Raw genomic sequence first — 71,599 nt, 5'->3', positions numbered from 1 at the left:
ACATTATACATGTCGATTTACTCGATATGGGCCTAGCCTATTTACGAAGCTATTGGGGTTCGTCTATGTGTTGTATTCTTCATGGGCTTCGCCTATTCCTTCATGGATCCGCACCAGGGATGATAATGTCGAGACCAATATAGTATACACATGTCATCAGGGACGTTGTTTGAATGGTAGAACATTATGAAGTTTCAAAAGGTTGATAATTTCTCCGTACCAAATACTTCTTAGAACAAGGTATAATAAAGACTTTAATAAAATTTCTGGAATTCTCAATTATTTCTCTTTGAAATAATAACAAAAAACTTAAAACTTCGAACTAAAATTGTGAAATTAGTTTCTTAAACCTTCATTGGTTTGTTGGAACTTCCTTCTATTTTTTTAAAAAAGGAAAAATCTTAAATTCCAACTAAATTTATGGAATTTCAAACTATTTTTTTATCGATCGGCCTAGCGTGTTTCCTCCCGTGCATGCACGTGTCTCGGTTGACGTGCGGTGCTGCCAAGCAAAGGATAACTCTATGAGTCACACTCGTTGTCACCGGTCGAAAAATATATATTTAGCCTAGACGACCTTATTCTTGGGAAAGTTACGAGATCCACTACTCCTTCTTCATCCCTACAATACCAATTTTCCATAGCTACACTTACCAAAATGTTACGATATTTTGCTACGTGCAAGCACAATTTTTTTACAAACAATGTTACATTTCTAAAAATGCTACATACAAAAATGTATTAATGCTACACTTGATGTGTCGTGTGGTGATGCACCCGCTTGAGCATTATTTTGAAACAGATCACCACATTTCACTAAGTGTCTTAGGTTTAGTTGCTAACTTGCTATCCACTTGATGGCAAGGGACATCCATTGTTTTTGGTGGTCGCCACATGTTTGGTTTGGAGGGTAAGAATGGTTACGGATAGCCCGATTATACAAATATGCCACAAACCTTGGCTCATGTTTATGTTCTTTTGCGAGGAAGGTGTGGGTTGATGTGAAGAAGGATTTTGATATCCATTTGAACCATAAGTTCTCTACTTCACCTAAACCTTGGCTAATGTTCAAGTGCAATGGTGTCCAGTTGCTTGCGCACAGTTGACGTGGGCGTAGTAGCTTCCTTGTGACGGTAAAGCACTCGTCTGTTGGGAACCCCAAGAGGAAGCTATGATGTGTACAGCAGCAAGTTTTACCTCAGTAAGAAACCAAGGTTTATCGAACCAGTAGGAGCCAAGAAGCACGTTGAAGGTTGATGGTGACGGAGTGTAGTGCGGCGCAACACCAGGGATTCCAGCGCCAACGTGGAACCTGCACAACACAACCAAAGTACTTTGCCCCAACGAAACAGTGAGGTTGTCAATCTCACCGGCTTGCTGTAACAAAGGATTAGATGTATAGTGTGGATGATGATTGTTTGCAGAAAATAGTAGAACAAGTATTGCAGTAGATTGTATTCGATTAAAAGAATGGACAGGGGTCCACAGTTCACTAGAGGTGTCTCTCCCATAAGATAAATAGCATGTTGGGTGAACAAATTACAGTTGGGCAATTGACAAATAAAGAGGGCATAACAATGCACATACATGATATGATGAGTATGGTGAGATTTAATTGGGCATTACGACAAAGTACATAGACCGCTATCCAGTATGCATCTATGCCTAAAAAGTCCACTTTCAGGTTATCATCCGAACCCCTTCCGGTATTAAGTTGCAAGCAACAGACAATTGCATTAAGTATGGTGCGTAATGTAATCAATAACTATATCCTCGAACATAGCATCAATGTTTTATCCCTAGTGGCAACAGCACATCCACAACCTTAGAACTTTCTGTCACTGTCCCAGATTTAATGGAGGCATGAACCCACTATCGAGCATAATTACTCCCTCTTGGAGTTACTAGCAAAAACTTGGCCAGAGCCTCTACTAACAACGGAGAGCATGCAAGATCATAAACAACACATAGGTAATAGATTGATAATCAACATAACATAGTATTCTCTATCCATCGGATCCCAACAAACACAACATATAGCATTACAGATAGATTATCTTGATCATGTTAGGCAGCTCACAAGATCCGACAATGAAGCACATGAGGAGAAGACGACCATCTAGCTACTGCTATGGACCCATAGTCCAGGGGTGAACTACTCACTCATCACTCCGGAGGTGACCATGGCGGTGTAGAGTCCTCAGGGAGATGATTCCCCTCTCCGGCAGGGTGCCGGAGGCGATCTCCTGAATCCCCCGAGATGGGATTGGCGGCGGCGGCGTCTCTGGAAGGTTTTCCGTATCGTGGCTCTCGGTACTGGGGGTTTCGCGACGGAGGCTTTAAGTAGGCGGAAGGGCAGGTAAAAGGGCGTCACGAGGGGCCCACACCACAGGCCGGCGCGGCCAGGGCTTGGGCCGCGCCGCCCTGGTGTGTCGCCACCTCGTGGCCCCACTTCGTCACTCCCTCGGTCTTCTGGAAGCTTCGTGCAAAAATAGGACCCTGGGCGTTGATTTCGTCCAATTCCGAGAATATTTCCTTACTAGGATTTCTGAAACCAAAAACAGCAGAAAACAGCAACTGGCTCTTCGGCATCTCGTTAATAGGTTAGTGCCAGAAAATGCATAATAATGACATATAATGTGTATAAAACATGTGAGTATCATCATAAAAGTAGCATGGAACATAAGAAATTATAGATACGTTTGAGACGTATCAAGCATCCCCAAGCTTAGTTCCTACTCGTCCCGAGTAGGTAAACGATAACAAAGATAATTTCTTAGTGACAATGCTACCAACATAATCTTGATCAATACTATTGTAAGCACATGTAATGAATGCAGCGATTTGAAACAATGGTAAATGACATGAGTAAACAATTGAATCATAAAGCAAAGACTTTTCATGAATAGTACTTAAAGACAAGCATCAATAAGTCTTGCATAAGAGTTAACTCATAAAGCAATAATTCAAAGTAAAGGTATTGAAGCAACACAAAGGAAGATAAAGTTTCAGCGGTTGCTTTCAACTTGTAACATGTATATCTCATGGATATTGTCAATGTAAAGTAATATAACAAGTGCAATATGCAAGTATGTAGGAATCAATGCACAGTTCACACAAGTGTTTGCTTCTTGAGGTGGAGAGAAATAGGTGAACTGACTCAACATAAAAGTAAAAGAATGGCCCTTCGCAGAGGGAAGCATTGATTGCTATATTTGTGCTAGAGCTTTGGTTTTGAAAACAAGAAACAATTTTGTCAACGGTAGTAATAAAGCATATGAGTTATGTAAATTATATCTTACAAGTTGCAAGCCTCATGCATAGTATACTAATAGTGCCCGCACCTTGTCCTAATTAGCTTGGATTACCGGGATTATCATTGCAATACACATGTTTTAACCAAGTGTCACAAAGGGGTACCTCTATGCCGCCTGTACAAAGGTCTAAGGAGAAAGCTCGCATTGGATTTCTCGCTTTTGGTTATTCTCAACTTAGACATCCATACCGGGACAACATAGACAACAGATAATGGACTCCTCTTTTATGCATAAGCATGTAGCAACAATTAATGTTCTCATATGAGATTGAGGATATATGTCCAAAACTGAAACTTCCACCATGATTCATGGCTTTAGTTAGCGGCCCAATGTTCTTCTCTAACAGTATGCATGCTCTAACCATTAAATAAGTGGTAAATTGCCCTTACTTCAGACAAGACGGACATGCATAGCAACTCACATGATATTCAACAAAAGAGTAGTTGATGGCGTCCCCAGAAACAAGGTTATCGCACAACAAGCAACTTAATAAGAGATAAAGTGCATAAGTACATATTCAATACCACAATAGTTTTTAAGCTATTTGTCCCATGAGCTATATATTGTAAAGGTGAAGAATGGAAATTTTAAAGGTAGCACTCAAGCAATTTACTTTGGAATGGCGGAGAAATACCATGTGGTAGGTAGGTATGGTGGACACAAATGGCATAGTGGTTGGCTCAACGATTTTGGATGCATGAGAAGTATTCCCTCTCGATACAAGGTTTAGGCTAGCAAGGTTATTTGAAGCAAACACAAGGATGAAGCGGTGCAGCAAAACTTACATAAAGACATATTGTAAACATTATAAGACTCTACACCGTCTTCCTTGTTGTTCAAACTCAATACTAGAAATTATCTAGACCTTAGAGAGACCAAACATGCAAATCAGATTTTAGCATGCTCTATGTATTTCTTCATTAATAGGTGCAAAGTATATGATGCAAGAGCTTAAATATGAGCACAACAATTGCCAAGTATCACATTATTCAAGATATTATACCAATTACCACATATATCATTTTCCGATTCCAACCATATAACAATTTAACGAAGAAGAAACTTTCGCCATGAATACTATGAGTAAAGCCTAAGGACATATTTGTCCATATGCAACAGCGGAGCGTGTCTCTCTCCCACACAATGAATGCTAGAATCCAACTTTATTCAAACAAAACAAAAACAAAAACAAACCAATGCTCCAAGCAAAGTACATAAGATGTGATGGAATAAAAATATAGTTTCACTAGACGAACCTGATAATGTTGTCGATGAAGAAGGGGATGCCTTGGGCATCCCCAAGCTTAGACGCTTGAGTCTTCTTGATGTATGCAGGGGTGAACCAACGGGGCATCCCCAAGCTTAGAGCTTTCACTCTCCTTGATCATAGTGTATATCATCCTCCTCTCTTGATCCTTGAAAACTTCCTCCACACCAAACTCGAAACAAACTCATTAGAGGATTAGTGCATAATCAAAATTCACATATTCAGAGGTGACACAATAATTCTTTATACTTCTGGACATTGCACAAAGCTACTGAAAGTCAATGGAACAAAGAAATACATCTAACATAGCAAAACAGGCAATGCAAAATAAAAGGCAGAATCTGTCAAAACAGAACAGTTCGTAAAGACGATTTTTTAACAGGCAATAGACTTGCTCAGATGAGAAAACTTAAAACTAATGAAAGTTGCGTACATATCTGAGGATCACTCACGTAAATTGGCATAATTTTCTGAGTTTCCTACAGAGAATTTTACCCAGATTCGTGACAGCAAAGAAAACTATTTCTGTGCAGTAATCCAAATCTAGTATCTTACTTCTATTAGAGACTTTATTTGGCACAACAATGCAATAAAACTAAGATAAGGAGAGGTTGCTACAGTAGTAAACAACTTCCAAGACTCAAATATAAAACAAAAATACTGTAGTAAAAACATGGGTTGTCTCCCATAAGCGCTTTTCTTTAACGCCTTTCCGCTAGGCGCAGAAAGTGTGTATCAAGTGTTATCAAGAGACGGAGCATCGATATCATAATCTCCCCCATCTGTAGTGGTACTAAGGGCTTTGTCAATTTTAGGCCTATAATAATATTTTTTTGGTTTAGGCACTTTAGAGACATACATAAACTTTTGCTCCTTACCCACATAAGCTTTCTCCTTATATTTAAGAGAAGAAAAAGTTGAACCCAAGGTTCCCATAGCTTTTTCAAGTTCGGCAATCCTATTGATTTGATTATCATGGACAACACAAGTTCCTAGGACACTAATTCTTTCATCAATTCCTCCTAAGGATTTATCAAGTTCATCAGTTTTATCAAGTAACATTTCCAATTTAGTTTCAACACTTGGAAAAATTTTCTCTATGGTTTCCAACTTTTTCATGACATCTTCAAGAGAGGTTTCAATTTTAACTTCATTAACATGTGGTATTCCAAATAAACTCTCAATAATGCAACTAGCTTCTAAAGCAGGAGCGCCTAGGAAGTTACCTCCTGCGAGACAATCAAGAACATACCTATTCCAGCTAGAGATACCAACATAAAAATTCCTGAGTAGGATAGTGGTGGAGTGTTTCTTAGTGCACCTATTATGGGCATCACTAATTCTATACCAAGCATCTTTTAAACATTCTCCCCCTTGTTGCTTAAACGAAAGAACTTCAACTTCAGGATTACTCATTTTAGTAGTAGTAAATAAAGCAAACTAGATAAAATAAATGCAAGTAACTAATTTTTTTTTGTGTTTTTGATATAGTGTGCAAGACAGTAAATAAAGTAAAGCTAGCAACTAATTTTTTTGTGTTTTGATTTAGTGCAGCAAACAAAGTAGTAAATAAAATAAAGCAAGACAAAAACAAAGTAAAGAGATTGGATTGTGAAGACTCCCCTTGCAGCGTGTCTTGATCTCCCCGGCAACGGCGCCAGAAAAAGAGCTGCTTGCGCACAGTTGACGTGGGCGTAGTAGCTTCCTTGTGATGGTAAAGCACTCGTCTGTTGGGAACCCCAAGAGGAAGGTATGATGTGTACAGCAGCAAGTTTTCCCTCAGTAAGAAACCAAGGTTTATCGAACCAGTAGGAGCCAAGAAGCACGTTGAAGGTTGATGGTGACGGAGTGTAGTGCGGCGCAACACCAGGGATTCCAGCGCCAACGTGGAACCTGCACAACACAACCAAAATACTTTGCCCCAACAAAACAGTGAGGTTGTCAATCTCACCGGCTTGCTGTAACAAAGGATTAGATGTATAGTGTGGATGATGATTGTTTGCAGAAAATAGTAGAACAAGTATTGCAGTAGATTGTATTCGATTAAAAGAATGGACCAGGGTCCACAGTTCACTAGAGGTGTCTCTCCCATAAGATAAATAGCATGTTGGGTGAACAAATTACAGTTGGGCAATTGACAAATAAAGAGGGCATAACAATGCACATACATGATATGATGAGTATGATGAGATTTAATTGGGCATTACGACAAAGTACATAGACCGCTATCCAGCATGCATCTATGCCTAAAAAGTCCACTTTCAGGTTATCATTCGAACCCCTTCCGGTATTAAGTTGCAAGCAACAGACAATTGCATTAAGTATGGTGCGTAATGTAATCAATAACTATATCCTCGAACATAGCATCAATGTTTTATCCCTAGTGGCAACAGCACATCCACAACCTTAGAACTTTCATCCTTGTCCCAGATTTAATGGAGGCATGAACCCACTATCGAGCATAATTACTCCCTCTTGGAGTTACTAGCAAAAACTTGGCCAGAGCCTCTACTAACAACGGAGAGCATGCAAGATCATAAACTACACATAGGTAATAGATTGATAATCAACATAACATAGTATTCTCTATCCATCGGATCCCAACAAACACAACATATAGCATTACAGATAGATGATCTTGATCATGTTAGGCAGCTCACAAGATCCGACAATGAAGCACATGAGGAGAAGACGACCATCTAGCTACTGCTATGGACCCATAGTCCAGGGGTGAACTACTCACTCATCACTCCGGAGGTGACCATGGCGGTGTAGAGTCCTCCGGGAGATGATTCCCCTCTCCGGCAGGATGCCGGAGGCGATCTCCTGAATCCCCCGAGATGGGATTGGCGGCGGCGGCGTCTCTGGAAGGTTTTCCGTATCGTGGCTCTCGGTACTGGGGGTTTCGCGACGGAGGCTTTAAGTAGGCGGAAGGGCAGGTAAAAGGGCGTCACGAGGGGCCCACACCACAGGCCGGCGCGGCCAGGGCTTGGGCCGCGCCGCCCTGGTGTGTCGCCACCTCGTGGCCCCACTTCGTCTCTCCCTCGGTCTTCTGGAAGCTTCGTGCAAAAATAGGACCCTGGGCGTTGATTTCGTCCAATTCCGAGAATATTTCCTTACTAGGATTTCTGAAACCAATTACAGCAGAAAATAGCAACTGGCTCTTCGGCATCTCGTTAATAGGTTAGTGCCGGAAAATGCATAATAATGACATATAATGTGTATAAAACATGTGAGTATCATCATAAAAGTAGCATGGAACATAAGAAATTATAGATACGTTTGAGACGTATCACCAGTCTATGGAATTGGATGTTTCTTTCTGGCACATTGTGGGATACTCAAAATAAGATATAAGAAGAGGGGTGCAGGGTTCTATTGCCGGTGTTGCCGCACGGATCAAGGCCTATGTTGATTTCATTGATTTCATATTGACGCATCTTTCATCAATGGGATCCAACCACAGTGTGGTTTGCTCTGTTTGAATGTCGATGTGGATCTCTTTTCTCCATCCCAAAGCATGTGTGCTGGTGTTGTTGCTCGTGATCACCACGAGACTTTGTTGCAGCGGTTGATAACAGTTTTGAGCTAGTTGTGAATCCAGAGCTAGCAAAGCTATTGCAATCAGGTTCGCTCTCTCTTGGGCCAGCGAGGATGGCATGAACAACCTCATTCTTGCTTAAGATTGTCTCTCCGTAGTCCAACATTCCAACATGTTAGAGTTTTGGTTGCTAGTTTTAATCAGTGTTCAATTTCTTATGTTAATGTTGCAGATCATTTGGCCTGGTCTTTAGAGCTTATTTGTAAGTCAGTGGCGTGGTGTGCATCGGAGTATTATAGAGACAATTTATATCCACTCTGTTTCTACGATCAATAAAGAACACCTTCTTTCAAAAGAAAGGCCCACTCGAATTCAAGAGGGTCGGGCCCTAGACATTGTTACCGTCCGAAACCCACCGGCGAGCAGCGACGAGTAACACCGTAGAGCCGGGAGGCTCCTAGGACTGCGGTTGGCCCTGGTCCCTCGGGCGACGGCCCGCAATGCTCCTGGTACGCACGTCCGATGCTGATGCAAGGGCGTGCCACCTGACCTATACCTGGTCAGGAAGGTGATGGATTGCTTCGACTTAGTTTCCTGCATGGCAAACACGTAAACATTAAATACGAGCCCCAATCGGCTCTTAGGTTATTCTGTGGATCGGCTCTAAGAGCCGATTGCCCCATGGAACACGTTGGATTTTACATTAACATGGGGATCCTGCTTAATCAAAATCGAGCTAAACTAATCTACGATAGTCTAGGGTTTTCACCGCATAACCGGAACATCCTACGCGTAGTTGAGCCTAACAGATACGTAAGATGATAGAAAAACTAGCCCTAAAGAGGCCTAAAAACCAACATGAAGTTGATCCCCGGAACAATCCCTTTAGGACTTCATAAACCACATCTTACGCACTACCGGATCGTTCAACCCGTTTATAAGGCCTAACCATGCGGATATCAAACCAATCCTTGAAGAACAAGGAACAACTATAACGGATTAGATCTACTAGCTAAAGAACAAGCAAGATGCTGCCCTTACACCTAGGATAGGTGTAAGGGCAGCCGGATATTGAGGGGTAGCGTAGCTAAACAAGTACATCGTGAAAGCATCGACGTCAACCCCAAAACACCTGAGATAAGGGTGTTGCTCGCCATCAAAAAGGCTTCAGCACGAGCAACACCAAGAACGAATAAACTGATACTGCCTAGATCGCACAATGCGATCTAGGCAGCATGTTGCTTACCCGGGAGAAACCCTTGAAACAAGGGGTGGCGATGCGCCTAGATTGATTTGTTGTGAACGTGATCGTCCTCCTTTCTCAATAACCCTAGATACATATTTATAGTCCGTAGACTCTCTAATTTGGGAATAATCCCAACCGTGCACGAGCTAAACTCTGTCTCTTAATCCTAACCGACACGTATCCTATTATATTTTACAGATACACGGGCCACTTGGCCCAAACTCTCGTACAAGGCCGATTCATGACCATTTTACGTACATAGCTTCCAAGCCCGTTTAAATCACGGCCCACCTCTGATTTGGTTAAAATCTGGTGATAACACATGCCCCCCTGGTTTTGGCAATGATAATTTCAAAACCACTCTGTTTTTCTTCGTAGGGTCATGTCGTGGCAGAGCAGAACCGTTGCAGTATCCTTCATCATGATGCCTTGCCTTCTCAACTTCTCTGCACGATTTGACAGTTTTTTGGCACCACTTCCTCGGAAACTGCGGTGGCATTAAATCTCCACTATATCCCTTTATTTAACCGCGCCGAACAGTTCGCCTCTTCATCCCCTTGCTCTGTACTAGCCATCGGCCCAAAAAACCCCCCTTTCTCCATAGCAATGTCTTCCTCTTCCTCCTCCTCCGCCTCATCGGGTCTTTCCTTCCAGTCCTCCTCTTCCTCCTCTCGCGAGCCTACGTCGGAGGTGGACGCACTGGCGGCGCATGACATCCTCGCCCCAGAGGAATGGGACCAGGAGTCCCATGACTCCTTCGTCTGGTCTGAGGATGATAAATCCTTGACTGACGGCGACGACGACCTCCAATTCCTCGCCGATGGGGAGTCGGAGGCGGAGAGCGAGGACGATCGCTTCTCCTGGGATGACTTCACCTCCTCCGACGAGGAGGAAGAAGAGGAGACGACGACGACTCCCTCGAGGACTACCCGCCGATCGCGCCGGGTCGGATAACGACGACGACGACGACGACGAGGAGGAGTACGGAGCCCCTGTCAAGGGCTACAGCAGCAGCGACGAGGAGCCCGCCGGCAGCAGTGCCGACGAAAGCTTCGACGACGACGACGAGGGCAGCGACGGCCCATACTAGTATAGGACTAGTAATAGTAGTAGATTGGTCAATAGACCTTTCTTTTGTTCTTCCTCCCTCGAGCAATCGGCTCTTCCTCTGTAAGAAATCCCTCTATTAATGAAGAAAATGTTCTTATATCGATTCTGCTTTCACATCAATCTCGCCGATTGCCAAAGTAAGTTAATGTGCAAAGAGCCGATGGCAGCGCATCGGCTCTTCCCATAAATTGCGATTCAGGCCAAATTGCCGATTCAGTTGCCTATTCTCACGATAATCTGCAACCTTTGTCTGAGAGAATAGACTCAGATCCCCAAATTGCCGTTCAAACAAGTCCAATTCGCGCCCACGCAATCCTTAGATTTCAACTTCATAGGTTCAATTCCTCAGTGAATCCAATCAGAGAATCATCCCAACGCCACGGCCTTTGTCTGAAAATAATCTGTTTACCGCTTATTTGAGCTTGTTCCTCTAGAGTCGATGGCTGCGCATCGGCTTTTTTAGTCTGAAGTCGATGTCTGTGCATCGGCTGTACTTGTTTTGCATATTTTCTAAAGTCGATGTCTGTACATCGGCTAAAACATGGACGTAAATTTTTTTTTTCACTGGCCGATTTTATGCATCGGCCCCCATACTTCACTGTCCATCATCCCACATGCTTGGGAAATATTTCTTGAGATGTTGTCCATTGACAGCTACTGGGAATTTAACACCGTCCAGCTGCTCGAGCATGTATGCATTACCCTTCAAAACCTGGTCGACTCTGTACGGACCGTGCCAATTAGGAGACCATTTACCATATGCTTTATCCTTAGTTCCTAATGGCAACACAGCTTCCCATACGAGATCACCAACCTGAAACTCCTTTGGTCTCACCTTGTTATTGTATGCGCGGGCCACCTTGGCTTTGTTTTCTTTAATCTTCTCCAATGACCAAAGTCTGAGTTCCGTTAGATCCTCAATAGTATCACTCATCAGGGTCGCATATTCTTCAGATGTTAGATCATTCTGAAACGTAACACGTCTCGATCCAGCCGTAATTTCCCAAGGCAATACAGCTTCTTGTCCATAGACCAGCTGGTATGGCGAGGTTTTTATAGCCCCATGACATGACATACGATAAGCCCACAGAGCTTCTGACAACACTTCATGCCAACGTCTAGGGTGCTCGTCAATTTTTCTCTTAATCAACTTGATGAGGCTCTGGTTGGACGCTTCGGCTTGCCCATTTGCTTGAGCATAGTATGGAGACGATCGGATCAACTTAATTCCCATGTCGTCACAGAACTTTCTGAACTCTTTAGAAATAAAGACCGAACCTCCATCGGTCGTAATAGTCTGGGTAATCCCGAATCTATGAGTGACATGTTCCTTCACAAAATGGATAACATCTTCCGATTTTACCTTCTTCATAGGGACGGCCTCCACCCATTTAGTGAAGTAATCTGTAATGGCCAAAATCCACTCGTGGCCTTTGCTCGATGCAGGATGGATTTTGCCGATCATATCCATGCCCCAACCTCTAAATGGCCACGGCTTGATGATAGGGTTCATTGCTGATGCGGGCACCATCTGCATCTTCCCAAACATCTGACACGTTTGGCATCCTTTATAGTACCTGAAGCAGTCCTCAAGCATGGTGGGCCAGTAAAACCCTGATCGCCTGATCAGCCACTTCATCTTATGAGCCGATTGATGAGTTCCACAGGCGCCTTCATGTACCTCATGTAAGAGCCGATTCGACTCGGCTGGTCCCAGGCACTTGAGAAGTAATCCCTCCAAAGTCCTGTAGAACATGTCATCTCATATAAGGACATATTTCGTGGCCTTGTACCTTATCCGTTTAGGTGCCCCCCGAGCCGAATCTCTCAAGTAATTGAAGATATCGGCTTTCCAATCATCCTGTTCCAGGAACTGCACTTGAACATCGTCTTCATCTGTTACGTCCTTGTAGCCTGATGCTACCTGTGCGAGGTTGTTGGCCTCGGTATTTTGTGACCTTGGGATCCAATTAAAGTTTATGTACCTAAATTGTGCCATCAGCTCACGGCATTGCACCCATAATGGAAAGAGTGATTCACTTTCGCACTTGTATTCCTCTGTGAGCTGGGAAATCACCAACTTTGAATCTCCAAAGAGTTCCACCGCTTCCGCCCCGGCTTCCAAGAGCAACTCCATTCCCTTGCGTATTGCCTCATACTCAGCGACATTATTGGTGCAAGGGGTGGATAACCTGATTGAGAAGGAGTACGTTGCCCCCTGAGGCGACACGAGTAGAATGCCGATGCCACAACCATCACTACAAGCCGATCCATCGAAGAACATGGCCCATGCACGTACAGATAGTGCTGCTATGTCAGTGTTGATTCGTTCGGCAATCAGATCGGCCAATGCTTGTCCCTTGACTGCCTTTGCAGGCTGATACCGGAGATCGTATTCTGACAACGCAAACATCCATTTGCCGAGTCGGCCTTTCAACACAGGGGCCGACAACATGTGTTTGATGACGTCTGATTTGCATATGATGATAATTTCTGCGTTCAGCAAAACGTGACGAAGCTTGGTGCAGGTGAAGAACAGGCAGAGGCACAACTTCTTGATCTCAGGGTACCTGAACACGACTTTCTCCAGACCATCGTAAACTTGCACCACTACTGAGGCGATAGAAGTATCGGCTACTGACAGATAGATAAAGAATGGTCTGTCTTGCTGGGGCGGCACCAACACAGGTGGCTTCGTTAGATACTCTTTAATCTCGTCGAACGCTTGCTGTTGCTCTGCCCCCCAGTGAAATTCCTCATCGGCTTTGATTTTTACCAATCCCATGAACGGCTCGATCCGCCCTGATAGGTTGGAGATGAATCTTCTGACGAAATTGATTTTGCCGATGAGACACTGCAGTTCTTTCTTCGTGGTAGGTGGCTTCATTGTGCGCACTGCCTCCTGACTTTTTAGGCCGATCTCAATTCCGCGTTCATGGACCAAGAAGCCCAAAAATTGACCAGCCGTCACCCCAAAGGCACACTTCTTTGGATTCATTCTTAGTCCGAATTTCCTAGTTCGGTCCAGGATGCGTCGCAAATCTTCCAAGTGTCTTTCTACTGAGACAGATTTGACCACCACGTCGTCGATGTAGATCTCCACCAACTTGCCGATCAGATCATGAAATATGTAATTCATGGCTCTTTGGTACATCGCGCCGGCATTCTTCAATCCAAAAGTCATGACCACATATTCAAACAAGCCCACTGATCCTGGTACTCTGAATACAGTCTTATGTATATCTTCTGGAGCCATGAAAATCTGGTTGTAGCCTGCATTGCCATCCATGAAGCTTAACACTTTATGACCAGCAGCTACATTGATCAATGCCTCTGCCACCGGCATTGGGTATTCATCCTTTGGAGTAGCTCTGTTAAGATATCGAAAATCTATGGCGACACGCCATCGGCCGTCTTTTTTCTCTACAGGCACGATATTGGAAATCCATTCAGCATACCTGCATGGCCTGATGAACCCGGCGGTCAACATTTTCTTGATCTCTTTCTTGACTTCTTCAAGAATTTCGGCCTTCATCTGACGTGCTCGTTGCTGGAACGGCCGAAATCCTTTCTTGAGAGGGAGCCGATGCTCAACTATGCTCCTGTCTAACCCAGGCATCTCTGTGTAATCCCATGCAAAGCAATCTGGGTATTCTTTCAACAGAGCTATCATCATGCTTCTCAAGTGCGGATCTAACTTTTTGCTGATAAAAGTTGGTCGTGGCTTATCCCCAGGACCAATGTCAACCTCTTCTAGCTCATCAGCCGATGTAAACCCATATCCTAGTTTTCCGTCGCCTGCTAGATCAATACTGAAAACAGGCAAAACGTATGATGAGGATAATATGGGCCGATTGCTAGAATCTGCCCCCATTTTGATTGCACTGCTCAACGAAGGTTTACAACTTGTTCGTGCACATATCTTTCGTCGGCTCATTCCTGAATCCCAGCAATGTTTAAAGAACGGGCAGTCCCAGTGACGGTCCATGTCTTCTTGCTCCTTTGACCTTCCCTTGGCATGGCGCTCATATCTTTCGTCGTCTCTGTTATACCGACGATACTTTCTGTCATTTACGTTAGGCCGATGAGCTACGTCATCGGCTGTATCATACCGTCAGCGTTGGTCATGCTGATGCTCATATTTGTTAAGAAGGTGCTCGGAGAGTGGTCGTTGGTACCGCACGCTTCTCACTTGATCCTCGGTCACGTACCGTTTGTCATCGTATCGGGGCCGATCGCATGAACCGGCCTCCTCCTTGTCCTTGCCACGAGAACGACTGCTCTCTTCTTTGTCCTTGCCAGAGTGGTATACAGGCCCTGCCATGTTGATACTGAACGAGAAATCTGGCTGACGCCTCGTGGGGTAACTATACTCCACCATGTTGACAGCAGGGAACGGTTGCGTGTCCACTTTCATGGCATACTGGCTGAAAATCAGACGGCCTTGTTCTATCGCCATTTGGTTCTGCTGACGCAACACTTTGCAGTCGCTGGTGGTATGTGTGAACGAATGATGCCACTTACAGTATGGCCTTCCGTTCATCTCTTGGGCCGTAGGGACTCTATGGCCTTCGGGTAACTTCAGCTGCTTCTCTTTAAGCAAGAGATCGAAAATCTGCTCAGCTTTGCTCACGTCGAAGTCGAACCCTTTTGCAGGCCCTTGTGGTTTAACCCACTTGCAGGACACGGGGTTTGCCCCCCGAGCCCATTCAGCCACGGCCACTTCCTGATCTCCTACCGAATCTTCATCTTCTTCTACCTCGATCAGGCTTACTGGGCGTTTGAACTTGTTCTGGTACAATTCTGGATGGCGCTGTTCATATAATAACAGTTTCTGAACCATATGTGCCAGAGAAGTATACTCTGCCTGAGAAGCTATGTCCTTGATCGGCGACGCAAGACCTACCACTGCCAGATCAACGGCTTCTTTCTCATTCAAACGAGCCGAATAGCATCGGTTCCTCACAGTTCTGAAGCGCTGAATGAACTCTGACACTGTCTCTCCACGCCTCTGTCGCACTTGTACCAAATCGGCAATGCCAGCCTCGGAAGCGTCTGAGTGATATTGCACGTGGAACTGCTCTTCAATCTGCTTCCATGTTCGGATTGAGTCTGGGGGCAGCGAGGTGTACCACCCAAAAGCCGATCCCGTGAGAGACTGCGCGAAAAATCTCACACGTAGCTGGTCTGATGCTGAGATCATGCCCAACTGTGCCAAATATCGGCTCACGTGTTCAATTGAGCTAGAGCCTTCTGACCCACTGAACTTTGAGAACTCTGGGAGCCGATATTTGGGTGGCAGTGGTATTAGATCATACTCATTAGGATACGGCTTGGAATAGCCGATTGCCCTTCTCTTTGGCACCATGCCGAACTGGTCTCTCAAGATCGCACTGATCTGGTCCACTGTAGGAGCTGCAGGGGCTGAACTTTGCTGATCTGCTGCGGTGGCGTACTTAGCTAGCCACGCCTGTTTATCGGCGTCTCCTCCAGTAATTCCTCCTGTGACTCCAGAAATTGCTCCTGTGGCTCCAGAAATTCCTCCTGCTGTAATCTGGTTCGTGCGCGCCAAATTATTGCAATCTGGCACATACATGCACGTGTATCCGTGCGGGATTTCCTTAGGTGGTTCCAGCATGAACTGGTAATCAACAGGATCGCCTCCAATCTTGTGGACGACGAAAGCCGGCGAACCCCGCGGCTCTGGAGCTGTAAGCGCGAACGGTAGCGGCGGCCTGGTCTGGAACGGTAGTTCTCCCTGGTGAGTCCCTAGGACCGGGCCTGACGGGGAATATTGGTGCTTCATTATTTCCTGAACCACGCGGACCGCGATGCGCTCCAAAGTGTTCACCAGGCTTTGAGAGTGCCGGTGAAGAGAATGAGCTGCCATGTAATTAACTTCTTGGCGCAGAGCTCTGGTGCGTTCCTCTGAAGGGGTAGACAGATCTACTCCATCGAGAGCACCGTCGGGTGAGAACCCTTTCCACCTGATGCCATGTGAACGGGTCTTTGTGAAAGAGCCGATGAGATCGGCTTCGAAGATGGCTTTGATCTCATCATACTTCTTCTTGTGATCCTCAGGCAGCTCTTCATACTTGACTGGTTCGTCCGCCATCTCAGAGGCAGATGTCGATGCCGTTGTCATTGAAGGTCCCACCGGGCGTGCCAGAATGTGTTACCGTCCGAAACCCACCGGCGAGCAGCGACGAGTAACACCGTAGAGCCGGGAGGCTCCCAGGACTGTGGTTGGCCCTGGTCCCTCGGGCGACGGCCCGCAATGCTCCTGGTACGCACGTCCGATGCTGATGCAAGGGCGTGCCACCTGACCTATACCTGGTCAGGAAGGTGATGGATTGCTTCGACTTAGTTTCCTGCATGGCAAACACGTAAACATTAAATACGAGCCCCAATCGGCTCTTAGGTTATTCTGTGGATCGGCTCTAAGAGCCGATTGCCCCATGGAACACGTTGGATTTTACATTAACATGGGGATCCTGCTTAATCAAAATCGAGCTAAACTAATCTACGATAGTCTAGGGTTTTCACCGCATAACCGGAACATCCTACGCGTAGTTGAGCCTAACAGATACGTAAGATGATAGAAAAACTAGCCCTAAAGAGGCCTAAAAACCAACATGAAGTTGATCCCCGGAACAATCCCTTTAGGACTTCATAAACCACATCTTACGCACTACCGGATCGTTCAACCCGTTTATAAGGCCTAACCATGCGGATATCAAACCAATCCTTGAAGAACAAGGAACAACTATAACGGATTAGATCTACTAGCTAAAGAACAAGTAAGATGCTGCCCTTACACCTAGGATAGGTGTAAGGGCAGCCAGATATTGAGGGGTAGCGTAGCTAAACAAGTACATCGTGAAAGCATCGACGTCAACCCCAAAACACATGAGATAAGGGTGTTGCTCGCCATCAAAAAGGCTTCAGCACGAGCAACACCAAGAACGAATAAACTGATACTGCCTAGATCGCACAATGCGATCTAGGCAGCATGTTGCTTACCCGGGAAAAACCCTCGAAACAAGGGGTGGCGATGCGCCTAGATTGATTTGTTGTGAACGTGATCGTCCTCCTTTCTCAATAACCCTAGATACATATTTATAGTCCGTAGACTCTCTAATTTGGGAATAATCCCAACCGTGCACGAGCTAAACTCTGTCTCTTAATCCTAACCGACACGTATCCTATTATATTTTACAGATACACGGGCCACTTGGCCCAAACTCTCGTACAAGGCCGATTCATGACCATTTTACGTACATAGCTTCCAAGCCCGTTTAAATCACGGCCCACCTCTGATTTGGTTAAAATCTGGTGATAACAGACATATACCCGAGACAAGAAGACCGCTTAATCCTAGTCTAGTGCAAGCGACGAGGAGCATAGGGGCGGAATGAAGGCGGGGGAGGTATGCCGATGCCGACTTGGTCGTCACAGACCAGGCGCCGCACACCCCCCAGGCGGGTTGTTCGGCCAGCCCAACATTCCCCTACATTTTATTTTATTTTATTTTATGGTTTGCTTTTTTGTTTTTTCTGTTCTATTTTTCTTTTTTACGTTTTTCAAAAGCTGATTCTTTTTAGATCCGATTTTTAAAAATCTGGAATTTTAAATTTTTAGTTTTTCCTGAAATCTAGATATTTTCAAAATTTGAACATTTTTTGAAATTGAACCTTTTTTGCAGATAGAACATTTTTTATTTTTTAGAAATTTAAACATTTTTTGAATTTGAACATTTTTCGAATACGAATAAGTTTTAAATTTGAACATTTTTCAAATTTAAACACTTTTTCAATTTGAACATTTTTTTTAAAATCCTCTAGTATGTTAATTGGTAAAAGGATTGGAGTTGGTTCAATATATTTCTCAAAGTAGCTCAATCCTTTTTTGCTAAGACCCGCATAAAAATATGCTACTGACGTGACTTGAACATTTTAAATTTGAATTATTTTCTTATTTGAACCATTTTCGAATCTGAACTTTTCTGAATTTGACTAAAAAAATAAAAATAAACATAAAAGAAAAGGAAACAGAAAAACAAACAGAAAAACAAACAAAAAGAAAGAAATAAAAAAACAGAAACAGAAAAATGAAAATGAGAGAAAAACGTAAATAGGCCAGGCCCAATACCCGATCAGGGCCGACCTGGTCGGTGTACTTGATTGGCCGGAATTACTATCGCCGACACGTGCCTCGTGCCTCTCTCCCTCGGCCCACCTGCGTCCTGCCTCGCCGTCACTCCCGACGCGGCCTCCTCCGCCGCCCCCATTCCCGCAGTCCGTCAAGCCGCCGCCCGGATCCAAATCACACTCCGCCTCTCCGCTCAACCCGCCGCCAGCTTCGGCCGACGACCTCCAGCCCTGCCCGACGGCCTCCAGTTTCGAGTCGACGACGTCCGTATCGTCCTCAACCCGACCACCCCGAGCAAGTCCACCTCGCCGTCGACCTCCAACTCCTCCTCTCCGTCGGCCACCAACTCCGCACCTGTCGAGTTCGTCATCATCAATTCCAAGATGCTGCGGAGGTAAGGCTCTGATTAGTCCCTAGAACCAATTATCTGATGTATGGATTAGAGAAATTCTGTGTCCAGTATTGGGCTAGGGATTGAGATCAGAACCAGTGAGCTTTGCTGGATAACCGGGATCAAAGCGGCGTATGATTTCAAGTTCAAAGAAATCGGGGAAGTTGTAGGTCTCCTCGCCCTCGTAAGCTTTTTCCAACGACACTGAAGTTGTATGGATTAGAGTAATTCGGATTTATGCTTTGCGATCTATGGCTACAACACCGCTGCTGGACGGGGGAATACGGTTATGAAAGATTTCTGTTAAGCCGTTTTTCATTCATATCTGATTCAAAAACTAAACTAAAGGTACGACCAGGAAGGTGTAGATATTTTTCTGTAGGTGTATCCACACTGTTATCTGTTGATATGTTTGGATGGGTGTAGCTTAAGAGATGGACATATCTATATATGGGGAAATTAGGAGTTTAACGCAGAAGAGGTTTAGAAGCGATGTTAGATTTTGTGGGGAGTTTTCTTGTGAGGCTTTGGGACGATCAATATATCTTAGCAATTAGCATGTTTGTCGTAGTGTGCATTCTTAATAGTTGTTTGTTCCACAGGTTTAGTGAGGTTATGGGGTCAAGGACCATTCTTCGCACAGCCACCGCAGTTCAGGCAAGTCCACAACGAGATAGTGACCTTGAATTTTCTCTTTTCTCGTTTCATATTGCAGTTCTTGTCTTTGTGCCAATGATATGTTCGGAAATGATGATATGTTTACACATTAGAAACCACTAGCCTGGTGTAAGAATGGCATTATTTATATTGGTTCTGGCTGCAGTAATCGAAAAACGTTTTTTTAATTAACTTAGTTAAATGCAGAATGAGACAAGCTGTATAGATGGAAATGCTAAGTCAGTGCCATGCCTACTCTCTTACTTCTTTGTGGAATGCTAGTCTTCCCTAGTGCTGGTTGTTCGCATTTTGGTGTTGATCTGATCTTTTTCTGTATGTTGTACTGGTTGTTCTGAGCAGGCTACCAAGGCCCAGCACCCCACATCCCCTTTGATCCCGGGGTTTGGAGCAGTGACTCGTGCTTTCAGGTAACTGTAGTTACAATCTTATTCCGTATGCAGATAATCATCAACGCTAGCTGTTGCATCTATGTCAGTCTACCTCTTGCATTGCTTGAATGCTTGCTGAGTATTGAATTGTATGTATCATGTATGTGCTCTCGTGTGCAGCTCAAGGTCTCTCTGGAAGGGAGCTTTCGTTGATGCTTTCTTGTCTAGGATAAAGAACAACAGAGGAGCAATGAATGGCAAGAAGATTTGGTCTCGTAGATCTTCAATTCTGCCGGAATTTGTTGGTTCTTCTGTGCTCATTTACAATGGGAAAACTCATGTTCGTTGCAAGATTAACGAGGGCAAGGTTGGCCATAAGTTTGGTGAGTTTGCTTTTACGCGGAGACGGAGACCCCATCGAACAACTATAGCAAAGGGCAAACAAGTAAAGGGCAAAAAGTAAAATAAGCACCGTGCATATGAAAGGTAAGGTTGTAATATAATGAGATATGAATTTAGACATGAGCAGATACTGTATGAAGTCAACCTGACTTTTAACGGCTTTTGTAGTATCCTGATTTTACTTTAGTTGCATGTAGAGAAAAACAAAATCTTCTTGTACCAACTTGGACTTGTGCATAATAATCGTATTTTTGTATTTAACTACCAGCTAACTGGTGGGAAATGATATAGCACAGGAAAAAAAAAAAAAACCCATGCTGCCCACATCCTGCTTATAGTACTCTTGTAGATATTTGTGGGGTTACATTTCAGATATGAGTACATTTGGGCAATTTCCATTCTTTTGTTATGAGGAAAAAATGTATTAGTAGATCAAAATTCATGGAAATCTGACTTCACCCTTCCTATGCATTACTCTGTTTTGCTGAACAATATTCTCGTCCATTTATCTTGTAGCACAATGCTAACCCCTGGAGATGACTGCATTTTATTTTCATGATAATAGTAATTGTGTGTAGATAGGTGATACTCCCTCTGTTTATAAATATAGGATATTTTAGACACTTCAAAGTGAACTAGATGCACACCATAATAAGTGAATCTACACATTAAAAGTAGACTAGATACATACCAAAATAGACGAATCTACTAAAAACTAAAACATCTTATATTAGTGAACGGAGGAGTACAAAAATGTGAAGAATATTATAAGAGCACAAAGTGTGGGAGCATATCTTCTGTTTACGAGTTTGATAATTGTATTAAGTGGCATGTACCTTGTAATTATCAGGTTCTAGTGCCTGACAGCATAGTTGATCTTTGTCGGCAAATCATTGTCACATGGTCAATGCTAGTGACTGATGCGCAATATCCCTGATGATAGCAAAGATGTCGTGTGCATTATGCATATGTAGAGTGATCGGTGTTGAAAAGACTGACGCATCTAGTAGATTCTGACCATAATCTGTAACCCTACCTCTGAAATGCATTGAGCAAGAGTGCACCTATGAAGCATGCATGCAATGCACGCTATGATGTCTTATGTATGTGAGAATGTGAGTTGAGATCTAATTATGAGCCAGAATGTTGTCAATTGCTTATGAAATAAATACACAAGCTTGTCTTGTTAAATGTTCTTTTCACTATGCATGGTTTGCAAAGATTATTAGGCTTACATGGCGGCAGGGTTGGGCCTCCTTTTTGTCACTTTTTCAGATGTTTATCTCACTCTCACACCGTTGATAACTTTTTTCAGGTGGGTTTGCCGAGGATGATGGGACCAGGGCCTAGTTGAAGCATAAGCACCTGAATCATTTTAATACTTTTACAATCTGGACTGCCTTTCTGGACTTTCTTGCACCTGATAATAATAATAGGACGGTGTTTCTGGACTATCTTGCTATGCTAGTTATCCCTTTGCTAGTGCTGTTAGCATAACTCAGGGGGAGATCCATATGCTGTTTTTGGGGGGCTTATTGGGGTTTGATGCCATACCTAGCCTAGTGTCTTTGCACCTGTGCTCTATGAGTGAACATTGTACTGGGACACGTAACTTGTAAGTTATGTATGCTTCATAGTGGTTGATTTGTACCTGAAATCTGATGTGTTACCATCCAAACTTCGCCGATCACGATCACCCACGCGCTCCAGGATTTTCTGTGTAGCCAGAAGAGACATGTTTGACAGTAGTATGAACCAAAGTCTGAAAAAACGGTGGAACTGTTCCAGAGATCTGTTGCAAGGAGTAGAACACAAGCGCAGCATTGGGAGAGAATGAAATGGAAGAGTTTTCAAGAATAAAATACAGGATACAGGACAATGGAACAAATCAACAAATCTTGGACCACATCAAGCAGGAAGGAAAACAATGGCTTTAGCGAGTGGACAGTGGAGATCCTCCTCGAAATAGGCTTTCGCCCCGCTATATTAATATAGCAACCACACGGTACAACTGTCACAAGGTTCAACTGCTGGGGCAACAGCACAAGCACGCCCAAAAGAAAATATAAAAGAAACAAAGGAGAAAAAAGGTCGACAAGGTCGGAACGACGAAAACGAAGATGCCCTATAGCCGCTGCGCCCTCCGGAGAATTCCCACCACGTTCCTAGCACACTGAAGCCCCGCGTACCAAGCAACACCTCCAAGAAGGAATGCGACGATGACGACGCCGTCGCTTGCCGGACTAATCTCGGGGTTTCCCCGTGCGCGCAGGACAAGGGAGGAAGGTTTCACCCAACGCCCTTCGAGAAGGGAAGATGGCACCCGCAGCGTCACCGCGTCGGTGTCGGCCGGGACCGGAGAGATTTCTCCCGACCCTCGCAACCCTGCCCCGAACGCTCCATCGTGCTCCACCAAACACACCGCCCACCAACTTGCGCCACCACGACCATAGGGACACCACCGCCGTCAGACCGCGACCAACGAACCGAAGCCAGTAGGACCAAGGAGGATCCCAAAACCGAGGAATGGCGAGGTATTGGACACGCAGGAGGGAACCACCTCCACCGCCAGCGGCGGTACCAGTCCGGACATGCCGACGAGGGGCATACCAGGCCCACCTGGCCCGGCCAAGCACAGACCCACCTGGCCCGTGCTCGTGAAGCCCCCGTCGGGATGTTGCAGGACACGCGCCGCCACCACAACCATGCTCAGCTCCGGCCACCGCCCCGCCCACCGAAGCGGCAGCTCCGCTGGAACCGGCCCATCGAGACCCGAGATGGGGCCCAAAGGGCCCGGATCTGGGCCGGAAGGGCACCACCGCGCCGCCGCCGCCCGCCGCCAACCGGCGACGCCACCATCGACTCGCCGCCGGCGGCTGCGCAGCCCAAGGAGCCTCGCCGCCGCCGGAACCACCGTCGGTCCAGGGAGCACCGCCGCCGGTCGAGGGAGCCCCGCGCTCCCCCTCCAGACGCGCGGGTAGGGGCATCACCGCCGCCGCCGGCACCGCACGGGGCTTTGCCGGCGGCTGCGCCGACGGCGGCGGCGGGGGAGGACGGAGGAGAGAAGCGGGAGAGGCGGGTACGAGGGGCCCTCCGTCGCTCGCGGGAGCGGACAGCGAGGCCGGCGCCGAGGAGGAGAGGAGGGGCGGGGCCGGAGACGGGGGAGGGCCTGGTGGCGGCGGCGGCGCCGGGGCGGAACCCTAGGCGCGGGGTTGGGGAGGGATCGTTTTCTGTCGGTCTTGCGATACTTCTCCGATGCGGACAGTGGAGATCGGGGGATGTATCAGGTGAAAACGGACTAACTTCTGCAAATCTGAAAATGCCAACCTGGACCGTCGGATCATGTATAAACGCACAGATTTGCTCAGCTGTCCCACCCTGACTATTTTGCAAAACGAACCCTGCAACGCACTCCCGTTCTCACCATTGCTCTGATTTCTCTCTCTTTCTCTGTTCCCCATCCTCACCACTCCCAGCCGAATGGTGAACAGAGGCGGTGTGGATAGCAAAACTAGCGCCGGCAAGATTGCAGCATTTACTTCCTTCTTCTCTCCCCTTGCTGCTTGATTTGGAGAAGGCTAGAACACACGGCTTATTTCTTTTGTTACCATTTTTCTCAAGCTGTAATAGATCTAATGAATTCGTTGCAGATTTGGAAAGAACTTTGGCTGTGTTTTCTCTTGAAAGATGCTGTCTATTTCAGATCCGAAATGTTCATTTTATTGCGACAGATTTGTCCAGAAATATTTATATTATGTCGATTCGAAATTTATTTGAAAACGGGCACATGGTTTGGTCAGATCGGATCTGGTTCTTCAACCGTGAGTTTCTTCCTTGCCAATTTCAGCGTTGCTACAAGAATTTCCACACTGTACTGGGCTAACGATTTAGTGGAGCATGAAATCTGTTAGTAGTAAGGGGTTACGTGAAAGAACTTGCTTCATCTCTGGTACTGGGATAAAGACTTAGATCTCACCCTTGGTACATGATCAAAGGGCTAGGAGTAGAAATTTTCAGATTTTCTGAACTTGAGCATTTGCGCCTGATACGTTCCCGTGGAGATCGTCTGCCGTAGGTTCAGTTTTCGTTCTCGTTTTGTTTTTGCCATCCTGCTAAGGCAGTCGTTGTTCTATGCTAAGTGCGGGCTTAGGCACGAGGTAGTAGTTTGTGGTTGTTTTTCTCCTCTGTAAAACTAATTTTGTACTCTCTAGTTCTTTTGGCCTCTTCTCAGTTACTCAATTATTACTCGTACTAGTTGAATGCCCGTGCGTTGCTACGGTTTTCAAGTTTTTTCTCGTCAGTACCGCAGACCCTCCTACAATATATGACTCCATTCCTTGATCACTCCACTCCTTGGGCCAGTGTCTTTTCCAACTCTGATAAATTGCCATAATCGTTTCTACAAACAATTAATACTCCCTCCTTCACAGTTTATTAGGCGCGCGCGTACCCCTAGGTCACCAATTTAACCTATATAATTTAAATTATATAATATAAAAATTATATCATTAGAAAATAGAACATCTGAACTTTCTAATGATATAATTTTTATAACATATAACTAATGCTAACTTGATCAAATTTGCAACCTAGGGGTACGCGCGTGCCTTATAAACTGTGAGAGAGGGAGTAGGGAGAGTATGCGGGCTAATAATGCAACATATAAACATCATCGATCAATGAACTCATTATGCATATGTTTACTCAAACAATATCATATTTTGCACTCATTCCAATCCCCCTTTTGCTACACACTGTTACACAACATTGCCCCTCTTCTACAGCATCCCTAGCCATGAATTTCGTGGTTCATAGGTCATTGCAATTGACACCCCCTCGATGTTGTCATCAACTCACAAAAAAATAGAGGTATCATGTGTAAAAATGTCTCGTGTACTCGATGAACCTTCAACCGCCTATCTTATTAATTGTGATAGTACAAGAAACTATTGTTATATATGTTCTTTACCATATCACGTAGTAATCTCATTGGAATAACTTGGCTGGCCCTATCTGGACATTTGTACTTCAGATGAGGCAAAAAAAAAATCATCAGATTCTAGGCCTAGTTTGGCAAAAGTTTTTTTGAAACTGAAGTATTTGTATGCATAGGAAAAAATACTGCAGTTTATGTAGTATTTCTCAGTTTTGTCATAAACTTCAAGACGTTTGGAAAGTTCTATTTTACCATCCTTTGACCACGTTGGATGTATGATTTCGTTTGGCATATAGATGCGTGCATGGTTATTGCATACACGGTTGTCGGAATCTGCACTGATTGCACTGGATTCATGCACGAAACTATGACAACAAGAGGCCGGTTCATACGGAGATACTGCGGAGTGCCAGCCAATACTTCATCGATGTATGCCTATATGGACACCTTGACCGATCATGTTACGGCAAAGTCCTGTCGCTCCGTCCTGCCAGCGGCAACGAGCGCCGTCACCAAAGTCCCGCACAGAGCGGATGCAAGGAGATCAAGCTCTTCTACACAAACTCCCTCGCAGGCCGGCCGCCGGACCAAACCAACGGGAAATAGACAATGATGAAAGATAAATGTCTTTCTCCTTTGCTCATGGCTGAGGCGATCCGAATTTCGAGAATAATAAGCGGCGGCAGCAATTCAAAGTAGCGAGCGAGTCGGCAGTGTTTTTATCTCTTTCTCCGTTTTAGAAACAAGTGGTCTGAAGTTGATTTTGCAATACTTCAAAAATACCACAGTGTTTTTAGTCATAGCCAAACACATCAAAGTATTTGGAACATGGTATTTTAAAAACTGTGGTATTGCACAAATACTTCAAAAAAAACCTTGCTACCAAACGCAGCCCTAGCCTCTTTTATAGTGGATCTAAGGAATGGACATCACCTGACGAAGCATGGAGAGCACAGGTTGGTATGATGGTGTGCGGAAGTGGTGTTCCTACAATTGAAACCTGAAACAATACCTACCGAGTGTTACTTTTTTTTTTTTTGCGAAGGTGGATCATATTGCATTAACCAAGATTCATACAGAAAAGGGCTGAAACAAAGAAAAATACAACGAAAACCTTCAGCACCCCAGCTTCGTCCTCGACGCACAGCACGTTACGCCGGCGAATCCCGCCGCCACTCCTCCACGCATTGCCTGGACCGGAAGGATCTCCCGAGCGGCCGGGAAGTCGACGCCCCTCGGCACATGAGCGCCTCCATCCTGCACCCCGCACGACGACGCCGGCTTGGTCAACCGCAGCACCACCACTTGGATCTTCGAAGGCCAGCTCCACCATCTCTCGGACGCCGGCTTGAGGGAGACGCGCACCGCAGCCCCGGAGAGCGGCGATCGCAAGAGGAGCGGCAGATCCGCCGCGGAACTCCACCGGAGCCCCAACAGCAGAGGAGAGGAACGCCGCCCACAAAAGCCACTCCGGCCACGCCGCCTCACCCTCAGCGCCGCCGGCTAGCACCCTACTGCTTCCTACACTATGTACACGCCTTGATCCGTCGATTCTTCGTCCTCCCGCCGCCGGAGGACGAAGAATCGGGCGAATCGACGGCGGCGAGGTGGAGCAACGGGGGGGTTCAGAAATCGCCTCCTTTCTACTGTAGATGGGGAAAGGAGGAGAGGTCCAGGCTCTCTGCTACCTACCGAGTGTTACTTGTCACACTACTTTTCACTCCACGAGGAAGAAAGTTTAATAACAATTGCAGGATTTTGATAAAGAACGGGAGCATCAACTGTTTTATGACCATAACAAGAAATAGAAGATGCGACAAAACGCCTGCACTCACCCCCATGTTGTTGTCAAACTTCTCATAGGCCATGCTACAAAAATGCTTACTTAGCGATTTCTCATGTTCTCAGCTACGGTGCAAAAGTGTAAGACATGTACATTAAGATCTCCCAAAAACATGTCTTGGCCAAGTTACAAATACAACTGATTCACATAATTGATAATCACAAATAAAAATTTGTCAACCACAAAAAGTGTAAAAGGCATTCACAAAAAAAAGTGTAAAAGGTATCAACTGAACCAGGCATCTAGGTGGAGATAGAAACATAGGTTATAATGAAACATTCATAATGTCAGACGATAAAGTAACTACTGTGTATTCAGTAAATAATTGTATAAATGCTCTTACCAGGGGGAGCCCTTAAGTAACAAAAAATCTCTCAACAATTTCTGGAATTAAATATGTGTATATATGCGTGGTTCAGGATTTGCAAATGTTAAACCTGATCAATGCCCACCATAATTTTCTCAGTTCCAAAATACAACCTCCTGGATATTGTATGCATCCATCTGGCATAAGTTATAGAAAGGTAAATTCAACTTAACATAAAGAACATGATTTGTAGAAACGATTCACATTTGGAAAACTCATGAGACATGCACGACAGTTTTCTATCTCTCACCAATAAATAAAGTCAGTTCAAATGAATAATCTTACAGTAATAGTGTAGTGGCATTTGAAGATCAATTGTAATAACAGTAGGCTGATGTTAGCTTAAATGGCAGTACGGTAATATTTTTATGGTCAAAACGTATGATGACTGATGAGAGGAATAAGACTGGCTTTTGTACCATGATATGGTGGTGTTTCTCCCTTTTGTTGTACAGACTGAAGACATGAAGCTAAACATCTGCAACAAGCAAAGGAAACAACTCGAGCATCTGAGAGGAAAGAACTGCAAACATGTAGTTACAGATGAGATACATACATGGCCATTGTGCATCTTCAGGCATTTGTCCTTGACCCTGCAGTTGGCATCAATATGGAGGGACTTGACATTTAAGCTTGAGTATCATGTCTCAAGGCTTATGCTTGAAGTACCATAGCAACCGGGTCTCTAGCCCGAAGTCGCGCATGTGGATGAAGGGGCGCCCCAGCCCGATCGTGCGGGGACCATACTGGAGTTGGCGCGTAAAAAGAACTTACCCAATAACACATGTGCGGCGTCCATCACTCCAGCTACCACTGCACTTAGCAGCTGACGGACCTCCTTGGTGGCGAGGCCGCGAATGCTCAGAGGAACGCCTCTTCGGCACCCTGCGACACAGGCGGCGGGGAGCAGGACAGGACGCCCCTGGCATGACTACCAACCTGACATTATAATTTCTTTGCATATTCTTCATATCTACAGCACATGGAAAAATTAACAAAACAAATAACAAGATGTAGACAACCATCACCTATATGGATAACTCTCGTGTGGGCGACAGAATGAGAGCGAGCGGGCACGATGTCGTAATTCCGCTCCATTCAGGCCGCTGCATAGACAGACCTGCATGATACCGATGATGGCGAAGCAGAAGGCGGCCGTGTGGTGCAGGCCATGAGGTCGCACCTAGCCAGCGAGATAGGGATGGCGTGCTGCTGCACAGACGTGGGGCGACGACAGGAGACACCTCCCAGCGACCCGGCCACTGGTCTCGGCGTCGAAGTTGATCCATGTGTTCTGGTGCTCATCGAAGGGCAGAGCTCCGGGCTCCGGCAACGCCTCCTCCTGTTCGCCCCGTCTCAGCCAAACCTCGCCGATCGGGAGTTATTCCTGTTTCGCAGAAAGAAGGAAAGAATACGGTGATTTCCGTCATTGATACTATTAAATGTAGTTTCTGATGGCCAGGGAAGGTTGTGATCATGATTGATTTTTTGCAGCCCTAATAAAGGTATGAAGTGGGCGATTTATGCATTGCTTTTTTTTCAGCGCTAACAAAGTGGGATTGGACGGATTGATTTTACGCGGAGACTTTGAGGTAAAATTGAATGGCTAGGATGCTCCCAATGACGACCATCAAACGCGTTGAGTGTCAAACGACCAACTCCAATTTAATAGTAAAGATAAGTTGTCAAGCAGGTCGAGTTCTATTGCCCGGCGAACGTGACGGAGATGGGGCTCCTCACAGTATACTTATCCGACACCCACCGGAGCGCGCCCTGCACCACCATGGAAGCCTTTCCTGTCCTCGGCCATACGGTCACCGTGTAAGTCTTTACCTGGTTCACGCGGCTGAACCCTAGCGATGCCGGGACGACGCTGACATTCATGGCATTGTCTTGCAAGTCGAAATGAGGGTAGTACACCGCCGGCACCTCTCCGACGTTCTTCACCGTGCGTTCCACCAACATTGGAACCGTCGAGTCCCATGATGGGGGGAAGATGACGGTGATCGATGGGTAGTTCAGTAGACGTTCCGGGATCACCTTGACGGCTGAACAGTCCACCGCCTTGCGCGCAATAACGGAGACTTCCTTGTTCGTGTATAGGCCGCAGAGAAAGCCGATGTAGTCGGCGGGAGTAATGTCGTACACTAGGCCGGGGTTCATGGCCTTCTCGAGGTTGACATGGCCGGCTCCAACAGCGAACAAGTCGGCGGCCCTGAGCTGCTCATCGAGTATTGGCCTGCCGAAGCGGTCGGTGGTGTAGGCGGTTGTCATGATGGCCGACTTGATCACCGCCGGCGACCATTCCGGGTGCTTGCTCTTGATCAGCGCGGCGATGCCACCGAGGTGCGGGGCGGACATTGACGTACCGGACTGAAAGTTGAATGTCGGCCCGTGATCCGTGCCCGCCGACGGTGGGCCTACATGGAACGGCCATGCGGCCAGCACGCTCGCGCCAGGGCCCGTGATGTCTGGCTTAAGAATGCCAGGGTTCTGCGTGCTCGGCCCACGAGAGGAGAAGAAAGTGATTGCCGGCGCCGGCGACGTGCTGAGGAGGGTGCCTCCGGAGGAGAACTGCGCCGTCGGCCTCGCCGTCGTCTTGATGTAGTTGAGGATCGCCGCTCCGGCGACGTGGCTGACATGCGACGCCGGGAGGACGTGGCTGATGGCGAGTGTGCTGAAGCCGTCGATGAACTGGTTGGCCAGAACCATGCCAACGCCTCCGGCTCTCAGCACTTCGACGCCTTTCGCAAGCATCAGCACGCCATTGCCACGGTCACAGAGCACTATCTTGCCCCTGACGTCGAAGCCGTCCAGCGAGCCGTTGCCGCAGAAATTCGCGTCGGGCGTCGAGCTCGCGCCCGCGTAGACCAGCGGGTACAAGACGGCCGCCGACATGTTTGGCTGGTACACTGACTCGCCGTCGAAGGCGAGCCCGTTTCCAAGCCGCACCGTGCTTCTGATCAAACGGTCCATGGTGCTCGCGGCGACGGTGAGCATCCATGGCGCCTCATTCTCCATCGTGGTGTGGTCCGGTCCGGAGTTGCCGGCCGACATGCTGACGAACACTCCCTTCTCCACTGCGGCGAACGTGCCGACGGCCATGCTGTTCTCGTGGAACGGCACCGACGGCCCGCCAAGGGACATGGAGATGATATCACAACCATCGGCCACGGCGGCGTCGATGCCGGCAAGTATGTCGGCGTCTGTGCAGTCCTCCAGGGTGCACACCTTGTACATGGCGACGTGCGCACGCGGCGCGATGCCGGACGCGGTGCCCCTGCCCTGGCCCAGCACTTGAGCGCCTACCACGACCGCGCCCGCCGCCGTGCTTGACGTGTGCGTGCCGTGCCCATCCACGTCGATCGGCGACAGGGGCGCGCCGCTAGAGGAGGCGGTGCCGTTCCCGGCTGTGTCGAAGACGCGAGCACCGATGAGCTTGTTGTTGCACACGGAGCGGCCGTTGAAGTCGCACCTCCCTTTCCACTTGGCCGGCGGCGGCGGCATGCCATCGCCGCTGAAGGAGGGGTGGTCGGGAGTGACGCCGCTGTCGAGCACCCCGATGATGACGCCGTCGCCGGATCCGTACGAACAGTTCCTCGCGCCCTGATGCGTGTCCAGCCCGAGGAACTGCGGCGTGTGCGTCGTGTGCAGCTTGTAGACCCTGCCCGGCACCGCGGCGACGAACCCGGGCAGGTCGGACATGGCCTCGACCTCCCGCTGCGTCAGCCGGGCCGCGAAGCCGCTGGCGACGTGGTGGTACGCGTGGAGGAGCCGGCCATGGTCGGGGAGGAACGACTGGTACAACGCCTTCCGGTCGTCGGCCGTGTCCAGCACGTGGTTCGCCTGCGGTTGCACGTGGACGATGTATGTTTTGCGCTCGTCGCCGGCGCCCTCGACCGCTACAAGGGTGACGAGGATGAAGGGAAGGAGGTAGAAGACGGAGAACCTGAAGCTTGCCATGGCTAACTTGCTCTGATCTCGTAGTGCCAGCTCCTGCATTGGCATATACTCCGTATTAATATATATACATGCTGGTTCCGTCTTGTTAGTAGATTATTCGAGCTTCGTCGTCGCTGCAGGCAAAGGCCGGCTATGATCTTCGGTGGCGATTGGAGCTTTGGAGCCGTGCGAATGTTATGGACATGGATTTGCTCATTTGGTCGCTTGTGAATCTCCGTGTTTGACATGATCAATACTACTACAGAGTACTTTTGTGTTTAAACTCTAATTAAACTGACACGGTTGATTAGTTTTCTAGCAGTCTATGTGTTCTCCATCCATCAATGAGTAGTGGCTTATCTTGTGCGAGTGGAGATCCACTGAGAGCGATCTTAGGGCACGTGCAATATCGGACTCAACTTCAGCTATTAAGGGGTAGTTATAATGATTGGGTGTGCCTATGTCTCAGTTGATTGAGATTTTCTTAAGTCTCAGTCAACTCAGAAAAGTGCAACTGCAGTTCAAAAAAATGTGCAACTCAAATCAGTTTCACTTTTCTAGTAGAAAAGTGCAATTGCACTTTTTTGATAGAAAAGTGCAACTCAAGTGCATTTTTGTAGGTGACTGAGACTTAAGTAATTCTCAGTTGACTGAGACTTAGCAAAACCGATAATGATAAGGTAATTTGGAGGAAAGAGAATGAGGAGAACGAGTGAGTTTATCTCTAAAATCTAGACAATTTGTAGGCTTCTTGTTGTATGGATGGTGTCTGCAATTTATATAGTACTTATATAATTGTGGCTAAAAATAGACAACTTACATGCATACTATTATATACACTGTTTATATTATTATCTATATATGATATGAAATAATATTACATACACGGGCTGTCTTAACCAATGTATATGTCGTAGTCGGGCTGGTAAACGCCCGAACAAAGGTGCTACTGTTTTGGCAATGTGACATGCTGCAACTTTTTATCGGGCCTCCAAGTGCAGTGATGAAGTTTGGGTGTGGTTGATCGAGAATTTTCAACTCACTTGCAACCAGTGGCGGACCCAGCCCAAAATTCTAGTGGGGGTCTTAGTGAGTGGGGGCCTTATTGCTTGGCTAAGTGGGGGCCCAAGTAGTAAAATAATAAGCTTCAACACTGTAAAACCAAAAATTGACTGGGGGCCTAGGCCCCCACTGGACCCAACGTGGGTCCGCCCCTGCTTGCAACCTCTAGCCCAAACTGAGTCACAATGCAAATTTAACCGTTCATTTTTTTGTAACCCACTCGCAATCAAAATATTCAGAAGCAAACCACTTGGGGTCATGCCTATGGATGATTTAAGTAACATGGGAAGATCCATCCGATACATAAAGCATGATATTAGATAGGGGATCACTCACCTCATAGGCAATGGAGAGGGCACCCTGTTCCGGCTCGATCAATGGCTTGGTAGGCAACCCCTACTGTTTGAGTTCCTAGAACTCTTTGCGATCTGCGCGGACCAGATGCTTCTAGTGGCCGTAGCAGCCCATAATGGGGCATGGGACATTCCGTTCTAACGGAGCTTTGGTATGGAGCATTCCATGGTCGCTTTCGGACTCTCCTGATACTGTCTTGTTGCACCTATTCCCCTGGGGGGTTGCTTTTAGGTATTCGTATCGGCCTTAACTTGGATATCCTTGTTGTGGAAGGCACAATTACCTTTAAGAAATAAGATATTCGTGTCGCAGTTGCTTTGGAATTGTTTACCTTGGGGTGTCAAGGTGCTGAAGAGACATGTGCCAAGTAATGGCATGTGTCCCTGATACGTCCAATTTGCATCACTATTTTGTATCATAATTTGCTGTTATTCATTGATATATTTCATGTTTGGACACAATACTTATGTTATTTCATATATTTTGCATGTTTCATCATTATTGGAGGATCAAGCACCGGAGTCAGGATTCTGCTGGAAAAAGCACCGTCAGAACGCAATATTTCGGAAGATCAACTGTGGAAGGAAATTATACCAAAAATCCTTTTTTCCCAGATGACGAAGGAAGCCAGAAGGGGGACCCAGCTGGACCCAAGGTGGGCCCAGACCATAGGGCGGCGCGGCCCATGGCCTGGCCGCGCCACCTGGTGGTGAGGGGGCCCCACAGCCCCTTTCGCCTCCTTTTCTTCGCGAAATCCTTCGTCCCAAAGACCTAAGCCACAGAGGGTACCTCGCGAAGAGTTCTGACCGCCTCTGCGGGGCGGAGAACACCAGAGAGAAAAGAGCTCTCCGGCGGGCTGAGATCCGCCGGGAAAATTCCCTCCGGGAGGGGGAAATCGACGCCATCGTCACCGTCATCGAGCTGGACATCATCTCCATCACCATCATCATCATCTCCACCATCATCACCGCCGTCTCCACCGCTGGACATCGTCACCGCCGTAGCAATTTGGGTTTGATCTTGATTGTTTGATAGGGGAAACTCTCCCGGTATTGATTTCTACTTGTTGTTGATGCTATTGAGTGAAACCATTGAACCAAGGTTTATGTTCAGATTGTTATTCATTATCATATCACCTCTGATCATGTTCCATATGATGTCTCGTGAGTAGTTCGTTTAGTTCTTGAGGACATGGGTGAAGTCTAAATGTTAGTAGTGAACTATGGTTGAGTAATATTCAATGTTATGATATTTAAGTTGTGGTGTTATTCTTCTAGTGGTGTCATGTGAACGTCGACTACATGACACTTCACCTTTATGGGCCTAGGGGAATGCATCTTGTACTCGTTTGCCAATGGCGGGGGTGCCGGAGTGACAGAAACCTAAACCCCCGTTGGTATATCGATGCGGGGAGGGATAGCAGGATCTCGTAGTTTAAGGCTGTGGTTAGATTTATTCTTAATTACTTTCTTGTAGTTGCGGATGCTTGCAAGGGGTATAATCACAAGTATGTATTAGTCCTAGGAAGGGCGGTACATTAGCATAGGTTCACCCACACAACACTTATCAAAACAATGAAGATTAATTAGCCATATGTAGCGAAAGCACTAGACTAAAATCCTGTGTGTCCTCGAGAACGCTTGGTCATTATAAGTAATCAAACCGGCTTGTCCTTTGTGCTAAAAAGGATTGGGCCACTCGCTGCAATTGTTACTCTCGCACTTTACTTACTCATACTTTATTCATCTGTTATATCAAAACCCCCTGAATACTTGTCTGTGAGCATTTACAGTGAATCCTTCATCGAAACTGCTTGTCAACACCTTCTGCTCCTCGTTGGGATCGACATTCTTACTTATCGAAGATACTACGATACACCCCCTATACTTGTGGGTCATCAAGACTATTTTCTGGCGCCGTTGCCGGGGAGTGAAGCGCTATTGGTAAGTGGAATTGGTAAGGGAAATATCTACTGTTTGTGCTGATTTTATTTCTGCCTGCTGCCATAATTCATTATGGAGAGATCTCCTCTTGAATGCTTGTTTGGGAAATCTGCTACTCTTTGCAAAAGGTAGTGGATGAGGCGCCAGGTAAAGAAGAGATACCATACAAAATACCTATGAAGATTATTGAACGCGTAGTGGGTAACCGTTATACAGGGGATGGAACTGTCCACCCTGGAGATCATTTACTGTTCTTACATGAATTATGCGGTTTATTCAAGTGTGCAGGTATTGCTATGGATGAAGTGAGGAAGAAATTATTCTCTATATCATTGTGCAGTAAGCGGCGCATTGGTATAAATTCTTGGATAATGGGGATTCTCTTGAATGGAATGATATTGTGCCCCGGTTTTATTCTAAGTTCTATCCTCCAAGTGAAATTCACAAGGATCGGAATCACATATATAATTTTTGGCCTCATGATGGAGAGAGTATTGCCCAAGCTTGGGGGAGATTGAAGTCTTTAATGCTCAAATGCCCCATTCATGAGCTTCCTGGTAATGTTATTATTGATAATTTCTATGCAAGACTTTCTTTTGAAGACAAGACCTTGCTTTGGATACTTCTTGTTACGGATCATTCACGCGCAATAAGGAAGAGATTAAATGGGACCTTCTTAATCGGATCCGTGAAAATACCGAAGGATGGGAGATCGACAAAGATAGAGAATCGTATAAATTATGATTACAAATGCATTGAAGCTTTTATGGATACCGATAAATTTCGTAATATGAGTGCTACTTATGGTCTTGATTCTCAAGTTCTTTTGCAAATCTTTATAAAGCTTTTGCCTCTCATTATGAATTGCCTAAGAAGAATTTTGATAAGTATCATGAACCGTATAAAGATAAAATAGATTCATCTATTAATAAATGCGTTGTAGTTGAAACTGTTGATCATGTTATTCCTGAAGCTTATATTGAAAAAACTCCTTTCCCTGCTAAAATGAAGGAGTACTCTGTTATAAATAGTGCGGTTCATAAAAGTGAAAAGAAACCTATAGAACCTGAAGAACAAATAAAAGTTGAACCTGCTGTTGCAATAGTTAAAGATCTTGTGACTGAAAATTTGGAGGATGGTCATATTATTTTCTGTGAAGATGCTTCTAATATTGTTTCACATCCTAATAAATCCAAACAAGCTAGTGTTCCTATGCTATCTGTTAGAATTGGTGATCATTGCTATTATGGTTTATGTGATATTGGTGCAAGTATTAGTGCTATTCCTTATGAGCTTTATACGGAGATTATGCACGAAATTGGTTCTTGTGAACTTGAAGATATTGATGTGGTTATTCAGCTGGCTAATAGAGAAACTATTTCTCCAATTGGTATTGTTCGAGATGTGGAAGTTCTATGTGGTAAGATTAAATATCCTGCTGACTTTTTGGTACTTGGTTCTGCTGCTAGTGATTATTGTCCTATTATTTTTGTAGACCTTTTCTAAATACTTGTGGAGCTATTATAGATTGCAAGAAAGAGAAAATTTTGACTAAATTTGCTGGTGAATCTTATGAGTTTAACTTCTCTAAATTTACCAAAACTCCTTATAAAGCTGATTTGCCTAATAATGATTTTAAAATGGAACAGTGTGCATCTATTGTTCTTGTTCCTAATAATCCTTTGCAGCAACATTTGGAGAATAGCGAGAGTGAAGTTTTTAGGAAAGAAAGAGATGAGCTGGAGGAAATTTTTCTCCGCCAACCTATTCTTAAGCATGATTTACCGGTGGAAGATCTGGGTACAACACCGCCACCAAAGGAAGATCCTGTCTTTGATTTAAAACCTCTGCCTGATAATCTTAAATATGCTCATATTGATGATAAGAAAATATATCCTGTTATTATTAGTTCTAAACTTATAGAGTTTGAAAAAGAAAGGCTATTGGAAATATTGAAGAAACACCGAGGCGCTGTTGGCTACACTCTTGATGACTTGAAGGGGATTTCTCCCTCTATTTGCCAACACGCCATTAATATGGAAGATGATGCGAAGCCTGTTGTTGAACCTCAGCGTCGTCTAATTCCTAAGATGAAGGATGTGGTAAGAAATGAGGTATTACGACTTCTTGAAGCTGGTATTATATATCCTATTGCTGATAGTAGATGGGTTAGTCCTGTGCATTGTGTTCCTAAGAAAGGAGGAATGACTGTTGTGCCTAATGATAATGATGAGCTCATACCTCAAAGAGTAGTTGTAGGTTATAGAATGTGCATTGATTATCGAAAAGTTAATAAGGTTACTAAAAAAGATCATTACCCTTTGCCTTTTATTGATCAAATGTTAGAAAGGTTATCTAAAAATACTCATTTTTGTTTTCTTGATGGTTATTCTGGATTTTCACAAATTGCTGTTAAAACTAAGGATCAAGAGAAAACTACTTTCACTTGTCCCTATGGAACTTATGCTTATAGACGTATGCCTTTTGGTTTATGTAATGCTCCTGCTACTTTTCAAAGATGCATGTCTGCTATTTTTCATGGTTTTCGCGAGAGTATTGTAGAGGTATTCATGGATGATTTTTCTGTCTATGGGAATTCTTTTGATAATTGCTTGCGGAACCTTGATAAAGTTTTGCAGAGATGTGAAGAAACTAACCTTGTTCTTAATTGGGAGAAATGCCACTTTATGGTTAATGAAGGAATTGTATTGGGACATAAAATTTCCGAGAGAGGTATTGAAGTTGATAGAGCTAAAGTTGAAGCAATTGAGAAGATGCCCTATCCTAGGGATGTTAAAGGTATTCGTAGTGTTCTTGGTCATACTGGGTTTTATAGGAGGTTTATTAAAGATTTCTCCAAGATTTCAAAGCCTCTTACTAATCTTCTTCAAAAAGATGTACCTTTTGTTTTTGATGATGATTGTAAGGAAGCTTTTGAAACTCTAAAGAAAGCCTTAACAACCGCTCCTATAGTTGAACCTCCTGATTGGAATTTACCATTTGAAATTATGTGTGATGCTAGTGATTTTGCTGTAGGCGCTGTTCTTGGATAGCGGGTAAATAAAAAATTGAATGTTATTCATTATGCTAGTAAAACTCTTGATGCTGCTCAAAGAAATTATGCTACTACTGAAAAGGAATTGTTAGCTGTAGTCTTTGCTTGTGATAAGTTTAGATCTAATATTGTTGATTCAAAAGTTACTATTCATACTGATCATGCTGCAATCAGATACCTTATGCAAAAGAAAGATGCTAAGCCAAGGCTTATTAGATGGGTACTTCTGTTGCAAGAATTTGATTTACATATTGTAGATAGGAAAGGTGCTGATAATCCTGTTGCTGATAATTTATCTAGATTGGAAAATATTGCTTATGATCCTGTTCCTGTTAATGATAGTTTTCCAAATGAACAATTGGCTGCAATAAAGGTGAGTTCGCGAGATAGTCCTTGGTATGTTGATTATGCTAACTTTATTGTTTCCAAGTATTTTCCTCCAACCTTTTCAGCTCAGCAAAGGAGAAAATTCTTTTATGACTTGAGGCATTATTTCTGGGATGACCCACACTTATATAAAGAAGGAGTGGATGGTATTCTGCGAAGATGTGTTCCCGAATATGAACAACAGGAGATATTGAGTAAATGTCATGGTAGTGCTTATGGAGGACATCACGCCGGAGAAAGAACCGCGCAAAAGGTTCTACAATCAGGTTTTTATTGGCCAACTCTCTTCAAAGATGCAAGGAAGTTTATTTTATCTTGTGATGAATGCCAAAGGGTTGGTAATATCTCCAGACGCAATGAAATGCCTATGAATTATACTCTTGTTATTGAACCGTTCGATTGTTGGGGATTTGACTTCATGGGACCTTTTCCCTCTTCAGAAGGTAACACTCATATACTTGTTGCTGTTGATTATGTTACTAAATGGGTGGAAGCCATACCTACAAAAAGTGCTGATGGTGAGACCTCTTTAAGAATGCTCTTAGATATTATTTTTCCTAGATTTGGAGTTCCTAGATATATTATGACTGATGGAGGTTCTCATTTTATTCATGGTGGTTTTAGGAAAACTCTTGCTAAATATGGTATTAATCATAGAATTGCTTCCGCTTATCATCCTCAAACTAGTGGGCAAGTAGAATTATCAAATAGAGAGATTAAATCTATCTTGCAAAAGACTGTTAATAAAACTAGAAAGAATTGGGCTAGTAAATTGAAGGATGCACTATGGGCTTATAGAACTGCTTATAAAAATCCCATGGGAATGTCACCTTATAAAATGGTTTATGGGAAAACTTGTCATTTACCTTTAGAACTAGAGCACAAAGCTTATTGGGCTGTTAGAGAATTAAATAAAGATCCTAAACTTGCCGGTAATAAGAGGTTGTTGCAATTGAGTTCTCTAGATGAATGGAGAAGTGAAGCTTATGAAAATGCTAAACTCTTTAAAGAGAAAGTTAAGAAATGGCATGATAGAAGGATTATCAAAAGAGAATTTAATATTGGGGATAAAGTCCTATTGTATCGGTCTCGTCTCAGATTCTTTGCAGGGAAATTACTCTCGAAATGGGAAGGACCATATGTTGTCGAGGAGGTGTATCGTTCAGGAGCAATTAAAATTAGCTCTCTCCAAGGCAATGCTACGCAAGTGGTGAATGGACAAAGACTCAAGCATTATATCTCAGGTGATTCCTATAATGTTGATGTTGATATTATTCGAGTGGAAACACCGGAGGCTTTCATCAAAGGGCAAGTTGACAGTCCGCCAGAACTCGACTTTGAATAGGTAACAGTACTGGTAATGAAAAGTTCGCAATTTACTCTCCGAACAATATTTTTGCTGTTTTTGGAAAATATGAAAAATTACGAAATCGAAACGGAGTGAAAAAGACGCACGAGGGCGTGCCACCATAGGCCGGCGCGGGCCCCAGCTAGGCCGCGCCGCCCTATGAGTTGGCCGCCTCGTCGCCCCTTTCCGACTCTGGTTCGATCTGGTACTTTCCTTTTGTCGTGAAAATTTTTGCTATATAATCCCCCGGACCCCTGGAGGTCCGTATATCGTTTTCTCGACGTGTTTTGTTTCGAGCTATTTCTGCCAGGATTTGCTTCGGATCTAGAGCCATCATGTCTTCGTCGGAAACTCCGAAGGACAGCTCCTGCAAGGATGTTGGCAACTTGTACATGGAGGAGCTGAGGATGCACCCCAAGGAGTTGCTGCTCGTTGAGGGAGAACTGCAGATCAAGGATGTCCAGGGTCCTAAAGGAGAAGGAAGCTTGGAAGACAGGATGGAGAAGCTAGAACAAGAGGTCTTTAAATACAAGAAGATGGCTGAGCGTGAGGTGGATATCTTCCACAAGATTGTGTCTGAACTCATTGCTGAACATGAGAAGGAAACTGCAAAGCTTTGGGGCGACATCCTCTCACTTCACGACACCACCAACAAGCTCCAAGCACAACTCTATGACGTTCAGAATCAGAACTGTGAGTATGAAAACAGGTTTAAATACATAAGCCGTGCTGCTAGTTTCAGGATCCCCGAGACCAAGATGTCGTTTCTTGATGGAGAGCCTCTTCCTTGGAAGTTTGATGATGGGAGTTCATCACCACCATCGCCGAAGGAGTAATTCATCATCGGTATTGGCATCCCCTTGGTTTGTTCCAAGCTTGGGGGAGTGCCGCGGTATCACATCATCACTATCTTTTACTTTTTACTATCAAGTAGTGTCATATCATGAGTAGGGAAGTTATCATATAAGATGGGTTGCAGTTTGGAAGTATCTCTCCTTTAGTTGGTTATCTATGTATCCCTTGGTGTGAGTTATCATTATGGAATATTAATGAGAAGTCTTATCATTTACATATTGCACATCTTATTTTAGTGTGCAATCTCTATTATATGATTTACCTTGTTGTTAGTATTGGTATCACTTTGGGAGCATTGAATAAATCTATTTGGTTTTGGCAAATTTAGCATTGGTCAATAGCAACAACACTTTGAGGTTTAAATAGAAAAGAGAAATACATGTAGTTGTTCCATTGTCTTTCTTTCTTGTTAGCTCATAGCCTATTATTCTGAAGCTAAAACTGTTTGTGTTTGCAAGGAAGATGCATGATTGTTTCTATCACATGTATATTTGTTTGTTTCCTTCAACTCTTATGCTTGCTAATTAACCTTGCTAGCCAAAGACCTGTACTGAGAGGGAAATACTTCTCGTGCATCCAAACCTAAACCCAAACCTATGCCATTTGTGTCCACCATATCTACCTACTACATGGTATTTTCTGCCATTCCAAGTAAATACTTCGTGTGCTACCTTTAAACAATTCAAAATATACTATCTCTTATTTGTGTCAATGTTTTATAGCTCATGAGGAAGTATGTGGTGTTTTATCTTTCAATCTTGTTGGGCAACTTTCACCAATGGACTAGTGGCTTCATCCGCTTATCCAATAATTTTGCAAAAAGAGCTGGCAGTGGGATTCCCAGTCCCAAATTAATTAAACTAAATAGACACTCCTCCATGGTATGTGATTGATGGACGGCACCCGAAGGATTCGGTTAGCCATGGCTTGTGTAAGCAAAGGTTGGGGGGAGTGTCATCATAATAAAACTAAAATAAAAAGGCACTCCTTCATGGTATGAGATTGTTGGCAGGCACTGATGTCTACGCCCCTCCTTTTCCTGTAGACAGTGTTGGGCCTCCAAGAGCAGAGGTTTGTAGAACAGCAGCAAGTTTCCCTTAAGTGGATCACCCAAGGTTTATCGATCTCAGGGAGGAAGAGGTCAAAGATATCCCTCTCATGCAACCCTGCAACCACAAAGCAAGAAGTCTCTTGTGTCCCCAACACACCTAATAGGTGCACTAGTTCGGCGAAGAGATAGTGAAATACAGGTGGTATAAATAAGTAGCAGCAACGGCACCAGAAAAGTGCTTTGCCCAGACAAGATAAACAAGCGTAGTAACGCAGCAAAGAGTAACGCAAAGAAACAAGAAACAAGCAGCGATAGCAGTATTTAGGAACAAGGCCTAGGGATCATACTTTCACTAGTGGACACTCTCAACATTGATCACATAACAGAATAAATAAATGCATACTCTACACTCTTGTTGGATGATGAACACCATTGCGTAGGATTACACGAACCCTCAATGCCGGAGTTAACAAGCTCCACAATTCAATGTTCATATTTAAATAACCTTAGAGTGCATGAAAGATCAACACGACTAAACCAAGTACTAACATAGCATGCACACTGTCACCTTCACACTATGTAGGAGGAATAGATCACATCAATACCATCATAGCAATAGTTAACTTCATAATCTACAAGAGATCATAATCATAGCATACGCCAAGTACTAACACGGATGCACACACTGTCACCATTACACCGTGCAGGAGGAATAAAACTACTTTAATAACATCACTAGAGTAGCACATAGATAAATTGTGATACAAAACACATTGCAATCATAAAGGGATATAAATAAGCACTTCACTATGCTCTTCATAACAGTGAGTAAGTATTCTGTGAAATATAGCCTAAGAGACCCACACGGTGCACACACTGTCACTTTTACACACGTGGGACAAGGAGTCTCCGGAGATCACATAAGTAAAATTCACTTGACTAGCATAACGACATCTAGATTACAAGTATCATCATATGAATCTCAATCATGTAAGGAAGCTCATGAGATTATTGTATTGAAGTACATAGGAGAGAGATGAACCACATAGCTACCGGTACAGCCCCGAGCCTCGATGGAGAACTACTCCCTCCTCATGGGAGACAGCAGCGTTGATGAAGATGGCGGTGGTGATGATGGAGAAGCCTTTCGGGGGCACTTCCCCGTCCCGGCGGCGTGCCGGAACAGAGACTCCTGTCCCCCAGATCTTGGCTTCGCGATGGCGGCAGCTCTGGAAGGTTTCTCGTACCGTGGCTTTTTCGTATCGAGGTTTTAGGTCGAGGGGCTTTATATAGGCGAAGAGGCGGCGTCAGAAGGTCAACGGGGCGACGACACTATAGGGGGGCGCGGGCCCCCCCTTGGCCGCGCCGGCCTATGGTGCAGTGGGCTGTGCCCCCCCTCTGGCGACTCTCGGGTGTTCTGGATGCTTCCGGGGATTCTAAGATCTTCGGCGTTGATTTCGTCCGATTCCGAGAATATTTCTTTACTAGGATTTCTGAAACCAAAAACAGCAGAAAACAGCAACTGGCCCTTCGGCATCTCGTCAATAGGTTAGTTCCGGAAAACGCATAATAATGACATAAAGTGTGCATAAAACATGTAGATATCATCAATAATGTGGCATGGAACATAAGAAATTATCGATACGTCGGAGACGTATCAGCATCCCCAAGCTTAGTTCCTGCTCGTCCCGAGCAGGTAAACGATAAACAAAGATAATTTCTAGAGTGACATGCCATCATAACCTTGATCATACTATTATAAGCATATGTGATGAATGCAGCGATCAAAGCAATGGTAAATGACATGAGTAAACAAATGAATCATATAGCAAAGACTTTTCATGAATAGTACTTCAAGTCAAGCATCAATAAGTCTTGCATAAGAGTTAACTCATAAAGCAATAATTCATAGTAAAAGCATTGAAGCAACACAAAGGAAGATGAAGTTTCAGCGGTTGCTTTCAACTTATAACATGTATGGATATTGTCAACATAGAGTAATATAATAAGTGCAATATGCAAGTATGTAGGAATCAATGCACAGTTCACACAAGTGTTTGCTTCTTGAGATGGAGAGAAATAGGTGAACTGACTCAACAATAAAAGTAAAAGAATGGTCCTTCAAAGAGGAAAGCATCGATTGCTATATTTGTGCTAGAGCTTCTATTTTGAAAACATAAAGAGAGCATAAAAATAAAGTTTTGAGAGGTGTATGTTGTTGTCAACGAATGGTAGCGGGTACTCTAACCCCCTTGCCAGGCAAACCTTCAAAGAGCGGCTCCCATTTTATTTTATTTTTGGGTGGCACTCCTTCCAACCTTTCTTTCACAAACCATGGCTAACCGAATCCTCGGGTGCCTGCCAACAATCTCATACCATGAAAGAGTGCCTTTTTATTTTAGTTTTATTATGATGACACTCCTCCCAACCTTTGCTTACACAAGCCATGGCTAACCGAATCCTTCGGGTGCCGTCCAACAATCACATACCATGGAGGAGTGTCTATTTTTGTTAATTAGTTTGGGACTGGGAATCCCATTGCCAGCTCTTTTTGCAAAATTATTGGATAAGCGGATGAAGCCACTAGTCCATTGGTGAAAGTTGCCCAACAAGATTGAAAGATAAACACCACATACTTCCTCATGAGCTATAAAACATTGACACAAATCAGAGGTGATAAATTTTGAATTGTTTAAACGTAGCACTCAAGCAATTTACTTTGGAATGGCGGAGAAATACCATGTAGTAGGTAGGTATGGTGGACACAAATGGCATAGTGGTTGGCTCAAGGGTTTTGGATGCATGAGAAGTATTCCCTCTCGATACAAGGCTTAGGCTAGCAAGGTTGTTTGAAGCGAACACAAGCATGAACTAGTACATCAAAACTTACATAAAAGACATATTACAAGCATTATAAGACTATACATCATCTTCCTTGTTGTTCAAACACCTCACCAGAAAATATCTAGACTCTAGAGAAACCACTCATGCAAACCAAAATTTAACCAGCTCTATGTATTTCTTCACTAATTGGTGCAAAGTATATGATGCAAGAGCTTAAACATGAGCACAACAATTGCCAAGTATCACATTATTTAAGACATCATACCAATTACTACATGTAGCATTTTTTGTTTCCAACCATATAACAATTAACGAAGCAGTTTCAACCTTCGCCATGAATACTAAAAGTAAAGCTAAGAACACATGTGTTCATATGAACCAGCGGAGCGTGTCTCTCTCCCACACAATCATTTATTCAAACAAAAACAAAAACAAGAAACATACAGACGCTCCAAGTAAAGTACATAAGATGTGACCGAATAAAAATATAGTTTCACGGGAGGAACCTGATAATTTGTCGATGAAGAAGGGGATGCCTTGGGCATCCCCAAGCTTAGATGCTTGAGTCTTCTTGAAATATGCAGGGATGAACCACCGGGGCATCCCCAAGCTTAGACTTTTCACTCTTCTTGATCGTAGTATATCATCCTCCTCTCTTGACCCTTGAAAACTTCCTCCACACCAAACTCAAAACAACTCATTAGAGGGTTAGTGCATAATCAAAAATTCACATGTTCAGAGGTGACACAATCATTCTTAACACTTCTGGACATTGCTCAAAGCTACTGGAAGTCAATGGAACAAAGAAATCCATCCCACATAGCAAAAGAAGCAATGCGAAATAAAAGGCAGAATCTGTCAAAACAGAACAGTTCGTAAATACGAATTTTATTGAGGCACCAGACTTGCTCAAATGAAAATGCTCAAATTGAATGAAAGTTGCGTACATATCTGAGGATCACTCACGTAAATTGGCATAATTTTCTGAGTTACCTACAGAGAATTTTGCCCAGATTCGTGACAGCAAAGAAATCTGTTTCTGCGCAGTAATCCAAATCTAGTATGAACTTTTCTATCAACGACTTTACTTGGCACAACAAAACACTAAACTAAGATAAGGAGAGGTTGCTACAGTAGTAAACAACTTCCAAGACCCAAATATAAAACAAAGTACTGTAGCAAAATAAACACATGGGTTATCTCCCAAGAAGTTCTTTCTTTATAGCCATTAAGATGGGCTCAGCAGTTTTGATGATGCACCCGCAAGAAATAGTAGTTGAAGCAAAAGAGAGCATCAAGAAGCAAATTCAAAACACATTTAAGTCTAACATGCTTCCTATGCATAGGAATCTTGTAAATAAACAAGTTCATGAAGAGCAAAGTAACAAGCATATCAAGATAAAACAAGTGTAGCTTCAAAAATTTCAGCACATAGAGAGGTGTTTTAGTAACATGAAAATTTCTACAACCATATTTTCCTCTCTCATAATAACTTTCAGTAGCATCATGAGCAAACTCAACAATATAACTATCACATAAAGCATTCTTATCATGAGTCTCATGCATAAAATTATTACTCTCCGCATAAGCATAATCAATTTTATTAGTTGTAGTGTGAGCAAATTCAACAAAGTAGCTATCATCAAATATAGGAGGAATATTGTATTCATAATCAAATTTACTCTGCATAGTAGGTGGTAACAAAAGACTACTATCATTATAGTCATCATAAATAGGAGGCAAAGTATCATCAAAGTAAATTTTCTCCTCAATGCTTGGGGGCCTAAAAAGATCATGCTCATCAAAACCAGCTTCCCCAAGCTTAGAATTTTCCATAGCATTAGCAACAATAGTGTTCAAAGCATTCATATTAATAACATTCCCATTAGCATGCATATAAAGTTCCATGGGTTTTTTAATTCTCTCTTCAAACACATCATGTCCTAATTCAAGATAAAGTTCATAAAGATCTCTCATATTTTTGTTGTTTTCCATTATGCCTACTAGTGTAAACAAGAAACAAAAAGATGCAATTGCAGGATCTAAAGGAAATAGCTTCGAGCACAAACACAATGGCGCCAGAAAAGTACTGTTACCTGGAACCGGAGTATGAGTGCCTTTTACCTTTCCTCCCCGGCAACGGCGCCAGAAAATAGCTTGATGTCTACGCCCCCTCCTTTTCCTGTAGACAGTGTTGGGCCTCCAAGAGCAGAGGTTTGTAGAACAGCAGCAAGTTTCCCTTAAGTGGATCACCCAAGGTTTATCGATCTCAGGGAGGAAGAGGTCAAAGATATCCCTCTCATGCAACCCTGCAACCACAAAGCAAGAAGTCTCTTGTGTCCCCAACACACCTAATAGGAGCACTAGTTCGGCGAAGAGATAGTGAAATACAGGTGGTATAAATAAGTAGTAGCAACGGCACCAGAAAAGTGCTTTGCCCAGGACAGTAAACAAGCAGTAGTAACGCAGTAAAACAGTAAACAAGCAGCGATAGCAGTATTTAGGAACAAGGCCTAGGGATCATACTTTCACTAGTGGACACTCTCAACATTGATCACATAACAGAATAAATAAATGCATACTCTACACTCTTGTTGGATGATGAACACCATTGCGTAGGATTACACGAACCCTCAATGCCGGAGTTAACAAGCTCCACAATTCAATGTTCATATTTAAATAACCTTAGAGTGCATGAAAGATCAACACGACTAAACCAAGTACTAACATAGCATGCACACTGTCACCTTCACACTATGTAGGAGGAATAGATCACATCAATACCATCATAGCAATAGTTAACTTCATAATCTACAAGAGATCATAATCATAGCATACGCCAAGTACTAACACGGATGCACACACTGTCACCATTACACCGTGCAGGAGGAATAAAACTACTTTAATAACATCACTAGAGTAGCACATAGATAAATTGTGATACAAAACACATTGCAATCATAAAGGGATATAAATAAGCACTTCACTATGCTCTTCATAACAGTGAATAAGTATTCTGTGAAATATAGCCTAAGAGACCCACACGGTGCACACACTGTCACCTTTACACACGTGGGACAAGGAGTCTCCGGAGATCACATAAGTAAAATTCACTTGACTAGCATAACGACATCTAGATTACAAGCATCATCATATGAATCTCAATCATGTAAGGCAGCTCATGAGATTATTGTATTGAAGTACATAGGAGAGAGATGAACCACATAGCTACCGGTACAGCCCTGAGCCTCGATGGAGAACTACTCCCTCCTCATGGGAGACAGCAGCGTTGATGAAGATGGCGGTGGTGATGATGGAGAAGCCTTCCGGGGGCACTTCCCCGTCCCGGCGGCGTGCCGGAACAGAGACTCTGTCCCCGCATCTTGGCTTCGCGATGGCGGCGGCTCTGGAAGGTTTCTCGTACCGTGGCTTTTTCGTATCGAGGTTTTAGGTCGAGGGGCTTTATATAGGCGAAGAGGCGGCGTCAGAAGGTCAACGGGGCGATGACACTATAGGGGGGTGCGGGCCCCCCCTTGGCCGCGCCGGCCTATGGTCTGGTGGGCCTGTGCCCCCCCTCTGGCGACTCTCGGGTGTTCTGGATGCTTCCGGGGATTCTAAGATCTTCGGCGTTGATTTCGTCCGATTCTGAGAATATTTCTTTACTAGGATTTCGAAACCAAAAACAGACTTGACAAAGAACTGGCCCTTCGGCATCTCGTCAATAGGTTAGTTCCGGAAAACGCATAATAATGACATAAAGTGTGCATAAAACATGTAGATATCATCAATAATGTGGCATGGAACATAAGAAATTATCGATACGTCGGAGACGTATCAGGCACCCGAGGATTCGGTTAGCCATGGTTTGTGAAAGAAAGGTTGGAAGGAGTGCCACACAAAATAAAAATAAAATGGGAGCCGCTCTTTGAAGGTTGCCTGGCAAGGGGGTTAGAGTACCCGCTACCAGTCGTTGACAACAACAAACACCTCTCAAAATATTACTTTTATTCTCTCTATATGATTTCAAAACTGAAAAAGCTCTAGCACATGATTTAATCCATGCTTCCCTCTGCGAAGGGCCTGTCTTTTACTTTATGTTGAGTCAGTAAACCTATTTCCCTCCATCTCAAGCAAGCATTTGAGTAGTTGTGATCAAACCATTATATTGTGATTTGCTTTATCATGTCTTTTATTCTTCCTTGTTTAGTACAAGTTTTATCTGAATGAATATAGCTTTGCAAGTTATCAATGATCATGAGGAGACTATTATGATTGAATATGCAAGTTGTGCAATATAAACTTTAACATGAGAGCATTGCTCGATAGATAAGTATAACCTGTTAATTGTTCTCTGACCAAGAACGAAGTTTGCCATCACCAACTATGATTTCTTATGCACCTTTATTTTTGATTACCTTATACTTATTTCAAGTTGAGTTATATGAGGAAGTTGTTTACTAGAATGTCTTGCGTGAATGAATATGATGCTTCTTGTCTGTATTTTATTTATCGACTCTTCACTCCATAAACATGTGGTCCTGTTTACTGAGTTCAGTTTCGCTTGGGGACAAGCGAAGTCTAAGCTTGGGGGGAGTTGATACGTCCAATTTGCATCACTATTTTGTATCATAATTTGCTGTTATTCATTGATATATTTCATGTTTGGACACAATACTTATGTTATTTCATCTATTTTGCATGTTTCATCATTATTGGAGGATCAAGCACCGGAGCCAGGATTCTGCTGGAAAAAGCACCGTCAGAACGCAATATTTCGGAAGATCAACTGTGGAAGGAAATTATACCAAAAATCCTATTTTCCCAGATGACGAAGGAAGCCAGAAGGGGGATCCAGCTGGACCCAAGGTGGGCCCAGACCATAGGGCGGCGCGGCCCATGGCCTGGCCGCGCCACCTGGTGGTGAGGGGGCCCCACAGCCCCTTTCGCCTCCTTTTCTTCGCGAAATCCTTCGTCCCGAAGACCTAAGCCACAGAGGGTACCTCGCGAAGAGTTACAGCCGCCTCTGCGGGGCGAAGAACACCAGAGAGAAAAGAGCTTTCCGGCGGGCTGAGATCCGCCGGGGAAATTCCCTCCGGGAGGGGGAATCGACGCCATCGTCACCGTCATCGAACTGGACATCATCTCCATCACCATCATCATCTCCACCATCATCACCGCCGTCTCCACCGCTGGACATCGTCACCGCCGTAGCAATTTGGGTTTGATCTTGATTGTTTGATAGGGGAAACTCTCCCGGTATTGATTTCTACTTGTTGTTGATGCTATTGAGTGAAACCATTGAACCAAGGTTTATGTTCAGATGTTATTCATTATCATATCACCTCTGATCATGTTCCATATGATGTCTCGTGAGTAGTTCGTTTAGTTCTTGAGGACATGGGTGAAGTCTAAATGTTAGTAGTGAACTATGGTTGAGTAATATTCAATGTTATGATATTTAAGTTGTGGTGTTATTCTTCTAGTGGTGTCATGTGAACGTCGACTACATGACACTTCACCTTTATGAGCCTAGGGGAATGCATCTTGTACTCGTTTGCCAATTGCGGGGTTGCCGGAGTGACAGAAACCTAAACCCCCGTTGGTATATCGATGCAGGAGGGATAGCAGGATCTCAGAGTTTAAGGCTGTGGTTAGATTTATTCTTAATTACTTTCTTGTAGTTGCGGATGCTTGCAAGGGGTATAATCACAAGTATGTATTAGTCCTAGGAAGGGCGGTACATTAGCATAGGTTCACCCACACAACACTTATCAAAACAATGAAGATTAATTAGCCATATGTAGCGAAAGCACTAGACTAAAATCCCGTGTGTCCTCGAGAACGCTTGGTCATTATAAGTAATCAAACCGGCTTGTCCTTTGTGCTAAAAAGGATTGGGCCACTCGCTGCAATTGTTACTCTCGCACTTTACTTACTCGTACTTTATTCATCTGTTATATCAAAACCCCCTGAATACTTGTCTGTGAGCATTTACAGTGAATCCTTCATCGAAACTGCTTGTCAACACCTTTTGCTCCTCGTTGGGATCGACATTCTTACTTATCGAAGATACTATGATACACCCCCTATACTTGTGGGTCATCAGTCCCCTTTGTGCAGTTTCGGATCCTACGACCCACATCGTGTTTACTTGTCCCGTCGCATGCTTTCTATGGACCTTTATTCACGAGGCACTAGGGCCTGACTAGCCGGCCCTAGACCTCACCAACATGGACGGATCCACCATGGGTCATGGGTGTGCAGATGAACACTCAAAATTTTCTTAAAAAAATGTAATGTATATATACTGTACATAGTTCATGTATCACTTATGGTATATTTTTAGCACATCTAGCTCACACTTCCTCTTCCAAATTGAGAGGGGATCTTGAATATACTTCCCATCCACAAATAAGTGCACTCTTAGCTTTTGTTCTAAGTCAATTATTTTAAAATTTGACTAAATTTAGAGGAAAATATAATATCATTTATGACACTAAATTGATGTAGTTTGAAAACATATCGCTTTGATGTCATATATGTTGTTACTCTTTTCTATAAAGTTAGTCAAATTTGAAAAAAAGTTTGACATATGACCAAAGCTAAAAGTACACTTATTTGTAGACGCCATTGCCAACTAGTCAAAAGCAATAAGTTTTGATCGAGCAACGCCAAAGCAGCGTCTAGCCTATACTTGAAGGAGAAAAGAGTTACGACATGTAACTTATCGAGTATCCCCCAGCTAGGCGGCTCCACATGGCTCCGATATCACCGTGAGGTAGTGGAGGGAAAGAAAAAAGCCGATGCCCCGGGCCAGATGAAGGAGGAAATAAGAAAGCCGAACAACGGTAGGGGTGCAAGGAAGCTAGACCGATCGACGTCTAGTGTTGAATAGACAGCTTCCTTTACTTTTTATATGCATACAATGGCCGATTTTAGCTTTTAATTGGGTGAAGGCGCGAACCATTTTAGGTTTTTTCACCTTATGCTTTTTGATGGTTGGAATTTGAATACCCAAAGTTCGATTCTTGGATCCGTCCCTACTCACCAAGTTCCTGGAAGAGCATGTAAACCGTGCCAATAGGAGGAGCCGCGTTTGATGGTTAGTGTGCAAAGATGACATGGACCTTATGGACTATTTGTAGTTACCGAGAGTGTCTTTTTATGGCTAGCGTCTAATAATGTGTTTAAATTCTTGGTCTTTTTGCAACAATAGTACCGGTAGGAAGCAGAAGGGAGACCGGTTGGACGAAATGCTGGAGTATCTATTAGTGGCAGCTCACCATTTATCTACGCAGTCTAGCCATTGTGTTTGATTTATAGTGTGGAGTTGTATTGTTACTTTTTATTTTTTTAGTTGGTCATGCTTGTGTCGTTGCCTCGGCAGACTCTATTTTCTTACTTTAACTTGCACTTAAACTTTATATGAATGTGGTTACTTTATTTATAAAATGGGGTGAAACCCTATTTCAAAGGAAATATACTCGTTTCTCGGACAGAAATGGCTGGGCCGGCTGGGCCATGTGAGCTGTATCTCACTAAATGCAAATTGCCAAGGGCGAGATGGTAGTGTACTAGTGTCCCTCTGAGCAGGATGATGGCTTTTCTTAGTCCCCTGAAGCGTTGCCAAAACAAAGAGCTGGTCAAAATTAGAAATACATCACTTACACTCAATAGCTTGCAACCAGGGGACAGGGATTTGGTGCACATGGACACCAGTGATCCCTCCACTTCCAGTTTTTTGAAAATTCCAAAACCTTACATTTTTGTGTTTTCGAAAATTATGGCGCTAAATATGTAGATAGCTATGTACATGAAAAGTGTGTGCAAAAAGGCCCCGGTAAAAAATAATTTAAATTTTAATAAATACAAAAAAGAAAAATTTCTGACAAAAGGATACACTATTGTAACACTGTTTTAGTACAACTTACTGTCAGAATTTTGTCTTTTTCATATTGTTCAAAATACAAAGTATTTTTTAACGAGACTTTTTTGCATACACCCCTTCCACATATATCTATCTATATATTTAACACCATAATTTTTTAAGACTTAGAAATGTGAGGTTTCAAAATTTTCGAAAATCCGAAACTCAAGATCCAGAGCTCTGGTGCCCGTGTGTAAACAACACTTTCCGGTAACCAGGGCGAGATGGTAGTGTACTAGTGTCCCTCTGAGGAGGATGATGGCTTTTCTTAGTCCCCTGAAGCTGACCACATATTGTTGCCCTCAGCCCCTCACGTTGATTAGCTGACTGCTACTATTGCTGGTGGTGGTTTGCTTCTGCCTTGGCGTTTGAGCGAGGAGAACATCCTGTGCTCTAAGCTGCGCTTACTTTTCTTTTTTTGTGTGTTTGAGTTATGTATTCTACTATAATTGTTTTCACAACCAATACCACATATATATTTATAGTAGTAAATAGTATATCGAAAAGTGTATTTGGTATAGATACATGAACTTTTCCCAGAAATTGTAAAATAAAATCTAAAAAAATGAGCAAATCTTCGAGGTCTTCAAACTTTTTTTTCTCCCTTAATGCAATCTTGTACTTTTCTAAAGATAGCTGAATATAAATACCAAACCACAAACTTGTAACTGCCAATGAAGATTTTCCTATAATTTTAATTTAAGTCGCAATACCAAGGCTACGTGCACCGTGCAACCAATGAAGTAGTCAATCAACATCGGTAAGAATACCAACACCAGTATATCATGGAGAAACAACCGAACAACTTGATCGATGTTGTTAGAGAGCCAAAAGTAGAATGACCTTTATCGGGGATGATGCAGGGACAAATATTGAGAGTACAATCTTCCTCGCAACACTCATGCGAAAAGATCTAAAAACAAACCGGCGAAGCAATATTTGAAGGACCATCTCTAGATAAATTTAATCTTCCAGCATCACAATTATCATCGGGAAGGAGATCTCATCGTTGAATGACAAACCGAAAATTACTTAATGTAGACGCTATAATTTCAATTGAAGTGGGGTAAAAACAAGATGCTACCAAAAAACTCTAACATAATCTATAAAAAAGACTACTTTTATCAAAAACTACACATATATATCAGGTTCCTCGCCGCTCCCAACATCGACGAGACCGCACAAAGGAGGACAAATCAATCTATGGAGGAGGCGAAGGGGAAGGGAGGGCTAGGTTTGGAAGAGGCGGTGGCTCTCTTTGGTGGAAGAGAAAACAACGAGCGGATGACAATGAATGCTCTAGTTTGTGCATGTGTATTGTAATGTACTGTGAACAATTCATGTCATTGGAGTATCTTTTGACTGCATAGCTTTATTAATACTAGTACTAATTTAAAGTCGAACATGCATGCCTCTCGAAGATAGCCCCCCCCCCCCCTCTCCCCTGGAGAAATATGAGCATCGATGGCCCAGATCCCGGTGACCCAGCCCCCCTCCTCCCCTCCCCCGGCCGGGCAAAGCCCGGGCCGTGCAGGCGACGGGGGTCGACAATGCAGCGCTGTGGACCTCCGACGGTGGCTCGGCGCGACGATGACAGAGATGGTGGATTCCTCCATCCGGCGGTGCTGCTCAGCAGCTACGGTCAGGTGCATGCTCGCCGTCCTCGGGACAGGCCGGAAGGGCCTGGTCGTTGGAGGCAGGCTAGCGTGGCGACGCCCCGCTGCGGTGGCTGCCTGGCACCAAGGTGGTGCCGGCGGCAGCGGGCTAGGCGATGGTGGCAGTGGTGATGCCAGTGGTGGTCGATGCCCTTCTCCTACGGCGGTATTCCTCTCCTCTCGACGGTGGTGGCTAAAGCCGGTGACTTTCATCTTCGTCCAACATCTCTTGTCTAGCTCGGGCGCCATCGGCGTCGTTGTGTATGGCCGGGGAGAAATCCCTGCTCGGCGGTGGGCGTAGCTGACCACGGTGGCGCCTGTAAGCATCGTTTCCTTGTTGGAGGCATGTTCATAGCGTACATCATGCCTTCCCTCCCCTCAGTTGCTAGGGGAAACCTTGGTTCTGTCCGCCGGACCAGGCGGCGGCGGCACTACGGTGTATCTTCTTGAAGACGTCGTCCAGATCATTTAGGGAGAGGCCGATGAAGCGATTGGAGATTGGGGCAAGGTGAAACGTTGGCGGTGGGCTGCCGCCCAGGGCATGGCTTTCGGGGCACAATGTACGACATGGAGGATACATCTTTGTCAGCATCTTCCCGGAGTTCGTCGGGACCCTGCTTCCTTCTCGCGGTCTCCTCTAAGCACATGGGAAGAGGTACGTTGGTCCACGTTGCTTTTGAGCTGAGGTCGAGCTTCGGTGATGTCTTACTTGGTTCGTGATGCGGTCCTGAAGCCATGTACTCCTTCTTCCCATTCATGGTTGGATGTTGAGCAAGGCGGATCGTTTGTCATTGGGTTTGTAGAGGGTTTGTTGTTTGCCGCTTGGCAATGTATCGTGTGGGGTTGTAGCCATCTTGACGTTGTACTGGCTACATCTTGCACTGGATGTATTCTAGAAAAAAAATCATGCCTTCTTTAGTTTAAGCTTCAAACGCTATCAGCTCTACAATGTAAGCAGATACGTACGAGTAATAATTTTTGCACACGGCAGCACGAAACACGTTGCCTCCATTTAGAGCCTGAAAAAGACGATGTGGCCCCACCGGAGCCCCGCTGGCACGATGGACGGAATGTGCCAAAAATGCACAGACCGACGGCGAGGGAACGAGGCAGACCACGCACCTGTCGCACCACCTCCCATCGCATCGTGGCCGTCGTTATCGCATCGCACGACCCCACGCCTCCTTCCCAGTAGCCTGGCCGCGCGCGCGTCGTCGCCTTCCGCCTGAGCCAGACCAACCAACCATCGACACACACCTCACTCCTCCCTCCTCTCCTCTCTCAGTCTCTCCTCGAGGTAGTAGTGCCAGGAGGCAGGAGCTGCGTGCCATGTGGGCATCGCCAGCGGGGAGGCTGCCGGCGACGGAGGAGTGCGAGGACGAGGAGGCGGACGTGAACACCGGGAAGATGGCGTCGTGCTGGGGCCGCTTCGGCATCGCCGCGCTGTGGGGCAGGCTCCGGCAGCTCAGCCTGGCGCGCCGGAGGGCGCGGCACGGCCGCTCCATCCTCGGCGCCGGCGGGCTCAACTACGACCCGCTCAGCTACGCGCAGAACTTCGAGGACAGCAGCCTCGAGCTCGAGCACCACGAGCCGGACTTCTCCGCCAGGTTCGCGCCCGCCCGCAGCGCCAGGCGGGCATTCTGATCAGTGACGACGCGCGGCGTGCTCCTTGTCCTCGGCGCCGCCGTGGCATGGCCTGGTGATGGATGGTACCTATGTATACGGCGAATTATGTACAGAAATGTTCGATGCCAGTAGTCTTGGTGTGGCAGTAGTCTACGTGCTCCTCTTTCTCTTTGGGCGATAAAGTATAGTTTTACTGATTTTCGAAAGCATATACTGTACTATACATTTCTTGATTGTTAGTTCCAGCGTTCATGGATGGTTGCCGGGATCGCCATGAACTGCAAACGGGCTCTCTCTCTCGGAGCCTGCTAATTTTGTTGTAAACTTGCATCAGAAATTCAGAACAGACTGCTTTCAAATTTCCCGCTCCAGATGGGTAGAACTAGTGAAGTGACTGACATACATACCGAGGCTTCCATCTGGCACTTGTCACCTTCGGCTTAACCACCATAAATTAAGCTTTATCCATCGTGTGTGCTGATTTCTGCAGCGTTCTTGCAGAGTCTCTTATGAACAGTGTATACGTAGTCCCTGGAATGCCTTTTATCAGTAATTCAATGCTAGCGTCAAGTTCACTCTGCTGTATTAGTCAAAAGAAAAAAGATTTTTGGGTGCCTCCTGCTGTTGGAAAAGGGAAAGAGTTAGGATGGCTATGTAACAGTTTCATCGGGGAATGTTTCGTACAAATTGTAGCCTAGCTTTAGTAGGGAATATTCTTGCAAAAATGCATGATTGCGGTTATCCATCTCTCTCCTTCGGGTACCGCATCAAGACGCAACTTGGACGAAAATATCAGGAAATGGGACCGTCGAAGAACACCGAAGAAATAATCATTGATCCGGTGGTTTATCTGCCCATGCCAACTAAACGACAACAGATATTTTTTTGAGTGTGACTATTTTTCAGTCGACTGAGAACTAACTTCGTTCTCAGTCAGTTGATGTCGTCAAATCTCAGTTGCAACTCATATTGCAACTCGTTACTAGCACGTTATGGTGGTGCTTTGGCACCATGGGCCTCAGATAGACGTGGGGACCTATTAGTGTTTTATGTTATGGTCGCCAATTGACATCAAAATGTGTTGTTTCCATCGACTGTATTAGAGGCAGCTCGAACACTTCCGGCCCGTGATTCGTACCGTGCAAGAAACAATAGTTGGATATAATGATTTTATGTGCGCAAACTATGTTTTTTTTTTTACTTCATGGGCTAGAGTAATAAACCTTTCATGTTGCAGGTAGTTGCATAGCCAGGTGTATTCAGTTAACTATATAGTAATGTGGCAAATCCTTTGTAAGCTATAAAAAATCAGAGAAAAAATATGTTAAAACTCCAGAAACATGTACTTCCCCTCCCCCCGATCCATATTGAAACTTTGTACTAAATCAACAACACTTGGCAAATCGAGGGAGTAGATAATATAAGTATTTTTGAAATGGAGACAAAAGCTTTGCCTCCTCCATTAATTAAGTACAAAGTGCTTAGTTTTTAGGAGAAAACATGGCGAAAACCTATAATAACAGGGCCAAGCCCACACCCACATCCACCCAGTCACCACCGCGAGGGCACACACATTCACCCTGGCTATCCATAGAAGCTACACAAACACGAAACGCAAGTCGGTCTATGCCAACCAGATGGCTCCTCTAGAAGGGGTCGGCAGCTCGGATTCTGAAGACGAGCCCTAGAGAGGATATGCGCAAGACCCACGCCAAACAAGACCTTCACCGCTGGACCGCCCCTCGGAGGTCATTGTAAACCGCCCAAAGGCAGCTTCGACTTAATTCACAGCAAGAGGGGACCAACACGAAGACACTTGAACACGCGGGAACAAAGCCGACTAATACGATCTTGCCGCTACCAAAACTTGCTCTTCACCATTGTCGTTGCCTCACAAACCTCCACCTAGAACTCCCGCATCTCTGGTTGACCTCCTGCTAACCTAGATGTTGTGTGTGTCCAGCCCGCCGGGGCGCGCGAAGAGGTTCACTGGCTTCAAGATGACGCCCTCAAGAGAGGAAACGGTGATAGAATGGCGTCGTCATACGATCTGGCAAAGCGGGATCTAGGCTTTGACCTAGAGTCGTGAATCCGAGGGTAGCAAAGGTTGAAGAGCTCCACGATCGCCCCAAGGAGGACAACGACATCCACAAACGTCGCGCGATCAGGCTTTCACCCGGATCAATCGAGCTTCCACATCGCCACGCGGCCGAACAACAAGACGAATACAGAAGCGCCGCCATCCCGCACTCCCGGACACACACCGGCTCTTGTGCGACAACAATGTCACCGCCGCACAGGAGCCATCGTCGTCCCCAAAACAAGACCAAGGATCTCAGCGAGCTCTACTGATACCACCCGCACCACACGAGGGTGAAGAGCTGAGTTGCATCGCTATTGCCGGCCAAGCTCACCAAGGCAGAGCACCACAGGTGACATCACAGAATTATAGTTGTGGCCCCACTACTATGCACCATGGTGCCGCCAAGTGTCTAATAATTATTTGCAGCCGTATAATCGGCGATGGAGGGTTTTTTCAAAACACATTAGACAGGTAAAAAGTCCCAAGTATCACATCGATCCGAATTCCCAAGTCGTCACTGGCACCGCTCTCTCATTTCTCCTCTTCCTTTATTTCTCTTCGCTACAGTACCTTGAGAGTCTCCTTGATGGTGCTTTGGTGATGGCGCCAGAAAATCTTGCTGAGCTTTGTTGTGGAAGCGGTTGGGAAACCCCAAGAGGAAGGTGTGACGAGCACAGCAGCAAGTTTTCCCTCAGTACGAAACCAAGATTTAATCGACCAGTAGGAGAAAGGCGTGACTTCTGAAGGTGTTGCTGGCTGACTAGTGGCAGGGCGGACTACTGGCGTCAGCAACAACATGGAACCTGCACACAACACAACCAAAGTACTTTTCCCCAACTTGCAGTGAGGTTGTCAATCTCACCGCTTTGATGAACACAAAGGATTAGACGTATCGAGTGAAAATAGATGTTTGCAGAAAGTAAACAAAACATGATTGCAGTGGTTGAATTTATCAGTATAAAAGAAAGGACCGGGGTCCACAGTTCACTAGAGGTGTCTCTCCATAAAGATAAATAGCATGTTGGGTGAACAAATTGCAGCTGAGCAGTTGACAGAATATCGACCATACATGATAAGATGATTACTATGAGATTTAATTGGGTATTACAACATAATACATAGACCGTAATCCAACTGCGTCTATGACTAATAATCCACCTTCCGGTTATCGTCCGAACCCCTTTCAGTATTAAGTTGCAAACAACAGATTATCGCATTAAGCAATGTGTGTAAAGTAAACAATAGAATTAACCTTGGATAAAACATTGTTATTTTCTCCCTAGTAGCAACAACACATCTACAATCTTAGAAGTTACTGCCACTCTCCCAGAAAACTAGAGGCATGAACCTACTATCGAGCATAAATGCCCCCTCTTGGAGTCACAAGTGTCCACTTGGCTAGAGTTTCTACTAGCAACGGAGAGCATGCAAGATCACAAACAACATATGACATGAATATATAATCGACCTCAACATAGTATACAATATTCACCGGATCCCATTAAACACAACATGTAGGATTACATAAGGATGATCTTGATCATGTAGGGCAGCTCACAAGATCTAAACATGAGGCGGAAATTGGAGAAGACAACCATCTAGCTACTGCTATGGACCCATAGTCCAGGAATGAAGTACTCATGCATCAGTTCGGAGGCGGGCATGGCGATGTAGATGCCTCCGGCGATGATTTCCCCCTCCGGCAGGATGCCGAGAAGAGCTTTAGAACCCCCGAGATGGGTTCTGCCAAAGGGTGGTTTGGCCGCCCTGTGGCACCTCTTCGACTCCCTCTGTACTTCGTCTTTGTTTCGGTAAAATATTGACTTCGGCTTTTGTTTCGTACAATTCCGAGAATATTTCCTGTACAACTTTTCTGAAATACAAAAAACAGCATCTTGTTAATATGTTAGTGCCGGAAATCATGTAAAAGTGCAACGAAGTGTAAGCAAAACATATATGAATTGGTGTAAAACAAGCATGGAGCATCAAAAATTATAGATACGTTTGAGACGTATCACTCCTCTCGCTCACATGCGCTCCTCCGACTTAACTCCAGCGGCACCGCCGTGTGGAGGAGAGAAGGATGGATTGCCTGGAGTGTACAATCTAGTTTAGGTTTTCTCTTAGTAGGTTGTATGGCTATATGTCTATATGGCGCCATGTTGTGTATCCAGAGGTTTGGGTCGCCGAAGCTCTCGAGCAGCTCAGGCTGGCCATCGACAGCAACTCCTCCCTCTGTGGTACTCCGATGGTCGGAGATAAAAGCAGCGAGAGAGTTCTCTTCTGCGCCTCCAATCAATAAGCTCAGTGGAGCTCGACTTCGAACTGGTCTCGCGAGATCTGGCCGCGATGATGGCGGTTAGAGATCGACGACGACAAGATTTGGAGCTCTTGGGGTCATCCTCGAAGCTTCTCACGGCGAAGAGAAACAACAGCGGCTTGGTGGCGTCGTTGCTCCGGTTGGCCAAGGGGGCCACTTCGCCCCGTGGAGCGTGCTGCTCCAGCGGTTCTTCTTCCTCCAGGCCAGAGAGCTAGAGCAGATGATCTTCTCAACCTCAGTGTGCCGCTCATTGTTGATCCTCCCCAAGTGTGGTCTCATCCCTGGCGGCAAAGGTTGACGGCCGTAGCGTCGAGGTTCAGCAGCAACGGTGGAGAAGGAGTCGATCGCTTTTCAAGTTTTCTGTTATGGTCCTTTTTAGAAAAAGGGAGGACTTGGTTGTAATTTCTAGTTATTTCGGGTTTCTCTCCAGCTTATACCCACCTACTGAAAATCTGAAATGAAGCATCTAGGTCCGAAAGGAAGCCCCTGTTCAAAAAAAAAAAAGTCGTCACTGGCTCCCGAAAAGTTCGGATTTCACAACCGAACCAAATTCGTTCCGAAATCAAAGATAAGCGAGCCCAGTTTAATGCGGGCCCCAGCTCCCATCGGCCAAAATTGAATCGCTCCGCTCCCCCATTCCCTTCGTCGGCTTCTCTCCACTCGCCTCCGCTCCCACGCGCTCCAAACACTTCGCCATGGCGGGGTGCTCGCTCGCGCCGACCCAAGCTGGAGCCACGCCCAACCGCCTAAAGCGCAAGGCCCCCGACTCTTCCGACGCCGCCACAGCCTCCACCTCCGCAGGAGAGGACGAGGCGGCGGCGGGGCTGGAGGAAGAGGTAGAGGACCTGGAGAGGGAGGTGGCCGATCTGGGCCGCCGCATACTCGAGCACCGCCGCGACGCCGCCACCCGCTTCCTCGACGCCACAGTGTCGCGCCTCGCCGCCTTCCGTCCGACCGCCTGCCCGGGTATGCGCGCTTTCGGCCTTGCTCTACTGCTAGGGTTTCCGATTAGTTCGTCCCCTTTGTTCGGGGTTTGCACGATTTGCGTGTGGATAGGCCGTTCTTGAAGCACACATAGAAAAATGCTGCTCCTTTTGAATCACTTCTAGTCAGGGCTAGGAATTAAGGGTGGAAGCCAGCCTTTTGGATCTAAGTTGACATTTTGAGCGAGCTAGAGAGAGAAATGAAGGGAGGGATTTTTTTTGCTTGCCAAATTCTAAATCAAAATCATTGGAATAGGTGATTTGTAGTCTAGGTAAGTTTTAATTGGGTGTCTGGTTGCCACCCGTAGCTAACAAAATTTGCTATGGCTCAGTTTGGCGTTGCTAAGCTGTGATGTGCTGTGTGGAACTTATTTGTAATCTTTTGTCGAAAAATAGCCACGAAAACAGGCAAAAATTAATTGGACAAACATGATTATATCTACTGCAGCGGAGAAAAAACACCTGGAATTTTATGCTTACATCTTCTTATGGTTAGTTATAGTAATCTAACTTAGTTCATTTACGAAACAAGATCCTTGGCAATTTTACCATCTGACCGTATTACCTTACGTGATGTGCTGTGTTTGCTCCGAGTGAAGGGAATTATATAAAATTTTGACATATTATTTGTAAGAGAACGCCCCCCATGTCCCTATTTACATGGCGCCCTTGTTTTTCGTGATTTAACTTTGACCATCCATGTGACTAATAATAAATTATGCCATTAAAAACTTCTTCCGCATACGAATTCTATGGTATAGCTTTTCTGATACATAACACATGTTCTGTTATTCAAATCGATGGTTCTTATTGGCTTGACTGTAGTTTTAGATGAGTTTGTTGTTCCATCAGAAATTGCTGAGAATTGTTTGCTTAAGTGCTTAACTTAGCTAGAATAATCTGCCCTTTCAAATGTCAAACCCCAAAATAATGGACCATTCCGTTTTCTTGTTTTCTCCATTGCGAATTCAACCAAATACTTGTGTTACTTCATCAAATGTTAGTCTCATACTGATTTCATTGCCACTTGGTACTTGACTGATGCTCAATCTGCTACTTTGCAATAATGGTAGATTAAACCCTACTTGGCATGACATGAATAAGGGGCAAACCTTGATACAATGAGAAATAACTTGCACAATTTTGGTACTTCAACATAGGCTGACACCAGTATGGATATTGCAGAAGTTCCAAGTGAACAACAATCTATTGCTGGAACCTCGCACGCTGAAGCTGAACAAGATATGCGTGAAAAGCTAAAGATCTTCAAATCCAACACTGAAGCTAGTATTGCAGCTATGCCCAAGGTGCTGAAGAAAATGACCGAATGTGTTGCTCAAATGGAGAAGCTGGAGCAGATGAGTGTGAATATACATCCTGTTTTCCAAAGAAAACGGTAGCAGTTAACAGTGATAATGTGATTTTTTTGTTGTTTTATGCATTATTTATGAGGCTGCGTGCTCACATGGCAAATGTACCATCTGCAACATCTTGGTGTTGAAATAGCCTGATTCAGTAGTGTTTAGCAAGATATCGCTTACTGACAGAGCATCAATCGCTGCAGTTTGGATGTAACATGTTGTCTAGATGTATTTAATCAGGAAGCACTGTGTGTAGTTATTTTTCTTTACCACTTCAGATTGTACTCTTGCTTACCAAGTTGTTTCTGATCATCTATGTGAAATGCAGCAACCTGCCGTGCAGTGGCACAACTTGCATTTTGTCAGATGTAGTTAGTTCTAATACAGTACCTTTATTTGTAGAACTGGTTGTACTAATATTTACTACTACCTTCATCCAAAGGCTGAAGTTTTTTTTTAAGTCAAACCAAGTAAAATTTGATCAAACTTTTAGAAGAATCTATCAATAGATATAATATTTTATAGATACCATATGAAAATATATTAAATTATCTATCAAATAGTATTGATTTTAAATTTTGCATGTTAATGATTTTGATAAAAACTTGGTCAAACTTAACATAGTTTGACTTTCTAAAAATAATATAAACCTTAAAGGTTTGGGATAGAGGTAGTAGGTAACACCGTAGCAGCCACCGTGTCTCACTCTTACAGTGTAGCTAAGGAAATGTCAGTTATAAATATATTTCACTTTTTTTTTGCATAAGCCCAAAAGACTTTTCAAAGATTACAACTGTGTCATGTCTGGTATTCCTAAATTTCAGATGTAAGTTAAAGTATATACATAATTTTCACCGCTCTCTCGCCCTTTCAGATTACTAATATATCATATGCTGCATCTTGGCTCAACATGTTACACGTAGTATATCAAAAATAAATACCAAACAGCAACGCAGGACGAACAAGGGGGGAGAAAAGGAGCAAAGATACTAAGTGCAGGCACAGCTCTTCTGCACCTCTCAAAGCTTTGGCCTTGGGGTTTGTCCAGGTGTCTTAGCTCTTCTAATCAATGCCTCTTGGGTCAGGGACACGACAAGCTGATAATTTAGGGAAGAAGAATCGTAACCATTAGATGACAAAGATAGTTAGCAGCATCGCAGCGGAAGCTTTGAAACGACAAAGGCACATACCTCTCCTTGCCGGTTGAACATTCGTCCAGTAACGAATCCCCTACCACCATGTGCAGATGGGCTGTCAATCTGTATTTATCAATGGAAGATGATGTTGTGATAAGAGCCTCTTGAAGAAAGTTTATTTTGCTGTCAGCGTCAACTGAAAGATACAAACCAATAGCTTACCACATATAACAACCAGTCATCGGCTTTCACGGGCTTGTGGAACCACATCCTGAGAAACATTAGCAAGCAACAGAAAGGAAACCATTTACTCGTGGGACAAATGTGGCAAATTAAACTCTCAATAATGAGTGTGGATTGTTGAAACGTACGAGTGATCAAGACTGAGAGAGTATGTCTTCAAACCCCTCTCCCGGTGCGGATTTAGGCTGACACCTGAATATAGTAGATCGGAAGCATATGCTACTACACATCTGTAATACCATAGAATAACATCATCGACATACCCAACCATGTAAGACATGAACAGTGTACAGTGATAAAATGGCAAACCTATGAAGAGCTGGATCATCTGAAAGTTTTCCTCTAGCTCTAAACCAATAATACAGACTGAAAAGAATCGGAAGCATTACTGAATCAGACAAAAAATGTAGTACGAAAAAGGATCTATATAAAAATTATGGTTCTGGAGGATATACACTGAAGCTTATCTATAAAGACATGTGATCTTTTGTATGAATCTTAAGGCCACAAAGAAAGTTCATGGTGAACTTACCTTGGTTTATGCTGAGACCCAGAATCTTGGCAGAACCTCATTTCAATGGGCCAAGGAACAAACTTCTTCTTGGCAGCCAAGTTCCTATATTGCCTGCATATTACTAAACTGTCAGGACAGCCAGCATGTCATAAAGAGATGAACAAATTTTCAAACTCACGGGATACCTGAAGCTTAAGAGGTAGCATAATATCTAATATTCTAAATGTGCTGTCCAACTAGTGGCATTACAAGAATGGGAGAACAACTTGAAAACTAATACAGATAAACAATCATGCTTTTCTAACAGTTCAGAAGATATTGCTTCTGAAAGCAAAGATTTTAAATTGAAAATAAATCATCTGAGAACAATAAACTTAGCAAATTATCGATACGCTTAAATAACAAGAATATTTACATTGGAAACCGTGGATCAGTGAGTCTTCTTTCTCGTATCTCTTCCATATTCAGGAGCTGCATTTGATTACTTATTAGTTATACAGTACTTTTTTCCCATGGGCATCAGAAGAAAGTGTAAAATCCTTGCCTGTTCTGGAGGAGGAACAGCAGGCATGATTGCAGCTTGATGCTCAAACCCTAGTTCTTCCTTCTGCAAAAGAATCGGAGCAGAAGTTAGACCCCATTCTTCTTTGATTGATGTCCTGAGGCTGGTTCTCACATATATCTCAATCTAGTTGTATCATTTCATTTTCACATGGTACCATATGACATATTTTCATGGGCCATGATATATGTGATGTTTGAAACGAAGAATGAAATTGATCTGTCAGTAATGATAGAGCAAAGCAACTCAGGGGTTGAATTAAAGAATGAAGCTTGTATAGTATGAATGTTCATGTTTGACTTGATTAGCATGGAAAGCTCTTAAGATCATATGAACCTCACAAAATTCTCTGTTAAGTCCGGCACACGCTTTGTCTTCTTTTTCCATTTCCGTGCAAAAGAGTTTGGACAGATGCTATAGTTTAGGCCTTTAGGGGATTAGACATAATAAAAAGAGGAATTGCAATTTGATACAACATATAGAAGCTACAAGGTACACAACTGTCATTTGAGCTACTATCTATAATGATCCTCGACATGAACAAGGCACACATTTTCCCCGGTTGTATCACTGGCAGTGTTAAAATATTAATTTTCCTAAAAAAAGTCTGATGTATTTGTTGAAGAAACTATAAGGATAATCACCTGGAAAGAAACAATTAAAGTGAATATGACAAGGCCTTTCTGCTTTGCCTCCACTTTTCTGGTGGCAAAGCTGGTTCCATCACGCTCCCGATTTACCTGATATATTATTGGCACTACAGTAGAGGAGATAGCAAAGACATATGGTTATTGGTTACATTAATAAATAATTACAGAAAATGGACTTCAGTTTCTGCTTGACCACCGCGTTATGGACAAAAAATGAGCCAATATATTCTTACTATTATTGTCCCCTGCGATAAGAAAAATTGCATGCAAACTATGCACAAGTTTCAGGCAATCAACAGTCTTGGATGCTGCTGCTAGTGCCTGCATGAAGATTAAGACATGGTAAAAACCATTGGCAGTGATGCATGCACCATTTTATTCCACCCATTTTAGTAAATGGTTTCTCTCTAGTTTGGGAGTGTAGGGGAGTGACTTAGGATGATCAATTACTAAGCAGTGCACAAGCACATATATAGTTGAATCAGAATAAGATCATCACAATGCCATAGAAGTACAACTGGGCCATGAAACCTTTACAAGATACTTTGTCTTGGTGCATTCACATTCATGCCAATATGACATCACAAAACTGGCAAATTTTCATCTTACATCTTCATTGAACATCATTTCAACAAAAATGGATGACAAGACTTGCCTAGGTTCCAAGTATTGTATTCAAAATATATCTATAATGAACAGTAACCATGACAATGATTATTTCAAATAACCATAACATACATAATTTCAAACAGATCTTGTTCTGAGTTCAAATAAAAATATACAAGAATCCATATGAAACCTACAGTTCCCAGTAAGAAAATTACCATAGATGAATAAATTCAAAAAAAAATCATTTACGGGTATTCAAAAGGAAGGATAATTAGAAAAATGGTAGATAACCGGGATGCCTCCCTTAGTTGAACACATCATGAAAGGTTATACCAAAGGAATAACATCAACAGCAACAAACAATGCAGCATAGCATGTCTGTACTGAAGAAAGTTGACTACATTCAAACATAAGATGCATATCTGTTCATGAATTGCTGGTTGTTGGGATATAATTTACATGTTGCCCAAACGTGGAGGAAATTCAGAAGCATGCTTAAGAACTTCCTTTTTAGCATTGAGTCAGTGATTCACATATTTCTACCTATATATAGGGACTTGGATATTCCTTCAGAGCATAGAAACGAAGCAGTGAAATGCACGGAGTTGGCAGATGAAGATAACAGAAACTAAGAGAGGGCGGTTGAAACATGCCTGTCCAATCAATTGTCCTCCAAAAACTTGCCTAAATTGTGGAGCTTCAGGCAAAGTTAACCCACGGAATATATCAACCTACAAAATAAAACAGAAAATTACAATAATAATAAGCAAGATCAGCGAGTTAACTGTAAATCATTATAATAGCCTGCTTGTCTCTTTAACTTGTAAATCATGAGATGCAAATCGTGAACTGCCAAATGCCCTCTTATATTTCTTTCTTTGGGTAATATAATTAAAATCACATGTCTAATGGTGATATTAAATCAAAGGTTAGCCTGAAATTCGCAGTAATCTAGATCATGTAATAACAAAGTGATAGAAGTTACGAAACTAGAAGACAAAGCATATATGTTACAATATTTGAGGAATTAGTATTTATGATTATCATCCCTCCAGTCCATTAAGAAAATGCAACATGATACATACCTCCTTAGACAAATAAATAAGCACAGAACACCAACATATATCTAGACTTACCTCTAATTTCTCCAAGTGCAAAATTTGTTCCAGCAAAGAATGGTTTTCAGGTGTCTCCTCTGCATTCCAAATTGTCTTTGTTTGCAACAGATGTCCGTATTGACTTGGCAATACAAAGCAGGTCAGCTGCAATACATGACTAACTATAAGCTAAAGACAACTGTTGGATTTGGAAAAGCCAAGTCATCAGCTCATTGCAAAACGGAAATGGAAAATGACCTTTGTTAATAACAATGTCTATCTAAAAAATGTCAAGTTAATAACAATGCCTATCTAAAAAAGCTAATAAATGTCAAGCTAGAAACAGAAAATGGAAAATGACCTTTGTTACTGCAATAACATTTACTTGATGGACAGAACTATTGGTCCCTACAAAACAATGTAAACATTAGGACTTACAGAAAATAATCCATGAAAACAGACTATTTTGTCTTTTCATGCAAAAAAATGGACATACTCGATGAAAATAGAAACTATCCTAATATTTTTTTTTAAACATGTATAGAGATGTATTACCATAACCAAAGTAGTCATACTTATTTAACACATAGTCTGGGCGGTTTTCTTCTTCTGTGTTTGCCGGAGAAGAAACTTCAGCCTGCAAGATTAAGAGAATGTCTTTCAAGTAACAGAAAAAAATTAGCACTAAGAATTGCGTTGGCATCAAATTGTGGGTATACTTGACATAGGAATACTTTGTTGGTGACGATAAATTTATAAGAAAACTCCCTCGCGTCGCCCCCTCCAGGCGACCGAGGGGCGAAACCCTAGCCCGCCGCCGCCGCTTTCTCCCCCTCATCCTCCCTTCCTCGCCATCTCCGGAGGCGCCGCCGGTCAAAGACCACGATGCCGGTGAAGGGGGTGGCGGGGATCTAGGCCCTTGGCTCCTCGGGGCGGCGATCGGTGGAGGAACGCCGCTCGGGGCTTGCCGGTGCTGGTGCGGGCGCGCGGTAGGCGACCCCGGCTCCGATCTGCTCCTGCCGGAGTGGCGTCGGTCCAGGGCAGTGTCGACCGGCGCTCTCCCCAGTGGGGGCCGGGGATCTGAGGCGGCGGCCTCTGCAAGGTGGGGCGGCGCGGCCCCGGACGGCGGGCGTTGGCCGGTGCTGGCGACCGCCTCCTCGGTCGCGGGGCGGCGTGGAGGCGGTGGAGGTTGCTCGCGTCGCGGTGGTCGCCCGTCGACCTCCGAGTCTGTTCGAAGACGGCGGCCTGCTCCGCGTGGTACCCATCCCAAGGGCAACTTGACGTTCTCGTCTGGGTGTTGTGTTGGGGTGGCAGGGTCCGGGGCTCTGGCCGGGAGAGATCTTTGGCCGGCGGCGGCGGCCACGGCGTCGGCGACGTTTCGGACGCCGTCTTCCTCCTTGGAGGCGACGCTGAGGTACATCCCCTTCCCTCCTTCCTCTGCGCCCGGGTGAAAACCCAAAATCTCTGGATTGGGCGGCGACGGCGTTCGAGCGTCGTGTTCTCCTTGGAGGCGTTGCCTTGGGCCGCGGAAGGTGGTTGTCTTGCGTGTGTTTCCGGGCCCGCAGTGGCGGCGTTCTGGTGGCGAAGTGTGGTGGTGCTCGGCTGGTGCGGTGGCTTGTCGGCGGGTCGGCGCCCTCGGCACAGGCGAAAGGGGAAAGTTGTCCCCTTTCCGGCAGCTATGGGTGCCCAGAACGTTCACGGCGACATGGATGCCCTTTTCTTGCCGTGTCTTCTTCGGCGAGCGATGTCCCGGTGAAGTCTTTTGGGTGGTCGGTGTGTTGGCCGGCGGTGATGCCCGTGGTGTTTCGCGTGCGGTGCTCGTGTTTGGGGATGGTCCTTGGAACGTTGGCCCAGGTGTCTATGCGCGCTCTGGGGAGAGCTGCTCTGCCTTTCGATGGTTCGGCGCCCTACGAACCAGGGTGAGAAGGTTGGGGCCTTCTTCGAAGGCGGAGGCGGATGGCATGCTGGTGGCGACGCGCCAGGTCTTGATCATGGCATGAGTCCGGTGGTGAGCTTCACGGCGTTTCCGCTCCTCCGCTCTGTCCATTCCGTTGGATGATGGCATTGAAGTCCAAGCTGTGCTCTTTTGTTTTTTCTCTGTTTGCTTGTTCCTTGATGTTGTAAGCTGTTCGTTCAGCACCTTGTAATTCTGCCGTTTGTGGCTTTATTAATTTAAAGCTGGGCCTCTGGGCCTTACCTCTAAAAACATAGACAATGTAAATAAACAAACATGAAAATAAATGGTTGAATATATATCCAACAGACAGTTGCAGCAGGAGATGGGTAAAGAATAACAGTATCACAATTTACCATGTAGGTCTGAAAATACGAAACTCAGATTGAACATCAACGTTATAGTAACTGATCAACATTATGTTCTTTGAAAATAAAGTCTGCTATATCTTTTCAAAAAACAGAAAAGATTTATGTGTCGTTGCATTGGTAGATACAAAAAGTTATTTACAGCCTAAGAGTATGCCAATCAGTGCTTTGATGCCCAAAATGGTGTGCTACACCCTCTCAAATTGAGTACTGGTATAGTAATGCAATTGAGAATTAGCATAACTCATACCTGTCCATCCAATATGATGCAAAGGCCATCTACGGGTTCACCTTCACGAGCAATGTAATCACCAGATTCTGCAAAATGCCACAATGAAAAAACAGAAGCATAAATCAATCTCATTCTACACCACATTTCATGAATACAAAATCAGGAGTTCTCTCGATAAGGCTAAACAACATCAAGCACATGGACTCTATTAGGTAGGCATTGGAAGGTTTATCAGCTTCATGGGAAAATATGGAACTGGAAGCTGGCGCCTCTCAATTCGAAAAAAACAAACACTAGGTAATAGGTATTGAAGGCGGTGCAGGACTTTTGGAAGCCTAGTAGGCATGCACTTGTAGGCATTTTCTGCTTATAATTATATCCATGTTGACTAGGACAGTTAGAGTTCACACTAGTAAATTGTGCATAGGAAAATCAGATTTACACAGAATCATGCATCATTCCCAGAATACAGCGAATCATAAATCTAGAGAGTCTTTCCCGCCTCAGGCATAGGGGGAAACCCTAGATCCGGCCTTCGGTTCGGGCGGCGGGACGCGGCTGTGTCGTTCCCTCCTTGGAAGCGTCGCCTAGGTGGTTCGTGAGTCCTCGGTACACCAGTGGGAGTCGGTGTAGGCTGACACTCACAGCGTGGGCTTCTGGGGCGCTATGTACACCGTCGACGGCGCTTCTTGGTCGACGCCTCGTTCGGTCTGGTTTGGCGCCGCCGTTCACCCGCTGACTCTTAGGGGCTTATGGGCGGGCTGTGCGTTGGCTTGCGCCTTCCTGTAGCTGGAGTTGGTCTCCAAATTCCCTTATTCGGCCGTGATGCGGCCTAGAAGCTCGGTGTATTGGCTCCTCTAATTAACATGCTGAGCATAATCCAGGCGTATTCTTGAAGAAAAAATAAATCTGATATACCTTCCAGGTGTATTCTTGAAAGAAAAAAATCTAGAGAGTCGGTAACTAACATAGTGAGCATAATCCAGTAAGCTGGCAGTAAGCAGTACACTTTTAACAAATCAGGAAGAGATTCAGGACGTGCTCGCCTAACTAGAAAACCTGGTGAGTCGATCAATCGATCGATCTAGGGGGTGGTAGCTAGCTAAAAGGTAGCGAGGGCGGTCGCGGTACTGACCGTAGTGCTTGAGCTGGACGGCGTCGGCGATCCTGCGGATGGAGGATCCGGGGAGGCACTGCAGGAGGGGCACCTGGCCCAGGAACTCCGTCACTGCACACCAAGCGCAATCGTCCCCCGAATTAGCCAGAGTCGCTCCCAAATTCGGTAGGCTCTGCGCTGCTTTACCTTCTTCCCGATCCATCGGCGGCGGCAAGGCGGCGTGCTGCTTGAGAAGGCGGACGATAAAATTGTGGAATTTAAAACGCGAAAGAGATTTGGCAGGTGGAGGATATGGATGCTTGTGGGGAGGAGACGAGAACACAGAAATACAGACAGATACCTACCCGAGATTAATAATTTCCGCACGTGACAGGTGTGGACGGGCTCATGGCGCGTGGGGCTGAGCTTGTTTCCCACGCGAGTTCGATTTTTTAGATGAAAAGCAGTTGGGGACTAAACATTGTACTCCGTACTTCCTACGATATATCCAATCTATTTTTGAATAATTATTACTGTGAATTAAAAGGGAGTAGAAGATTTTATTTTAAGAATGAGCAAACCTACGTGCTAAAACGCCCATCTAGATATATGTGCATCTAGATTAAATCTGATTAAAACTACAACAACTAATTTGAAATGGAGGGAGCAGTTTTCAGCGAGGTGTCAACTTTGTGTGATACTACCTCCATCCCAAAGATTAATGC

General features: G+C 44.5%; 5 protein-coding genes across 6 annotated transcripts; 3 read left to right on the top strand and 2 right to left on the bottom strand.

Annotated features, from left to right (window-relative positions):
* Positions 1–18,668: 18,668 nt before the first annotated feature.
* On the top strand, positions 18,669–22,128 carry LOC127335977 (small ribosomal subunit protein uS19m). The gene is made up of 5 exons (XM_051362715.2): positions 18,669–19,026; positions 19,626–19,680; positions 20,041–20,108; positions 20,250–20,555; positions 21,787–22,128. Exons 1-4 carry the CDS (start codon positions 19,016–19,018, stop codon positions 20,530–20,532), a joined length of 417 nt encoding a protein of 138 aa, XP_051218675.1. The 5' UTR covers positions 18,669–19,015; the 3' UTR covers positions 20,533–20,555; positions 21,787–22,128.
* A 7,190-nt stretch (positions 22,129–29,318) lies between these two features.
* On the bottom strand, positions 29,319–31,580 carry LOC127330636 (subtilisin-like protease). The gene has a single exon (XM_051356778.1). The coding sequence runs from the start codon at positions 31,578–31,580 to the stop codon at positions 29,319–29,321; it is 2,262 nt and encodes a 753-aa protein (XP_051212738.1).
* A 23,696-nt stretch (positions 31,581–55,276) lies between these two features.
* Positions 55,277–56,025, top strand: LOC127335978 (uncharacterized). Its single transcript, XM_051362716.2, has one exon. The coding sequence runs from the start codon at positions 55,370–55,372 to the stop codon at positions 55,682–55,684; it is 315 nt and encodes a 104-aa protein (XP_051218676.1). The 5' UTR covers positions 55,277–55,369; the 3' UTR covers positions 55,685–56,025.
* Positions 56,026–60,667: 4,642 nt separating this feature from the next.
* LOC127335980 (uncharacterized) lies at positions 60,668–62,682 on the top strand. The gene is made up of 2 exons (XM_051362719.2): positions 60,668–61,035; positions 62,238–62,682. Exons 1-2 carry the CDS (start codon positions 60,765–60,767, stop codon positions 62,450–62,452), a joined length of 486 nt encoding a protein of 161 aa, XP_051218679.1. The 5' UTR covers positions 60,668–60,764; the 3' UTR covers positions 62,453–62,682.
* A 451-nt stretch (positions 62,683–63,133) lies between these two features.
* On the bottom strand, positions 63,134–71,134 carry LOC127335979 (acyl-CoA hydrolase 2). Of its 2 annotated transcripts, XM_051362717.2 has the most exons (17): positions 71,082–71,134; positions 70,914–71,006; positions 69,797–69,864; positions 67,780–67,861; positions 67,586–67,632; positions 67,264–67,389; positions 66,781–66,858; positions 65,752–65,839; positions 65,513–65,625; positions 64,851–64,913; positions 64,722–64,777; positions 64,325–64,417; positions 64,102–64,158; positions 63,921–64,022; positions 63,772–63,820; positions 63,604–63,672; positions 63,134–63,510 (listed from the first exon to the last, which is right to left on the bottom strand). In XM_051362717.2, exons 1-17 carry the CDS (start codon positions 71,095–71,097, stop codon positions 63,433–63,435), a joined length of 1,278 nt encoding a protein of 425 aa, XP_051218677.1. In that variant the 5' UTR covers positions 71,098–71,134; the 3' UTR covers positions 63,134–63,432. The 2 variants fall into 2 exon arrangements, with proteins under 2 accessions (XP_051218677.1, XP_051218678.1); XM_051362718.2 differs by having other exon boundaries at positions 70,914–71,097.
* Positions 71,135–71,599: the final 465 nt, after the last annotated feature.

The sequence above is a fragment of the Lolium perenne genome, chromosome 2 (genome assembly GCF_019359855.2).
Source record: "Lolium perenne isolate Kyuss_39 chromosome 2, Kyuss_2.0, whole genome shotgun sequence".
In the NCBI taxonomy this organism is placed as follows: Eukaryota; Viridiplantae; Streptophyta; class Magnoliopsida; order Poales; family Poaceae; genus Lolium; species Lolium perenne.
The sequence above is the reverse complement of the archived record's forward strand: the minus strand, read 5'-3'. Positions and strand labels throughout refer to the sequence as shown.

Excerpts from the sequence above, each read along its gene's own strand:
- LOC127335977 (XM_051362715.2), top strand. Across the intron at positions 19,681-20,040 it reads GCACAGCCACCGCAGTTCAG|GCTACCAAGGCCCAGCACCC; the intron begins GCAAGTCCACAA and ends TGTTCTGAGCAG. Across the intron at positions 20,109-20,249 it reads GCAGTGACTCGTGCTTTCAG|CTCAAGGTCTCTCTGGAAGG; the intron begins GTAACTGTAGTT and ends TCTCGTGTGCAG.
- LOC127330636 (XM_051356778.1), bottom strand. The coding sequence starts at position 31,580 with ATGGCAAGCTTCAGGTTCTCCGTCTTCTACCTCCTTCCCTTCATCCTC.
- LOC127335978 (XM_051362716.2), top strand. The coding sequence starts at position 55,370 with ATGTGGGCATCGCCAGCGGGGAGGCTGCCGGCGACGGAGGAGTGCGAG.
- LOC127335980 (XM_051362719.2), top strand. The coding sequence starts at position 60,765 with ATGGCGGGGTGCTCGCTCGCGCCGACCCAAGCTGGAGCCACGCCCAAC. Across the intron at positions 61,036-62,237 it reads CCGTCCGACCGCCTGCCCGG|AAGTTCCAAGTGAACAACAA; the intron begins GTATGCGCGCTT and ends TGGATATTGCAG.
- LOC127335979 (XM_051362718.2), bottom strand. The coding sequence starts at position 71,097 with ATGGATCGGGAAGAAGGTAAAGCAGCGCAGAGCCTACCGAATTTGGGA. Across the intron at positions 64,778-64,850 it reads CTGTTCCTCCTCCAGAACAG|CTCCTGAATATGGAAGAGAT; the intron begins GCAAGGATTTTA and ends AATCAAATGCAG. Across the intron at positions 64,418-64,721 it reads ACTGATCCACGGTTTCCAAT|GCAATATAGGAACTTGGCTG; the intron begins GTAAATATTCTT and ends AGTAATATGCAG.